Below are 70,241 nucleotides of genomic sequence, written 5' to 3'. Positions count from 1 at the left end.
TGGAGGGTCATCACCCAACCCACTACCATCTGCCCTCTCGCTGCCTCGTCCATCCCACGTGCAGATTCCACTCACCACTCCCACCCCCCCGCAGGCTCCATTCTCTTCACCTTTGACCTCTGCATCAGTGGAGCTACCATAATGTATTCCACCCTCTCCTGGCGGTTTTAGGCTTCTGTTATTAAAGAGAATTCAGTCTTGGCCGGCCACTCGGTGGTTAGAGCGTCAGCCCATGCACTGAAGGGTCGCAGGTTCGAGTCCTGGGCAAGAGCACGTATCTGGGTTGCAGGTTCAATCCTCGGCCCTGGTCTGGGTGCGTGGGGGAGGCAACCAATTCATGTGCTTCATCTCTCTCACATGGATTTCTCTCTACCTCCCTCCTCCTCCTCCTCCTCCCCCTCCTCCCCGTCCCTCCCTCCCTCCTCCCTTCCACTCTCTCTCTAAAATTCAATGGAAAAGATGCCGGGACCGGTTTGGCTCAGTGGTAGAGCGTCGGCCTGCGGACTGAAGGGTCCCGGGTTCGATTCCGGTCAAGGGCATGTACCGTGGTTGCGGGCACATCCCCAGTGGGGGGTGTGCAGGAGCAGCTGATCGATGATTCTCTCTCATCGATGTTTCTAACTCTCTATCCCTCTCTCCTCCTCTCTGTGAAAAATCAATAAAATTTATAAAATTCAATGGAAAAGATATCCTCAGGTGAGGATTAACAAAAAATAAAAATTAAATTAAAAAAATTCAGCCCACCGGCATGGCTCAGTGGTTGAGTGTCGACCTATGAACCAGGAGGTCAGGGTTTGATTGCTGATCAGGGCACATGTCCGGGTTGGGGGTTCGATCCCCAGTGTGGGGCGTGCAGGAGGCAGCTGATCCATGATTCTCTCTCATCATTGGTCTTTCTATCTCTCTCTCCCTCTCTTTTCCTCTCTGAAATCAATTATGTATATACTAGAGGGCCAGTGCACGGATTCGTGCACCAGTGTGGTGGGGTCCGTCAGCCCGATCCCTGCAGGCTAGGCGAGGGACCCCACCGGTGCATGACACCATGCACCAGGCCTCTAGTATGCATATGAGATCTTTGGTTAATCTCTTGCCACCTCCCCCCTCATCCCTTCCCTCTGAGATTCATCAGTCTGTTCCATGTTTCCATGCCTGTGCATTGAGCATCTGCCCCCTGGTGGCCAGTGCACATCATAGCTGCTGGTGAATGGTTGGAGGGTCTCTTAGGCTTTATGTATATATTATATTAGGGGCCCAATGTATGAAAATTCGTGCAAGAGTAGGCCTTCCTTCTCCTGGCTATTGGCACCCAAGATCCGGGCTGCTTTCCTCCTCCAGCCACCGGCAGGCACCGGGAACCTGGGCTGGCTTCCCTTGGGCCACCCTCAGGCACCCGGGACCCTGACTGGCTTCCCTCTGGCCCGGCATCATCAGGAAGGACGTCTGGAATGATGTCCAGTTAATTAGCATATTGCCCTTCTATTACATAGGATAGATAAGTCAGCAACGCCAAGCCTGCTGCAGACATCTCTTCACGTTTTTGCCAGTTTCCGTGGGTCCGATCGCCTCTAGTGGGGTCTCGTGGAGAAAGGGTAATGCATGTGGCGTTCAGCTGGGCAGCGCCACCTGTCCCTCCTGGGGGGAGGTGCCACTGTGCCTTCTCACCAGCAAAGCGCGACAGTTTCCCCACCATGTCACCAGTACTCGGCCACCCGGTGAGGCTTTGCCGCTTGCAGTCAAAATGCGTGCCCTTCCCGGAGCGAGGCTGCTGGCTGACAGGTGCTCCTGGCACGCCCGGTGCCTCTTGGGCTGCCCCTCCCTTGGCTTTTCTTGCTTATTTGCTCCTTGAAATGGATTTTATGATCAACTTGTCTAGCTCCGGGGAGAGACGAGGACGTTGTTCCGGGAATTGCATTCAATTTACAAACTGGGGAGAACTGACACCGTGTGACGTGGAACCCTCTTACCCACACGCCGATCTCCTTCCACTGGGCCGGGCTCAGGGGGTCTGTCAGGAATGCTTTACCGGCCTACTCGCTGATTTGGGGTATTTCTTGACAGGTTTTTGGCTATTTTATTGTGTCTTTATCAACAGAATGATGGAAATAGCGGTAAGATAAATACAGTTATCCACAAGGTTATATATATCTTTTTTCAGACTCCAGTGAAAAAATCAGTGTTTCCCCAGTTAGCAAAACATTGGCTTTAGGGGGATGAATCTCTCTCTCTCTCTCTCTCTCTCTCTCTCTCTCTCTCTCTCTCTCTCTCTCTCTCTCTCTCTCTTCCTCTCTCTCTCTCTCTCTCTCTCTCTCTCTCTCTCCCTCTCTCTCTCTCCCCCCCTCTCTCTCTCTCCTCTTTCATTCACCACGTCAAAGATATATCTTCATCTATTTCTATTTTCTTGAGTGCTTTTAACATGAATGAATGAATGGATGTTGGATTTTTTTCAAGTTCCCTTTCCCCACCTACTGAGATGCTCACATGACCTCCCTCGTTAACTTGGAAAACATGACTGATGATATTCACGGATTTCCCAGCAGAGAACCACCTTGCTTTTTTGTAAAACAAACGCCCTTGGCCGTGGCCTGCAGCTCTGCATGTGCCCGCAGTGGGTGCTGGGGTTTCTCCCGGAGTTTTGCATGGATGCCCGGGTTTCTCAGGGCAGTGTCTGTGCGGGCGGGGAGCGGTGTGAACCATGGAACAGACGGGTCCTCTCCTCCATGCCTGGGGCTCAGACAGGATGCGTTTGGGACCTTAAAGCATTTCTGCTACTTCCTCTGTGGACTTTGAGCCTTTGGACTTGTCTCTTGAGGTCAGCTTGAGAAGTAGTATTTGCCTTAAAAATTATTCATGTCGTCTATGTTTTCCAATTGATGTGCAGAGAGCTGTTCTGGCAATGCCCTTCATTTCCAACCTTCGGCGCGTGTGTTTTCTCCCTGCTTCTGCCTCGATGGGGTTAGTTCCTGGTTTTTGTTTTTGTTTTTGACCTTTTCTTTTTCAAAGAGAACTGGCTTTTGGTTGTTAGTCCTATTTTTTTAAATTTTATTTTATACCTCATGAAATACTGTTTTGTTTTTATTATTTTTTTTCCCCGTTTTTGTTTCTTAGTTGCCTTTTTATAGTTGTTTGAGTTGGTGTGTTTATTTTTCTTTTAAGCCACCTGAGTGCTATCAGTTTTTCTCTGCCAGTGAGTGTGCTGAGTTTTCCCTTTGGTTATTCCCAAGGAATTCTATACTGTCCCTTCATACTTCCCCTTTGATCCAGGAGCTGTTTATTGACATGTCTTTGAAAAATTTTTCCAGAGGTAAAGGTCTTTATAAATTTTTGTTATTAATTTCTACTTTTATTGCAAAACAGTCAGAATATCCTGTTTGTGTTGCTTTTGTTCTTTGGAATCTGTTGAGGTTTTCCTTGTGGCCTGTGACACAGCCGGTTCTTGTGAATGTGCCATGACAAGCAGGCACACTGTGCATGATTAGGGCTCAGAAATGGATCGGTTGATTCATACATACATGCATACATACATGCATGCATGCACACTCGTTTCCTGGGATTGTCATAATAAATGATCACAGCCAGGTGGCTGAAGACAACAGGAATGTTATTCTCGCTCAGGTCTGGAGGTCAGACGCCCGGATCAAGGTGTCGGCAGGCTGCCCTGCCCTCCAAGCCTCTTCCGGCTTCCGGGGGCCCCGAGTTCCGCCTCTGTCTTCACGTGGCCTTCCCTGTGTCTCTCTGCCTCTAAAGCTCTCTCCTTTAAAAAATGTTTTTTATTGATTTCAGAGAAGAAGGAGAGAGAGAGAGAGAGAGACACCAATGATAGAAGAGAATCATGGATCAGTTGTCTCCTGCATGCCCCCTACTGGGGATCAAGCCCACAACCGGCGTATGTGCCCCAGCAGGAACTGAACTGTGACCTCCCAGTTGCATAGGTGGATGCTCAGCCACGGAGCCACGTGGCCGGGCTGTGTGTCTTTCCTCCCATCACCGGCGGCTCCCACTTTGGAAGCTCAGTGCTCTCCCCTTAGAGCCGCCGCATCCATGCCAAGGTCTCCTTTCCCGCTGTCCCCGCGGAAGGTGAGCTCGGGGCTGGGCATGCGCCACTCCGGAGCCTGGCACTGGGCGCCCCGGGTGCTCCATGAACATGGCCCAGTGAGTTCGTGGTCAGGGCTCTGTAGGTGACTGTGGCGGCTGTAGAAGTCACCTCGGACTTAGTGCCATAAAGCGACACCGATTCAATCTCATGTTTCTGGGGGTCAGAAGTCCACTCTGGGTCTCGCTGGGCGAAAATCAGGGTGATGGTTGGCATTGGCCCTTGCTCCGTCTGCCAGGCTGGCAGAGTGGCATCGCCAAAGGTCTGTCTTCCTCTGCTCCTGCTGCCACCTCCTTAGACCCGGCCTCCTGCCTTCCTCTCCTAAGGCCCTGTGATGGCATTTCCCAGGATCACCTCCCTGGCTCAGGACCCGTCACCTAAGGCTGTGGTCAGCAAACTGCGGCTCTTTGGCCCCTTGAATGTGGCTCTTCCACAAAATACCACGGCCTGGGCGAGTCTATTTTGAAGAAGTGGAGTTAGAAGATGTTTAAGTTTAAAAAATGTGGCTCTCCAAAGAAATGTGAATCGTTGTCCTGTGGATATTTGGCTCTGGTGACAAATGAGTTTGCTGACCACTGGCCTAAGGTAACACTTATACAGGTCCAGGAATTTGGGTGCAAACAGCTTGGGGGGTCATTGCTCAGCCTTCCCAGAAGCCCCCGTCTTTTATCCCAATGCGTGTGCCCTCATCCTGCGTCCCAATGTTGCTTTGGAACAGATGATCCACTGCCCCCCTCTTTCTGGAACAAGGTCCTCCCCTGGGGGAGCTCTAAGGCCACATGCCCCGTTGGGGGGGCACCTGCCCTGGACCAGCGGCCCTGGGCTCCGTGTGCCTGTCTGCCTCTCCCGCCAGCACACGCTCTGGCTGGACCGTGCTTCCTGTCCTGCAAGTACAGGCCGGGTCCCCTGGGCAATAACAGCGATTGTTTAATTGCAATAGAATTAATTGTAAAGAAATGCTTCCGGCATGTTCCGCAGGGCTCTGCGGGGATGGAACCGTTGTGTCTGTCTTGCATTTGGTGGCCTGGCCATGGGGCTACAGCGCACTCGGCATGTGGCTAATGTGCCTGAGGACCTGAACGGTACATTTTGTTCATTCCAGTGAGTTTGTTTTTGTTCATCCTCTCCCCTCTCCCCCCAACCAGGACATTCCCCCGTTGTTTCTAGGGAGAGTGGGAGAGCGGGGAAGGCAGAAACATCGACCTACGTGGGCCTGGGAGGAGCCAGAATCGAACCCAGGACCCTTTGGTCCACAGGCCAAACCAACTAGGCTGTTCCTCACATCTTGTATGGCAGTGGTCAAGCTGGGTGGGTGGAGAGGCATTCATTCATTCACTCATTCATTCATTCATTCCGAGGATGTGCTCAGATGCGCAGGAGCTCAGAACATAGGAGATGAAAGAGGGTCCGCACCTGCAGGTTTGGGCAGACCCACCGTGGATAGAGAGTTCACCAGATACCCAGGCTGGAGATTGGAGGAGGTGGGGAAGGCACCTTGGGTGCAGATATATGTGGGCCCCAAAAACATCAGTAATCAAGGTACTATTTATAAAAATCAAATGTAGTGCAAAAATTCACAATGAGCAAAATGTCACATCTATCTAATAAAAGAGTAACGTGCTAATTGGCCATATCTTCATATGCCCACCAGCCAATCAGGCTACAGTTAGCCCTGGCCAGTGTGCTCAGTGGTGAGTATGCAAATTAACCCAACAAAGATGGCGGGCTAATTTGTATATGCAGGAACGACAGGTGCTGGGGCAGAACACTTGCCTCTGGGCAGCGTGGGAAGGCAGAAAGGCTGCTCTGGCCAGAGCAAAGGCGGTGCTGGCAGCCAGGGGAATGAAGGCCCATTCTTGCATGAATCTTCATTTGTTCATCGGGCCACTAGTCCAATACAATAAAAGTGTAATATGCGAAGTGTCTGACTGAGTGGTTGCTATGATGTGCACTGACCACCAGGGGGCAGATGCTCCAGTATGTTAGCCTGCTGCTGCGGTCCCGCTGATGGGAACTGGGCCAGAGGGCCAGACACGCCCTGGAGTCCTCCAGCAGTCCCTCTCTGGGCAGCCGGCCCCCATCTGCCCCTAATCAGCCCGATCGCCGGCCAGGCCAAAGGACCCCACCTGTGCATGAATCCATGCACCGGGCCTCTAGTTTTAAAATCAAACCAGGCTGTTGTGTCGGGCAAGGGAAACAGTCCTTTCCAACCAGCCCGTGGTTATGCCTGTGGGCCCCTGCAGAGAGGGCTTATGCGGCTGACAATGGTGTGCAAATGGGCTGGTGCACCTGGGCCTTTCTTACAGCTGTGCGTGAGTGTAGTCTTTTGTTGTTGTTAATCCTCACCAGAGGATATTTTTTCCCGTTGATTTTTATAGAGCGGGAGGGGGAAAGACAGAGAGAGAGAGAGAGAGACATCAATGTGAGACACACATTGATTGATTGCCTCCCGCATGCTCCCTGACCTTGGGGCTGGGCCTAGAACCTGCGACCCAGGTATGTGCCCTTGACTGAGAATCGAACCTGACACCTTCAGTCCGTGTGCCCATGTGGTAACCACTGAGCACACTGGCCAGGGCTGACTGTAGTCTGTATTAACTCTATCCACTCAGCTCAAACAAAATATGGGATGATGCTTTGGAAACCATGTTTAGGGGTTTTGACAATGTAATGTGTGTCCGCGCCTGTGACGACTTCCTTTCCACCTCGGTGCCCCAGCCACCGGGTCTCCACCCCAGAAATGATCCCCTGGGCAGTGTCCACACATCGATTACGAAGCAGCGTAGGGACCCGCAGGCAACAGCGTAGAAGGTGCAGGAACAGAACTCCCAGTGCATTATTCAATGGCACACTGTTGTTGTTTTTTAAATTAAATTTGTTGGGGTGACATTGGCCAACAGGGTGCACCCTTAAAAATGGCTGGGAAATGAAACATTTGGGCATCAAATGCCACTTTATCTGTAATTGCAGACCCGGCCTTCTTTCTCTCCACCTCTGCCTGCTGCTGTCCTGGCCTGGAACATTCGAGACCCCTGGGTGCGAGCAGCGCCTCCCGCCCAGTGCGGCAGCCGGATGGTCCTCAGACGTCGTCAAGTGTCCTGGCAGCAGACGCTCAAGAGGAAAAGGGTTCAAGGGAGAACACCAGGAACCTGAGGGACCAGAGGCCCGTGTGCGGGAAGGAACCAAGCAGGTGGGATGTAGTGTCTGAGGAACCATTTCATGCCGGACGGGAGCAGGGACCTTCCAGCCACAGGGCGGGCAGGACGAGAATGCAAATGGGAGAGAAGCTGAGCCCGGGCCTCTGGACGATGAAACATTAACCCGGTGCCCGGTTGACATCGGGTTTCCTCAAGGGTTTTCTGAGAGCAGCTCTCAGGCCTGCTCCTGTGGCTCCCCTGTGGGCTCCCCAAGCGTGGTCTCCTGCCTGGGAGGAGCCGGACAGCTCCCTGCCCCGCCCCCCGCCAGGAAGACCCCCCCTCAGTACCCGCCAAGGGAGAAAAGGGGCAGCACAGCAGGAAGCGGACCAGGTACAGGCCAGGGAGGCGGCTTTGGAGGCGAGCAGGAACAGAGCAGAATGACCCCCTCTGCAGAAGAGGTCAGATTGATCCCCCAAATCCCCATCTTGGGGGGTAACCTTAGTCAGCCATCACAGTGTCTGCCCTGCCCGGGGAGGAGCAAGAGGCACTGCACTATTTGGCAAGAGTTCAAGTGACAGCCCGGCTGGTGTGGCTCAGTGGCTGAGCATCCACCTAGGAACCAGGAGGTCAAGGTTCGATTCCTGGTCAAGGGCACATGCCCAGGTTGTGGGTTCCATCCCCAGTGTGGGGTGTGTAGGAGGCAGCTGGTCCATGATTCTCTCTCATCATCGATGTTTCTCTCCCTCTCTCCCTCCCCTTCCTCTCTGAAATCAATAAAAATAGATTAAAAAACACACAAAGAATTCAAGTGACAGAATTTGAAGATATTAAATCAGGGTGCAGAAGAGATTTTTATTCCGATGAAAATCTTTACTTCAAATAAAGTTCTCTCCAGAGAATTGCATCTGAACGGGAGTGGTGATCCGGCTTCTAAGTCCCGGGAATCAAGCGGAATGGGAAGGACTGACCGAGCCGGCCTCGGACTAAGCCAGCGGGAGGAGGCTGCATGAGGCAGAGGCAGCGGTTTTACCTGCTTCAGTGACAGCTCTGGTGCCAGGCAGATGGGTTAGGGCAGTGGTTGGCAAACTCCTTAGTCCACAGAGCCAACAAATATCAACAGGACAACAATTGACATTTCTTTTGAGAGCCAAATTTTTTAAACTTAAACTTCTTCTAACGCCACTTCTTCAAAATAGATTAGCCCAGGCCGTGGTATTTTGTGGAAGAGCCACACTGAAGGGGCCAAAGAGCGGCATGTGGCTTGCGAGCCGCAGTTTGCCGACCACAGGGTTGGGAGAAGTCATCAGAGACGACACCTGGCCCAACCCATTGCAGCTGCCAGGTTCCTGACATGAGTGATGGAGAGGGGGAAGGAGAGGAAGGAAAAGGTGGTGATGAAGAGGAAAGGTGGGAAGATGTTGATGAAGGAGATGAGGATGAAGGTGAAGATGAAGATGGTGTGAGGGGGATGAAGGAGAGGAAGATGAAGGAGAGGAAGATGAAGGAGAAGATGACTAATGGGACACTGATGGAGTCCAACCTTTTAAAAAATATTATTTTTATTTTTTTATTTTTAGAGGAAGAGACAGAGATAGAAACATCAATGATGACAGAGACTCATGGGTCAGCTGCCTCCTGCATGCCCCCTACTTGGGATGGAGCCCTCAACCTGGTCCAGTGCCCTGACTGGGAATCAAACCGTGACCTCCTGGTTCCTAAGTCGATGTTAAACCACTGAGCCACACCAGCTGGGCTGCTAAGGTGCTTTTGATAAAACAAGCAACAGTAGCTATTTCTTCTTACAAAAGCAATACATGTTAATTTACACATCAATCATAGAAAAACTAGAAAATGTAGCTAAGCTGAGAAGAACATGTGAAACATCCCTCAGCCCACTAAGCGGGGAGCTACCACACTGGATACTTCCGTGAATTCGATTCCCACACCATCCTTTGGAGTCTGCTCTTTTTCATTAAATAATTGCGAAGGTATTTCCGTGTCAAAAGTATCTACTACCATGTTAATTTTTATTTATTTTTATTTTAAAAAATATATTTTTATTGGTTTCAGAGAGGCAGGGAGAGGGAGAGAGAGAGACAGAAACATCAATGATGAGATAGAATCATTGATTGGCTGCCTCCTGCACGTCCCCTACTGGGGATCGAGCCGCAACCTAGGCCGGAATGGAACCCAGGACCCTTCAGTCCACAGGCTGATGCTCTATCCACTGAGCCAAACCAGCTAGTTTTTTTTTTTTTTAAATTCTTTATTGTTGAAAATATTACATATCCCCTCTCCCCTCCCCCCCATGGGCCCCCATCCAGCCTCCCCCCATCCCAAGCCCTCACCTCCGCATGTCTGGGTCCTGGGCTTATGCAGATGTGCACGCAGGGTCTGTGTCCTGCCATGTTAATTCTGCGTCTTCCACTGAGCAGAGGTCTCATCATTCCACCCCCTCTGTTTTTGGAGATTAACTTGCTTCCGGCGCTTGGAGATAATAAATAATAGCGCAGCGAACTCTCCAGGTGATCCCCCCCCCCCTCCCAGGTCGCATTCCTGGAGCAAATGACCCGCCAGCTGCGGCCGCAGTGGTGTTCAGCGGTGCACACAGGTGCACACACACCAGTGTGGCTCTTGGTGAAAATTGCTAAACAGCCCACCAGGAAGATTGTTCAATTTACATTCTCCTGGGAGGCATCTTTTTTCTTTTTTTTCTTTTTAAAATTAAAACCAACCTTTGCCGGAATGCCCAGCGCCCCCAAGAGGCGCCTGTTTGCGCGATGCCTTTCACACTTGAGCAATCACCTTGCAAACAGAAGGCGAAACCAACCTGCGGGCAAAACTGTCACCGGAGCAGGAGGGGCTTCTGCGCAGACGCTCCTGCCCAGCGGGACAGAGCCGGCCCCTCAGCCCGCAGGAGGGCATTTGACAGGGGCCCCGCGCCCCATCGGTTCTGGGGGCCCCGGTTGCAGGGCGTCCTGGCTGGGGACTCGGGGTTCTCTCTGGGCATGAGCGCACCGGTGTAGGCGAAGGCGATTGCCTGCCCTCCCGGGGCAAGAGGTGCCAGCGCCGGCTGGGCAGGGCTGAGCTGAGTGGCTGGGCCGAGCACGTGACGCCCAGGCTGCGGGGGCGGGGTGGCCGGGCCTGGGAGTGCGGGGCTGAAATTGACAGTCACCCTGGCGGGAGAGCCAGTCTCCCTCAGGCCCGGCCCCACAGGAGCAGGTTTCCGTGGCGTCTGAACTCCGATCTCAGGAACCGGAAGCCCCAGGTAAGCTGCCTGTCACCCACAGGAACAAGCACACGCCACTTCGCTGACTTGTCACGTCTGGTGCTGAAAGAAGCGGCAGTCAGGGAGGGCCTGTTAGCCTCACAGGGGGGCTGGTCCCGAGCAGCGATGTGGCCCCCCTGGCGGGGACAGTGGTCATGCGGGTGTGATCTAGATACAGGAAAGCTGCGGACTGAGGGCCAGCAGCCAGCCGGGCCTGCTGGTGAGACGGTCTGTTCCCCCCTCGGGGCGGGGGCCTGGAGTGAGAAGGTGATTCAGACTCCGGCGGAGCGCACCAGCCTGTGACACTGGCACACATGGCTCCCGCCTTGGTCCTGCCAGGCTCAGGCCGCTGATGCGGGTTGGCAAGGCACGTTGCTATGTTCGCTGCCTGAGTTTTCAAATCTCCCAAATGACCCCGGTGGAGCTGTCTGGGGCTTTCTAGGCAGGGCTGCTGTCAGTTGTGCACGGGATGTTGACATGGTGCATGCTCTCTGGGACAGTCAGATGACTCACTTCTGCTGAGTGTGAGAAAAGTGAGAAAACGTGAAATAATAGCTCCTGGGAATTAACTCCGCCCTGCCAGGCAGATCAGATTCCCGGCCAGAAGATTTCAGAAAACGGACATACATGTGTACAACCATGCGCACGCCACAGGGCCTGATTTGAACTAATCAGATGCTCAAGTGCGTGGTACCGCTATGCTGTCACTCCCTTTGTCTTTGGCAAACCAGGTTGACATTGGAAAGTCGCTGTTGAGAGTGACCGAAAGCATTATTCATCGGCGCGATTAGCATAACGTTCCCCAATGCACGTGCTTCACACGAATGGCTTTGCGATCATGTTTCACACATGGTTGGCAACATTGACCCTCCCTGCCAAGGGTGTCCATGCACTCGGCTCGGTTTGCAGACAAGCTGCTTACTGCCCGGTTGCGTTTGCTGAAGACTAAAACGCAATGGTTTCCCCTCGCTGCTGATCCCCTCCTGGCGGCTCTCCCGCAATCCTATTGGTGCGGGAGCCGGGATCCCGTGGCGCCCCTCGGTGCCCGCTCCCGGGGCTGGCGGGGAGCCCCTGGGCACTGGCTCCCTCCTCCCGGGCCGTCAGGGTCTCGCCCCGCCCCCCGCCAGCACCGCTCCAGGCGCCGGCCCGAGGGGGTCACGTGGGGCGCGGCCCCGCCTGGTGACGTCACCGCGCTCGGGCCGCTGGAAGAAAGGATGCTCGGGTGCGGGATGCTGTGCAGGTGGGTGGCCGGGCGGCGCGGGCGGCTCTGCAGGTAAGGGGCGCGTCCCCGGACCCGGCGGCCGGCAGCGCCCCAGAAAGCCGAAGCGGGGTCTCCGGCCGCAGCGCTTTTGCATGCACCCCGGCGCGAGGGGTGGGGGGGGGCGGGAGAGGGGCCGTTGCCCGTCACGCGTGACCTGGATCTTTGCATGCCCCCCCCCGAAAGTGGGTGGGGGCCGGCCGGGAAGACCTGGCCTCTGGCCCCGGCGGGAGGGGCGGGATGGATGCAGAATGGAGGGGGCGGGCCTGGCCCTGACAGCCCGCTGGCCGCAGCTGTCATTGTGCCGCGAATAATGGCCCATTTACCGCTTCTCCGAGCCCGATTTCTTTAAAGCTGCTTTGCTCAGAGGGAAGGGAAAGTCCTTCGTCAGCGATTTAAAGAGCTGGACGTGCAATCGAAAGCGTTTTGCATTGTTTTGCAAGGCGCCGGCATTTCGAGGGGATAGCTCATAAATGTATCCCCCCCCCCCCAGGTGTTGTGAGTAGATTTAAAAATAGCAGCATCCAATCAAACCACAATCCAATGCAATCCAATTATGCAATGCAGCCTGTAAGGGTAGCATGCGAGGATAAGAGAGAGGGGATCGGCTCCTTTAAGAACACATCTCTTAAGAACAAAACGGTCTTTGGGAGGGGGTGGGTGGAGAGGAGCACCCAAACCCAAGTGTTCCCAGCGTTCTTTGGGGTTCCCTGGCTGAGCAATTAGCTCGCAGAGAGGGGCCATGGTGACTCAGCGGCGGGTGGAAGGGGCAGGTGGCTGTTCTGGGGGGGCGGGGGTGGTTGTGTGGACTCTGAAGTGGGCGGACCCGGGTTCAGATTCCTTCCTCTGGTTCAAAGTCACCCCGAGGCCCGAGGCCCGAGGCCCGGCCAGGTGTGCGCGTCCTTAGGCGGAGCCGGGCCTGCTTCCCCGGAGGCCCAGCCCTCCCTCCGGGAGCTGGGACACACAGGGAGCAGGGGACCTGCCAGCAGCTACTGGCCCGCACAGCCATGCAGGGGAGCTGGGGATTGAGGCCCCCCCCCCCCCCCCCCCCCGCAGGGCACATGCCCGGTGCGCTGCTGGCTTCCCTGTTGCCACACTCCTCATGTGGCTCTGCGTGGCTTCATTCGTGTCCCGCCCTCACTCCTGCCCCGCCTGGCCCAGCCGGGCCCAGCCCAGGCAGAGCAGCGCTGAGGACAGAGGGGTGCGGCTGAGTTCTGGGTTCCACTTCTGGCTTTGGGGCTGTGTGACCTTGGACGTCACTTTGTGTCTTTGGTCTCATTTTTTTAAATTTTATTTATTTTTTTATTATTATTTTTTATTAAATTATTATTTTTGTACATATACCAATGCCCCCCTCCCATACATGCCCTCCCTCCCCAGAGTTTTGTGTCCATTGGTTGTACTTATATGCATGTATACAAGTCCTTCGGTTGATCTCTTATCTTCCCCTGATCTCCCCAACCTCTCCGCTGTAATTTGACAGTCTGCTTGTTGCTTTACTGTCTCTATATCTATCTTTTGGTTCTTTAGTTTATAATGTTCTTTATCATCCATAGATAAGTGAGGTCATGTGGTATCTCTCTTTCATTCACTGGCTTGTTTCACTCAGCATGATGTTCTCTAGTTCTATCCAGGTTGCTGCAAATGATGAGAATTCCTTCTTTTTTATGGCAGCATAGTATTCCATTGTGTAGATGTACCATAGTTTTTGGATCCAGTCATCTGCTGACGGGCACCTAGGCTGTTTCCAAATCCTGGCTATTGTAAATTGTGCTGCTATGAACATAGGGGTGCATATATCCTTTCTGATTGATGTTTCTAGCTTCTTGGGATATATTCCTAGGAGTGGGATTACTGGGTCAAATGGGAGTTCCATTTTTAGTTTTTTGAGGAAACTCCACACTGTTCTCCACAGTGGTTGCACCAGTCTGCATTCCCACCAGCAGTGCACGAGGGTTCCTTTTTTTCCGCAACCTCGCCAACACTTGTCGTTTGTTGATTTGTTGATGTTGGCCATTCTGACAGGTGTGAGATGGTACCGCATTGTTGTTTTGATTTGCATTTCTCAGATAATTAGTGACTTTGAGCATGTTTTAATGTGCCTCTTAGCCTTCCTTCTGTCTTCTTTTGAGAAGATTCTATTCAGATCCATTGCCCATTTTTTAATTGGGTCATTTATCTTCCTTTTATTAAGTTGTATAAGCTGTCTGTAGATGTTGGAGATTAAACATTTATCAGTGATAACATTTGCAAATATGTTCATCATCAAAATGTCCATACTTCCCAAAGCAATCTATAGGTTCAATGCACTCTCCCAATTAAAATACCAACGGCATATTTCACTGACCTAGAAAAAACTCTTCAAAAGTTCATTTGGAACAACAAAAGACCCCGAATAGCCACAGCAATCCTGAGAAAGAAGAGTAAAGTAGGAGGGATCTCAATACCAGATTCCAAGCTGTATTACAAAGCCACTGTTCTCAAAACAGCCTGGTACTGGCACAAGAACAGACATTTAGATCAATGGAATAGAATTGAGAACCCAGATATCAACCCAAATCACTATGCTCAGTTAATATAATATTTGACAAAGGAGGCACGAACATACAATGGAGTCAAGACAGTCTCTTCAATAAATGGTGTTAGGAAAATTGGACAGACACATGCAAAAGAATGAAACTGGATCACCAACTTACACCATACACAAAAATAAACTCAAAATGGATACAGGACTTAAACATAAGACGGGAAACCATAAAAATACTAGAGGCATCCACAGGCAGCAAAATCTCAGACATATGCCAAAAGAACTTCTTCACTGATACTGCCCCTAGGGCAATGGAAGCTAAAGAGAAAATAAACAAATGGGACTACATCAAAATAAAAAGCTTTTTTACAGCAAAGAAAACCATCAACAAAACAACAAGAAAGCCCTCTGTATGGGAGAACATATCAGTTTTTTTTTTTTTTTAAGAAAAGAAATTTTTATTGATTTTAGAGGAGAAAGGAGAGGGAGAGAGAGAAAAACATCCATGATGAGAGAGAATCGTGGATCGGCTTGTTCCTGCACACACACACACACACACACACACACACACCCCACTGGGGATGGTGCCCACAAACCGGGCCTGTGTCCTGACCGGGAATCGAACCCTGACCGCCTGGCTCCTTCCGGTTGGGCGAGCCTCAGTGTCTTTGTACTTGAAGTCACCCGGGAACTCAGACCAGCATTTCTCCAGCTCAGCGCTAGTGACACTTGGGGGGAGCATTCTGTCATGGTGGGGGTGCTGGCCTGCCACCACCATATGCCAGCAACAAACCTCCCCTTCTCGCCAAGTGTCCACACTGTGACAGCCGCAAAGTCACCAGACATGGTCCCCTGTGTGTGTATGTGTATGTGTGTATATGTGTGTGTATATGTGTGTGTGTGTGTGTGTGTGTGTGTGTATGTGTGTGTGTAGGGGGGTCCACTGCCTAGCTGAGAGCCACTGATGTCGGAGGTCCCTCCAGGTCCCTCTGTCTCCTGCGCTCTAGAATTCATCTTCCTGTGGGTTGTTTGATGCTGAGCCCCTGGTGGGAGATCGGACGCACTTCCATGTTGTTGTATGTGCTGGAAACACAATGGGAGGGCTCTTTTAGGAACAGCTGTCAAGCCCTGGCTGGTGTGGCTCAGTGGCTAGAGCGTCAGCCTGAGGACTGAAGGGTCCCAGGTTCCGTTCCGGTCCAAGGCACAATCCCTGACCCTGGTTGGGGAGCACGTGGAGAGACAAACAATCGATGTGTCTCGCTCTCATCAATGTTTCTCTCTCTCTGTCTCTCCCCCTCCTATCCACTCCGATGGAAAATGCCCTCCGGTGAGGATTAACAACGGCTAAGAAACAGCAGGGGGTCACGTGCTTTAGGCTTCAGTGCAGGACTTGTGTCTCCGGCCTGGGCTGCCCTCGGCCGGTGGCTTTGGCCACTGCCCTTCCCCGCGGAGGGGATGCCGCAGCCATACAAAGGGGCCACCTGCACTCGCTGGTCCTGCCCCTGGGCTTTCGGGGGTCAGATAGAGTGGGGGGCCTGCATGCTGGGAAGGTTCCAGACAGGACGAGGCCGTGGCAGGGGCACTGTGTGTGTGGACTCAGAGTAGCCGGACCGTTGTCCTGGTCTGTCCCGGACGGCAGTGTGTCCCTCTGCCGCTGCCTGGCCCCTGAGGCGCGAGGTGGCAGGGAGCCGGTGTTCCCTGCGGAAGAGCTGCTGTGCGGAGGCTGCTCCCAGGCGGCACCGGGGCCGTCCAGGCAGCTCCTCTGGATGCCACAGCCCAGAGGGGCCCTCACCCCCGTGTGCATCGGAAGCTGGCACCCCGGGGGCCATCGGACCCTGTCTCTGCTCCAGGCCACTCTGGGCAAGAGAACGAGAGGGACTTCTCCATCCGGTGAGACCTACGGGACTGGCCGGCTGCGGGGTCAGTTCTGCCGCGGACGCAGCTCTGGAGCCTGAACCTGGGTTTACTTCTCACGGTGCCGGCGGCGGCGGGAGCCAGGGCTGGGGTGCCGGCGAGGTGGGGTTCGGAGAGAGCCCTCTCCTGGCTGCAGAGGCGCCTTCTGTCCTCACGGCGGGAGGGAGCCAGCCAGGCCTCTGGCCTCTTCTTACAAGGGCGCTAGTCCATTCAGAGGATCCCCCTTCATGCCTGATCACCCCTCATGGCCTCCTAGCACCATCCTATTGGGTGAGGATTGCAATTGGGACAAGACACATCCAGTCCTTGACAATAACCACATATAACTTGTAGCTATTTTTAAAAAAAAGATATTTTATTGATTTTTTACAGAGAGGAAGAGAGAGGGATAGAGAGCTAGAAACATCGATGACAAAGAAATACCCATCAGCTGCCTCCTGCACACCCCCCACTGGGGATGTGCCCGCAACCAAGGTGAATGCCCTTGACTGGAATCGAACCTGGGACCTTTCAGTCCACAGGCCGACGATCCATCCACTGAGTCACACTGGTTAGGTGGTTAGGGCTAGCTTTTTTTTTTTTTTTTTTTTTTTTTTTTTTAAGTTTTATTGGTTTCTTAGAGAGAGAAGAGAGAGGGAGAGAAGATAGAAACATTGATGATAGAGAAACATAGACTGGCTGCCTCCTGCATGCCCCCTTAGTGGAGATGGAGCCTCCAACTCAGGCATGTGCCTGATTGGGAATCGAACCAGGGACCTCTGTGGTGCGTGGGACGATGCTCAATCCACTGAGCCACACCAGCTGGTCATGGCTTGTAGCTCTTGATTGGCTCCTGGCCTGAACAGGCATCTGCACTAGGCATTGTAATTGGTTGTTTCTGTAGCTGCTGATTGGCTGGCAGGAGGAAGCTGCTGGGCGCTTTATGAGACGTGGCGGGCACCCAGCTCAGCCTCCTGGGTCACAAACCGAGGCGCAGGGGCTTCAGGGCCGGTTGTCACCAGCCGGGGTTGCGCTCTGTGCACGCGGCTTGTGCGTGCAGACACATGCTGACATCGGTAGGACACAGTGTCCCGAGAGAACAAGTTACTCTTACACCTAAAAAACCATGTTGGGGATCTCATTCAGAATGGCTAAATAAAGAACACGAATTCTCATACCCATTTCTACACTCAATCTGTTGCAATATCCCATGTCATGTAGCATCTGGAAAATTCTGTACACTTACGAGAGAATCAGGATGGAAAAGGTAAATAATCTGAGATTGTTATAAAATACTGTGACAGCGTGGAACCCCCTAAAGTAGGGGTGTCGAACTCAATCAGAGAAGGGGCCAAAATCTAAAATCCAGCCTAAATCGCGGGCCGAATGGTTTACTGAACAGTCATAAACTGACAATGTCATAAACTGACAGCGGAGTGCAGTGATGACAGCGCGGTGCGGGCCACATTGCAAGGCCTGGCGGGCTGGATTTGGCCCGCGGGCCTTGTGTTTGACACATGTGCCCTAAAGAGTCTTGAGGACCCCCCAGGTGTCCCCGGATCACACTGAGAACCGCTGACTTTCCGAGGGCTCCAGGGAGCGGAGGAGAACGGGATGCGGCAAAGGTGCCCATCGGACACTTGTTGGGTCGTTCGGCGTTCCTCACCGGGCTCCTCTGGAGAATGTTCTGTGTGCTCGGGAATGTTCAGAAGAAAAAGCTTTTTAAAAAGATAGGTGCCCTAGCTCAGGGGTCTTCAAACTACGGCCCACGGGCCACATGCGGCCCGCAGAGGAGTCTGATCCGGCCCACCAGGTTTTTTGGGCAGTGAGCGCAGCCGAGGTGTTACAGTAGGAATTAGTAGTTCATATAGTCCAGCCCTCCAGCTCTCTGAGGGACCGTGATCTGGCCCCCACTTTAAAAAGTTTGAGGACCCCTGCTGGGTGTGGTTCAGTGGATAGAGCATCGGCCTGCGGACTGAAGGGTCCCAGGTTCGATTCTGGTCAAGGGCACATGCCTGGGCTGTGGGCTCGATCCCCAGTGTGGGGCGTGCAGAAGGCAGCCGATCAATGATTCTCTCATCATTGATGTTTCTCTCTCTCTCTGTCCCTCTCCTTTCCTCTCTGAAATCAATTATATATATAATAAAAGATAGAAAGGAAATATACACCCTTTGGACATGGGGGGGGGGTGATTAAGGTCTTGCGATGAGTAGCTATCCCACCAGAGCTCCAGGGCCCTTGTCTCCAGATGTTTCCATCAGCACGCTCACAGCGCGGCCCCTCCTGTGTCCCTTATTGAGCCCGTCCCCTGCGGAGGGACGTTGCGGAGGGACGTGCGGACCCCCGAAGCCTCTGTCATCAGCGCTGCTGGTACCGTCTGAGGAAAAGTGCAGAGAGGAGCGGATCCTCTGCCATCAAGTGCAGTCAGACCGTTTCTCGCACCTCTCTCCTCTCAAGCAGTTCTGTTCTCCCCCAAGCTGTGACCAAGTTGGTCACAGAAAATCTGTCTCGGTTGCAGAACCAAACTTCAGTTTCCCACCTGACAACTCTCCTGCTGAGGCCTCAGGAGGGCAAAGCGTCTCTCAGGCAGCAGACGAAGGAGAGACATTGCTGGCCAAGTGGACAATTAGCATGATTTTCAAACACAAAGAGGCCGCCCAGAGCGCTGGGGTTACTAAGGAGCAAGGGGCACAGGCAGCTGGAGGCGGGCATGCTGCTGGCCTGGGGCCGGCAGCACCCCGGAGGCCCCAGCACGTGAGCCAGCCGAGATGCTGCCTGCGGACCTGGGGGCACCGGGCACTGGGGCTCAGGGGCCTCCGTTAAGGCCAGTGGTTTCATACATGAGAGAAGACGTGTGTGTTTGTAGGTGAGACAGTCCGCTGGGCAGGCGCTGTCCATAAGAAAGGTGAATACGGAATCACTGGGGGTCTGGACTGGATTAATTCAATCCACATTATTTCTAAGGGGAAAAGTGATTGTGTGAACAAATTGCTTCTCGAACAGCCTTTGTGAACAAATTAAGTTGGAGAACTGAGGTTCCACTGTAAAAGCGTGGAGCTGACATGTCGGAAGCTAGCTTCAAAATCTAAGCAACCCTGCCCAGCCTCGGCGGCTCAGTGGCTGAGCATCAACCTAGGAACCAGGAGGTCACAGTTCAATTCCTAGTCAGGGCACACGCCGGAGTTGTGGGCTTGATCCCCAGTGTGGGGTGTGCAGGAGGCAGCCGATCCATGATTTTCTCTCATCATTGATGTTTCTCTCTCTCTCTCCCTCCCTCTCCCTTCCTCTCGGAAACCAATAAAAAATTAAAGCAATCCTTGCATTTTACACATGAGGAAGAGATGTCCAGGGAAGTCAGGGGACTTGCCCAAGGTCACGTGACTGGTAGTGACAGCTGGGGAGGCGCCCAGGTCTCTGGTCGCATCTACAGAGTCTTCTTTTCTCCCTCTAGGCTTAGACCAGGGACTGTGCATGGCCAGCCCGCCACTGCAAACACGGCACGGAACATGGGGCATAGTCGGCTCACTGAATGACAAGGGAAGTATCCCAAGAAAAGACATCAGTATCACGAGATCCACAAAGGCATTTCCGTGGGCGGGAGCTTCAGAGTCATTATTTATTCCCTCGAGTAGCAGGTATTAGTTGGGTCCCTGCTCTGTATTCAAGCCAGGCATCCTTAACGCTGACACTCTGGGCATTTGGACTGGAGACTCTATGGCAGGGATGTTCAGTAGTCAGCCCTGCTCACCCCCCCCCCCCCCGCCCCCATTGGGACAACAAACTCCAGACATTGCCCAATGTCCTCTGGTGGGCGAAATTGCCCCCGGATGAGACCTGCCACTCTAGCCCAGTGGTCGGCAAACTCATTAGTCACCAGAGCCAAATATCAACAGTACAACAATTGGAATTTCTTTTGAGAGCCAAATTTTTAAACTTAAACTTCTTCTAATGCCACTTCTTCAACATAGACTCGCCCAGGCCGTGGTATTTTGTGGAAGAGCCACACTCAAGGGGCCAAAGAGTCGCTTGTTGCTCGCGAGCCGCAGTTTGCCGACCACTGCTTTAGGCGATGGGATATTCCAGAGCCAGATGGACAAGGTTTACGCAGGAGGCCAGGATGGACAGTGATGGGTAGAGAATGCTAGTTAGACGGGGCGACCACGACGGAGCCAGGAAAAGGAGTGAGGGAGAGCTTCGAGGGCATCATGGGGGGCTGAGCCTGGCATTTCAGGAGTCGCAGGGAGGTCGGGGCCAGAGGAGAGGGCCTCGGAGAACCGTAAGTGGGAAAGCGCTCGCTCCACGGGCGGCGGGGCAGAGCACACGGGGCTTGGCAGGAAGGCCCCCGCCGGGTTATTCCGGGCACCTGGGCGGGCCTCGCCTGCCCCAGGTTGGTGCTGCCCATGTCATCGCCATGCTTCCCCATGGCCCTCCCGCCCTGTCAGGGCCGCGCGACCAGGAGCAGGATCACGGGCCAGCAGAGGAGGGCAGGCGCCCGCATGGGGTGCCGGAGGCCGCTGGCTGTCCTGTGGTGGGTGCCCGGCACATGCTGTCCCTGCGTGAGCTGGCCTGTGGCAGTGCCTGAGGCCAAGTCCCGGCCCTTCGCTCCTCTCCCTGTGCCTGCTGGGCACAGTCTGTCACCCTCTGCATCTAACAAATTGTTTACAAATATATTTTATTGCTTTCAGAGAGGAAGGGAGAGGGAGAGAAAGAAACATTTATGAGGAGAGAGAATCATGAACTGGCTGCCTCCTGCACGCCCCCCATTGGGGATTGAGACAGCAACCCAAGCGTGTGCCCTGACCGGGAATGGAACCGTGACCTCCTGGTTCATAGGCTGACGCTCAACTCCTGGGCCACACCTACCGGCCGGCAGGGCCACACCTGTTGAATTTCATTTTCCTGTGAGGGCGTGCCCCCCCCTCCCCCCCCCCAGCACAGCGGAGTGCTGTGGAAGGCCATGTCAGAGGGGGAGTCTGAGGAGGTCCCCGAGAGGGAGGGACATGGGGCAGCTGTCATGGGCTAAATTGTGCCCCTCAAAACCCTTGTGAAGGTGCCCAGCCCCTCAGAATGCGACCTCATTTGGAGACAGTGCTTTATAGAGGTCATCCAGTTCACATGAGGTCATTAGGGGACCCTCACCCAGCCTGACCAGTGTCCTTACAAGAAGAGGGATTTTGACCCGGCTGGTGTGGCTCAGTGGTTGAGCACTGACCTATGAACCAAGAGGTCAGGGTTCATTTCCCTCTCAGTTCACATGCCTGGGTTGTGGGCTCCATCCCCAGTAGGGGGAGTGCAGGAGGCAGCCGATCCATGATTCTCTCTCATCATTGATGCTTTTCTCTCTCTCTCTCTCTCTCTCTCTCTCTCTCTCTCTCTCTCTCTCTCTCCCTCTCTCTCCCTCTCTTTTCTTCTCTGAAATCAATAAATCACTTAACAAAAGTAAGAGGGGGTTTCTCCACAGGCACAGAGAGGACAGGGTGAAGGGGCACGAGGCAAAGAGGGCCGTCCAGCAGCCAGGGGGAGAGCACGGGGCAGATGGAAGCAGCCTGCTGTCACCATGGCGACCTCAGGCTTCTGGGCTCGGAACCTTGGGGCCATCTGTTGTCAGAGCCACAGCCTCTGTCTGTGTTGGCAGTGCCAGCTCCTCTCACAGTGTCCTGGGAAGCAGAGCCTTGCCCGGCCCGGAGGGCAGAGGTAACCCCGCCTGGCTAGGCTGTGGCAGGTTCGGGGAAGGGCGGCCCGTGGGCCCCTCTCGGGGAGCAGGGAGCCCGTGCCCCGTGGCCTGCTGGGCTGTCGGGGAAGAAGGACCTCGGGCCGGGCTCCCATTGGTGACACTCGGGCCTGTCGCCGGACCTTCCCCGCCCCAGTACTTAGCGTGGGCCTGAGGGAGTGGGGTCAGAGCCCTTACAGAGAACACACTAGCTGTGCCCAGCATGTGCCCTAATGGAGCTGTTATTATGATTATGATGATGATGATTTATTTTTTTAAATCCTCACCCAAGGATATTTTTCCATTGATTCTTAGGGAGAGTGGAGGAGAGAGGGAGAGACAGAGAGAAACATCGATGTGAGAGAAACACATCAACTGGTTGCCTCTTGCACAAGCCCCGACCAGGGGCCAGGCCGGGGAGGAGCCTGCAACCGAGGTTCATGCCCTTGACCAGAATCAAACCCGGGACGCTTCGGTCTGCAGGCCGATGCTCTGTCCACTGAGCCACACCTGCCAGGGCTATTGTTATCATCATCATCATCATCATCATCATCATCATCATCTTCATTTAGGGTCTTGCAGATGTCCCCTTCTCCCCGCCACCCAGGCTGTTATTGTGACAGGAGCCTCTGGGAAATTCTCCATCCTTGACCTTGGCTCGGGGTGCATGGCGACCTCCTGCCCCTGATGTGAGGACACCAAGTCCATTGTTTCATCCGAGGCCACGCGGAGTTGGCCTGAGTCCCTTTCCCGTCCGCAGGCTCTGTTCCAACATGGGCCAGGCAGCCGGAGGCCGGGGCGGGGAACAGGCCGGCAGGGAGGGTCCCGCCGGCTCCCAGCCCTGGGGCTCCCAGCCCCGCGGAAGGGAGGCAGCCCAGGTGGAGGGGTGGGAGGCGGCCAGGGAGGAAGCACCAGGAGCAGGAAGTGGCCTCCCGGCTCTGCTGGCACCAGGCAGATTTCAATCCTCACATGTCCTTCTGCACGTCCTGTGCCTCTGAGCTTGCCTCTTGTCGGGACTTGTGACTGCCCTCAGCGCTGTGGCCCTTGGCCCTCGCCCTGTAGCCACCAGGGGCCCCTCTCACTGGCAGCACCTCTGGCCAGTGTCCTCCGGGGACCCCGGCTGGGTCTGGGGAGGAGCTGGGCGGGGTGAAAGGGCGGGACCCCTCACACCCTGAAGGTGTCTGTGTTGACAAAGGCCAGACTCCCTGGTCCCAGGTGAAGGTGAAGTTGGTGAGGGCGCAGGCACGGTGGGCCCCTGTAGTCCCCTCCCACCCTGGCCCCCAGGCCTGGCCTGTGCCATCAATAGGAACTGTGGGAGCGATGGCGTATGGCTTCCGAGGCTGGGTCACAAGAGACCCTACTGCTCTCCCGGAAGCCAGCTGCCTCGTCCCCAGGTCACCGGGCAGTCTGCGGAGATGTGGGTGGAGCAGAACCGAGGCCTCCCGCCCAGAGCCAGCACGCCTGGCAGCCACCCGGGGAGGGGGGCAGGAGGCAGCTGGTTTCCGTCGAGCCTTCAGATGGCAGTAGCCAGGGCCCATGGTTTGACCATGACCTCCTGAGAGACCTCAAGCTGGGAAGACCAACCAAGTGCTTCCCAAGGCCTGACCCGCAGAAACTGCAAGGTTACCTATGTCCGGGCATAGCTTCTCGGTTCTGGTGCAACTTGTTACGCAGCTTTGGTAGCAGATACACTGGGAAGAGCCCGGGGGTTTTCTGGGCGGGGATGTCAGCTCCGTAGGCTGTGGCTGCCGTCCCCCTGCCCCTTCTGAAGCACCACCAATCTCTGACAGCCCCATGTTTGTTCGTGGCGTGTGTTTCCCGGCATGGGGAGGAGAGAGATTTAGGTACATTGTGTGTAAGGTTTAGGTACATCTATTGGAATTAGGGCATATTGACAATGCCTTTGAGTGCACTGATTTTTCAAAAAATATATTTTTATTGATTTCAAAGAGGAAGAGAAAGGGGAGAGAGAGAGAGACATAATGATGAGAGAGAATCATGGATTGGCTGCCTCCTACTGGGGATGGAGCCCACAACCGTGACCTCCTGATTCATAGGTTGACACTCAACTACTGAGCAACACTGGCCGGGCTGAGTGCATTGATTGTAAGTAAGTGCACAACTGCCTATGTCTCATCAAAATGTCTCTCCTACGTCCATCTTCATGGCCTGGAGCCTCCGGTACCAGTCCCCCAGTACCAGTGGAGTTTGGATGTCTGCCTGTCACTTCAAGCCCTGGCCTTTGCACGTGTGGGGGGCGGGGTGTTTTCTATGTGGGCGGCTCCCCTGCCCTCCTGCCCCCGTGGCCGCGCCCTGACCTGCAGCGCCTCGGGGAGCCACGTCCTCTGCCCACTGCACGCGGGCTGCCACCCGGTACCTGGGCTCCGTCAGGGCCCGGGCTGTGACCTGAGTGACTGCAGCGGGAGGTCCCGGCCATCACAGACAAAGGGACGGGCATTTCACAAGAGAGAGAATTGCGCGGGCACCTCTGGTGAATGGTTTCCTGTGCACACATGTCTTCCCTCTCTGTTCCGGGCCATCTTCCTGGGCGCTGGCCTCACAGCTCGCTCCTGGCGCGGCCTGGCGCGGCCTGCTGGTTCTGTGCCGGGGTTCGAGCTGCTCGCTGCCGGGGGGTAGCCTAGCAGGCTGACTGTGCGGGACAGGGTGCCTGTAGTAAGTGTTGTCACTCGGCTAAGCCAGGCTTATTTCACAGAAACTTCTAGAGAGAGTTTCCCGCCAGCTTCCCTCTCACATCCTCAGCGGGAGGCGAACACGGAGCCGGTGGCTGGGCCTTGGGCGCTTCCTCTCGCTCTTGCTCATTTGCTCAGTTCCCGGTCGCCACGGGTGCCATGTGAGGCGCGGTCATCCTCCACGGGTGCCGTCCTGGGGGCTCTGGCGTATTGAGCAGCGTCGCTGGCTCCCACCCACTAGATGCCATTGTGCGCCTGTCCTGTGACATTGGCGCTGTCCCTGGGGCAGGATGGCCTCGGGGGGGGGTAGGGGGACTGGGGTGTTTCTCTTTGGTTCCTGCCCCCCAGCTCCGGCTCCTGCTGGTGGCAGCCGGGTCACCGTCCTGGAGAGCCTTCCTCATTCTCTCTATGCTCATGGGTCCCACGGCACCCAGAGCAGGCAGTGCCCGGCAGGAGCTGCCGCGTGCTCACCTGTCAATGGGCTGGGGATGCCCCCGCACCTGCCCACCCCGTGCCCACTGTCAGCCTCAGGGTCACCTTCATGTCACCTTCCAGTTTGCCCGTTCCGGGCCACTCTGTGTGCTGCCACCAGCGCCTCTCTCTCTCTTTTTTAATTTATATTTTATTGATTTTTTTTACAGAGAGGAAGGGAGAGGGACAGAGAGTTAGAAACAGCGATCAGCTGCCTCCTGCATGCCCCCCACTGGGGATGTGCCCACAACCAAGGTACATGTCCTTGACCAGAATTGAACCTGGAACCCTTCAGTCCGCAGGCCGATGCTCTATCCACTGAGCAACACCAGTTAAGGCAGCCACCAGCGCCTCTTTTTACAGAATCCCACGCTGCTGGAAACAAACAGCATGCAACAGCGGCAGTGTGCCTCCAAACACACACACACGTTTAATACTTTTTATTGCGCTCTGAGAGGAAGGGAGAGGGGGAGAGAAACATCAATGATGAGAGAGAATCACTGATTGGCTGCCCCCTGCATGCCCCCTACTGGGGATTGGGACCGCAACCCAGGCATGTGCCCTGACCAGACTCAAACCCAGGACAATTCAGTCCTCAGGCCAATGCTCTAGCCACCGAGCCACACCAGCCAGGGCCATGGAGCAGTTCGGACAGTTCTCCCCATGTGAGCGGAGGCGTTCTCCGGCACAGCCGCCTCACCTGGAATGTGCGGGCATCAGGAGTGTGGGCAGCGTGTGCTCTGAAGAACAGGGCGATGCTGGCGCCAGCAGAGTGGATGCCCCGGGCAGGAGCCACACGTGAAAACTGGGCCCCTGCAGCTGCCTGCAGCTGCTTTTACTGACGGGCAGGCTGCTCTCTGAAGCGTCTTAAAATTGCAAAGCATCACAAACACGCCAAGAAGTGCGTCACACCTAAACGCGTGGCTTCGTGGATTGTAATGGGGACATCCGTGCTGCCACCCACACAGAAAGTCATGTGTGTGACCCCATGTAGATGGCACCACGCCCCCTGAGTTCTGATGCAGCTGCCTTGGCCAGCATGCTGTGTTGAAGGCTCACCCGTTGCCAGCACGTTTGGGGGAGGCCTGAGCCAGAGGGCGGGCAGGAGAGGAGAAGCCAACGATGGCGCCCAGCTTGTCCGCCTGCTCTGGGGAGGCTCCATGCTGGGCAGAGGGAGAAAGGAGCGCTCCTGTCTGTTTCTGGGCTCCAGGCTGCTCCAGGCGGCAGGGCTGCTTTCACTGCGCCATCTGGTGGCCAAGTGGTGCAACGACACCCCTCTGAGACCAAGGGCACCAAGTCAGCCCCTGAGCTCAGTGCCTTGTGTGAGCCTCGCAGGTGGCAAGGAAAGGGGCGCTGTACAGGCGGCTTGTGACTTGTGGGAGCTTCTGGCGAGTCTGGAAGGAATGCAGCTTTGGGGCTATGACTTTTAGCTGCCATCTAACCGAGGCCTGTGTCTGGGCTTGATGTTCCCTGGCCCTGTCCTCCCCTGCATTGGTGTGAGAGTGGACCATCCATCAGCTGCCTCCTGCACGCCCCCCACTCGGGATGGAGCCGGCACCTGGGCATGCGCCCTGACTGGGAATCGAGCCAGTGACCTCTCAGTGCATGAGCCACCCTGGCCAGGGCGGTTCTGACATTTCTTAATGATCAAAGACAACTGGAAGGGGAATGTCTTGTGACAAATGAAGATGCTATGACATTCAGATTCAGATTCAGATTCAAGCGCAAATGACACCCAGCCCCAGCCCCTGGTTTGTGTATTGTCTCTGGCTGCTTCTATGCGACAGAAGCTGCCTGCCCCACAAATCTTCCCACATGTGTTAGCCGGCCCTTCCACAGGCACAGAGGGCGGTTAGAGGAGCAGAGACGCTACAGCATCACGTAGAACAAAAAGCTGGGGAACACAACACCCCGTTTCTGTGAAGTTCAGAAGCAGGCGGACTGAGGCTGGGGTGTGAGGCTCAGCATCGGGGCTCCGTGGAGGGGTGGGGTGGGCCGGGAAGGGGCCAGGACGAGCCTGTGGGGGCTGGCCGCCTCCGGCCTTTGATCTGGGTGCTGGTTCTGTGGGCGCATTCCTCTGGCGAAAAAATGCTTGCAATGCTAACCACCAGGTAGTCCAGACCGTCCCCCAGACCCAGGCAGCCGCATAGGTCAGAACAGTTTCTGGAATGTAGCAGAAACAGGCACGTTAGATTTACGACTTCTGTTTACTAAAACTGTGCTTCTACAAAGAACAGGCCCGGCTGGGAGATTATAGATAACCCGGCCTGGGCCTGTGCTTGCGCCGGCCTAATCCCCACTTCCCCGTCTGCTTTCCTTCGGTCTGAGGGGGAGGGATGTCCGCGGGCAGGCCTGCCCGCCGCCTGGGCTGTGACGCCGATCCCCACTGCCTGCAGCTCGCTTTTTGTATGTATTTAGCGGTCTCTTGCCAATCACATGTTTCCGTTCCCACTTCTGAGGGTTAAAGGCAGTCCTGGTCACAGATATTAGGGTAGCTTTTGTAGAAAAAAAATATTTTTATTGCCGAAACCGGTTTGGCTCAGTGGATAGAGTGTCAGCCTGCGGACTGAAGGGTCCTGGGTTCAATTCCAGTCAAGGGCATGCAACTGGGTTGCAGGCACATCCCCGGTAGGGGGTGTGCAAGAGGCAGCTGATCGATGAGTCTCTCTCATCGATGTTTCTAACTCTCTATCCCTCTCCTTTCCTCTCTGCAAAAAATCAATAAAATATATTTAAAAAATATTATTATTGATTTCAGAGAGGAAGGGAGGCAGAGAAACATCAGTGAGGAGAAAGAATCATGGATCGGCTGCCTCCTGCATGCCCCCTACTGGGGATTGAGCCCACAACCCAGACATGTGCCCTGACCCGAAATCGAACCTCCTGGTTCATAGGTGGATGTTCAACCACTGAGCCACACCAGCCGGCCTAGGATAGCTTTTGAGGGTATGAGATTGCCACACGGGGTATCTGAAGTTTTCATCTCACCATCAGTGGACTATTTTTTATGATTTTTCTGCATTGCAGTGACTGGCATAAAGAGTTGGCAGGGTCCTGGCTGGTGTGCTCAGTGGATGGAGCTATGGCTTGTGGACTGAAGGGTCCCGGGTTCAATTCTGGTCAAGGGCACAGGCCCGGGTTGTGGGCTCCATCCCCAGTGGGGGGCATGCAGGAGGCAGCCAATCCACGATTCTCTCTCCTCATTGATGTTTCTATCTCTCTCTCCCTCTCCCTTCTTCTCTGAAATCAATGAAAATATTAAAAACAAAAAACAAACAAACAAACAAACAAAAAACCACCAGGCATTGCTTTCCCACAGTCTGAGGTCAAGGTGCCAGCTGGTCGGGTGGGGACTCGCTTCCCAGCCCCAGGCCTCGCTGTGCCCCGAGTGGCAGAAGGGACACGGGGCTCTCCCATAAGGACACGGAGCCCATCCATGGTGGGGCCGCATGCCCTCACCACCTCCCAGAGGCCCGCTTCCTAACTCCCTCACATGGGGGGGAGGGTTCAGCCTGTGAATTTTTTTTGGGGGGGGTGCACAGACATCAAGACCAGAGCTGGCTCGTGTGGCAGGAGGTCCTATCCGTCTCCTTGTCCACCCCCAGGGCAGCCCTGGTGCGGAGGGCAGTGCCCTCTGCACGTTACCGCCCTCCCACAGCTAGTTCAAGTGCCGCCAGCACTTCCGCTCTCCTGTCGCTGTGTATTGTGGATATCCAGGGTGACGGCCACACAGGCTGACTGCCCGAGTGACCCGCCTCAGCTCCCCGGGGAGCAATGAGTGGTTGGGTGACAGTGTTTAGCTTGTGAGTGGATCTCCTGGTTTCCAGACTGTGAGACAAACATGCATTTCTCAGAAGCCACCCAGTCCAAGGTATGTTTGTTACAGCAGTTGCTGCTGACTGAGACAGACTGTGTGTGCCTGCATACACACTGAGCGGCCAGATGATGATGAGCTCTGAATGCACAATCATCTGGCCACTCAGTGTACTTCTCTTGAGCACCTCATTGATTGGATATCAAAGATACTATAAATCATGCACCTGATCAGTGTTCCCCTTTGCACCGGCTGATAGAAAGCTCAGGGCAAGTAGGAGGTTGATCGCCAGCAAAAGTCTAGAATGCTTTTGGTACCCATTGGAGATACAGATACACGGAGGGGCCAGGTTGTTATGCGTCCAGAGATCACCATCCTCTGGCCCCTCAGTGTACACACATCACCGCAGCAGATGCTAATGCGAGTCTTCCTTCCACAAGGAAGTAGTGGGAGCGGGTGGTGCCAGGGTGTGCGGGCCGCCTGCCGGCGTGTCAACTGCGCTCTCTCTCCAGGTGTGAGTAGCATGGTCACGTGCAGGAGCGATGAGCGGCTCCGGCAACCTCATGGACTTTCTCGATGAGCCCTTCCCCGACGTGGGGACGTACGAGGACTTCCACACCATCGACTGGCTGAGGGAGAAGTCGCGGGACACCGACAGGCACAGGAAGGTAGGTGGCGTCCTGACAGACATGTGGGAGGGGGTTCCTCCGGCTCATGCCCACGTGTTCCGGGTGGGCAGGGCGCTAAGGAAGGGAAGGCTGTGGGAGGGGTAGAGCTGTGGATAGGTCATAGAATACCAGGTGCTCTCCCGGCCCATGTGGCTCAGTGGTTGAGCATCAACCTATGAACCAGGAGGTCATGGTTTGATTCCTGGTCAGGGCACATGGCCTGGCTGCAAGTTTGATCCCCAGTGTGGGACGTGCTTCTCTCTCATCGCTGATGTTTCTCTCTCCCTCTCCTTTCCTCTCTGAAATCAATAAAATACACTGAGTGGCCGTAACCAGTTTGGCTCAGTGGATAGAGCATCAGCCTGCCGACTGAAAGGTCCCAGGTTCGATTCCAGTAAAGGGCATGTACTTTGGTTGTGGGCACATCCCCAGTGGGGGGGGGTGCAGGAGGCAACTGATCGATATTTCTCTCTCATCGATGTTTCTGACTATCTCTCTCCTTTCTTCTCTGTAAGAAATCAATAAAATATATTAAAAAATAATAAATAAAATACACTGAGTGGCCAGATTATGATCTCTGAACGCATAATAATCTGACCCCTCAGTGTATATCCTCCTATATAATAAAAGGCTAATATGCAAATTGTCCCCTCAACCAGGAGTTCAACCAGCAGGCAGGCCGGCCAACTGCCCATGTCCCCCCCCCCCCCCCCCCCGGCCATGCTGGCCGGACCCCATCCATGCAGGAATTCATGCACAGGGCCTCTAATATTATTACACGCACACTCACACGCACTGAGTGGTCAGGTTATTATGTGTTCAGAGATCACCATCATCTGGCCATTCAGTGTACATTAAGAGAAATGTCAGGTGCTTTGGGCGGGGGGGGGGAGGGCAGGCGGCCTGGCTCTGTAGAGGGAGGAGGCAGGAGGCGCCAGGAGCCAGGCAGGCCATTCGGTGGGGACTGCGGGGGGGGGGGGGGGGGGAGAGCAGTGCCAGACACTTAGAAGCAGCGGGGAGAAGTGAAGGGGGGGAACCAGCCAAGGGGGACCCAGTGAGAGGAGGGCTTGGTGGTGAGGACGGGCCAAGCCAGGTCTCTCCGCCAAGGCGGACCTACTGTGTGCGGCCTGCCTTCAGTCCCAGGGACAGTGCTTCAGAGCAGGGTGAAGCGTGGCAGCCAGAGCGCCACCTCCTGGTCTGCAATGGCGTCGACTCCACGTCTCCCTTCAGAATGGCTTGCAGATCATCAGGGTTCAAATGGCACCTGTGAGTTTGTTTAATCAAGTGGATCAAAAAAATTATTTTATTGACTTCAGAGAGGAAGGGAATGGGAGAGAGAAAGAGAGAGAGAGAGAGAGAGAGAGAGAGAGAGAGAGAGAGAGAGAGAGAGAGAGAGAGATATCAATGATGAGAGAGAATCATGGATCAGCTGCCCCGGCATGCCCCCACTGGGGATTGAACCCGCCACCTGGGCATGTGCTCTGATCAGGAATCCAAACGTGACCTCCTGGTTCTTAGGTTGATGCTCAACCCCTGAGCCAGGCCGGCCAGGCTAAATGAAGTGGATTTAAAAATATATATATTTTATTGATTTTTTACAGACAGGAAGGGATAGGGATAGAGAGCTAGAAACATTGATGAGAAACACCGATCAGCTGCCTCCTGCACACCCCCCACTGGGGATGTGCCCGCCACCAAGGTACATGCCCTTGACCAGAATCAAACCTGGGACCCTTCAGTCCGCAGGCCGACGCTCTATCCACTGAGCCACACCGGTGAGGGCTGAAGCGGAGTTTTGGAGCGGAAAGGCCACTCCGTGGTGTGGCAGGTGGCCGGAGGAGTGCTGTGTATGTGTGTGTGTGTGTGTGTGAAACCAGCTGAGTAGTTACTCGGTTTCTGAGGGAGGTTGCGGGGAGGACACGGGACCGGAGTGTGTGCCCATGAACCGCCGTGTCTCGTCCCCAGATAACCAGCAGGAGCAAGGAGTCCGTGTGGGAGTTCATCAAGGGCCTGCTGGACGCCTGGTCAGGATGGGTGGTCATGCTGCTCATCGGGCTGCTGGCGGGTACGTGCACGCTCCCGGGCGGGGCGGCCGGGCCCAGGGTGGCTGCTGGGGTGGCATTCTAAAACTGGGGTGTTTCTCTTGTGCCCTATGGGAGGGGTCCATGCTGGGACCATCTTAGAGTGAGGCCAGGCCCGAGGGCGGGGCTCCGGGGGCGTTGCAGAGCTGTGACTGGGGCGCAGGCGTGTGGCCACAGGCTCGTATGGAAACACACTACATTCTGTGCCGCGTGCTTATGAAGAAGGCAAAGCAGTACGGAGAGGTTTTGGTCTCTAATAATTAAACACCACGTGAAGCTGGCCTTTGCTAGCCCCGGGAGGCCCTGGAGTGAATTGCAAACACCCCAATGCGCGCCACGTGTCCAGCTGGTGTGGCCCAGTGGTTGAGCGTCGAACCAGGAACCAAGAGATCATGGTTCGATTCTCAGTCAGGGCCTGTGCCTGGGCTGTGGGCTCCATCCCCAGGAGGCAGCCGATCTGATGATGTTCTCTCTCATCAATCTTTCTTTCTCTCTCTCCCTCACCCTTCCTCTCTCTCTCAAGTAAGCAAATATATATTAAACTGACCTCTAACAAAAGGCTCCATTTTCTTAAAAAAAAAAAAGGGGGGGGGACACCCCAGGAGCTAGCTGGAGGACCCCCCCCCCCTGCCCACACACTGCTCAGACCCTCAGGGCCTCTGCGTCCATCATTGGGTAACCCCAGCACCAGGTTCCCGGAGCGAGCAGGGCGCTCTGCGGAGGAGAAACCCACTCTCAACATCCGGGGCGCAGCTCTCTAGGGCTCTGCTGCCTGCAGCTCCCCCGCTTTCAGGAGGCTGTGCAGGGTCAGTCTGGGATAAAGAGCCCGGCGTGCTGAAGAGACCCCCTTAGAAACCCCCAGCCCATCATCACATAGAGCTGTGGTTAGAGCACTGGCCAGACAAGGACTGTGATACAGCGGGACACGGCGGATGCTGTGAGAGAGACGGAGCACAAGGGGCGCAGATGTATGTAGAGGTGTCCCTCTCTTTCCCCAGTCCAGCACGGAAAAGGAACGGGTCCGGGTCCTGAGTGGAGGAGCTGGGGATTAAGAAATAAAAGAAAGGAACAAGACACAGAGATAGAAGGAAAAAGCTGGGAGCCGGGTGGAACCGCTGCCAGCTCTGATGGAGAGGCAGGGACCCCGTATACATCCCCAAATACCAGGAAGTATCACCAGAACCTAGGGTCAAAGGAGCTTATTTGCATTCTTGAGTCGGCCGAGCGTTCCTGGTGCTTGGCTGGATTTACATCGCTAAGTCACACACCTGGGCTGATGTGAAGGCCAAGCTGATAACATGGCCAGCCTTTTGGGGAAGCATGTTCCCAGGCCGTGGCTCTCCCATCGCCCTGAGCTCAGCTGACGATAATTAAAGAAATGCCCATGTGCCTTCCCAGGCGCTGTCTACGGATGTAGGTTTGGGATTCCTGAAGATTCCAGGGGCCGGGTGCCTCTGCATTTGCTCCGTACACGGCTGAGGGAGGGGCTTTCCGGTTTGGCACATCACAGAGAGCCAAGCGGAGTGCTCAGGGCACAACAGCTGTCCACCCATTTCCCCAGGCGGTCCCTGTCCCACTGGCATTCCCGGTGAGCTTGGGCTTATGGATAGGTGGTGTGTGATCGCCTCTGCGAAGGCCTTTGGAAGCGGGCGGGTGGGAGCCGGCTGTGAATGTTGATGTCTCTGTTTAGAATCGAGTTTGAAAGTCATTCACTGTCATTACCCTTGGCTCCTGGGAAGGAGAAATGGATAGAGAAGAGAAATGCAGAATAGATGTTCTGGCATCTTGGAGTACACAGGCAGTTTAGATGTATTGATTAATCTGAGAGCCTGGTCAGAACCTGATATTGACCAGTTGGCTTCACTATCAATACGAGTTCTGCCAGTTCTTTTAAAAAAATATATATTTTATTGATTTTTTACGGAGAGGAAGGGAGAGAGATAGAGGGCTAGAAACGTCGATGAGAGAGAAACATCGACCAGCCACCTCTTGCACACCCCCTACCAGGGATGTGCCCGCAACCAATGTACATGCCCTTGACAGGAATCGAACCTGGGACCTTTCAGTCCGCAGGTCGACGCTCTACCACTGAACCAAACCGGTTTCGGCCTGCCAGTTCTTTTAAAGAAAATCATTTGGGGAATTTTAAAAAAACCTGCTGCTTAGGCTTCAATCAAATAGTGTATTTGGAGATGATGCCCTAGCGCCGACCCCCTCCACTTCCTCCTGCCCCTCCTGTGACGCTAACGTGCAGCCAGGTGAGAGCCACAGGAGAAGGGCGAGCCCCTGGACACATCAGCGAGTGAATGTAGGAGGAAGGTAAGAGAGAGATGCTGCTGCCAGTGCCGAGGTGCTTTTGATCTGGATGTACCTTGGAAGGAAAGCCAGCAAACTGTGCCCATTCACTTCCTGTTGTCCAGCTGGCGGGCCAGTCATCTCCTAAGTGGCATCCTGGACATTACATTCTGACTCCTGAGATGGAGAGATCCAGGGTCTCCTCTGCAGTGCAGTTATAAGGATTCATCACTAGATGTCGCTGTTGAATAACAAATAGAAATATTAAGAAAACATCAACGCTGCATTTACTATGAATCACCACCGGGTGTCACTGTTGCTCCACGGAACGAAATATGCACAAAACATTTACTATGTGAATCACCACCAGGTGTCACTGTTGCTCCACGGAAGAAAACATTAACAAGCCCTTTATGGGGAATCAATTACTATGAATCACCACCGGGTGTCACAGATACTCCGTTCACGTAAGAAAGCTGAACCTGCCAGCACTGCCAGAAGCAGCCAGCCGGGGAGACTGGGTGTGGGATATTGTGATTATGGCCCAGTGAATGCGGGTGGGTTTGGGGTGGGATATTGTGATTATGGCCCAGTGAATGGGGGTGGGTTTGGGGTGATCATTGGGTCTCCCACCTGGCTATCTGCAGGGGTCCCCCCAACCTTCCTTTTTTTAAAAAAAAAAAAAATACACTCACCTTCTTTAGGTCTTTGTTTGAACATCTTTCGCTTGAGGTGTTCTCTGACCACCTTTCTAAAAGTCCACTTCTCCCTCCCTGAGCTGTGTCACCCCCACCCGCTATACATATGTGGCAGCCTCATTGTGTAATTTACATAGTACCATACAATCTACCCAGTGAAAGCATGTCATTCGGTGGTTTTCAGTGTCCTCACGGAGGTGGGCAGCCATCGCCACAGTCAGTTTTAGAACCTTTTCATTGGCACCCGGAGACCCGCCAGTTCCTTTAGCTGCCAAGCTCCAGGGCCCGCAGCCTCCTCCTGTCCCCTGGCCCTCTCTGCCCGCTCTGGACGTTACATGGAAATGGCATCACACAACATGTAGAGTGATCATCTCCTTTTACTCAGCACGAGGTGTTCGGGGTTTGGAGTTGCTTGCAAGGATGGTAACTGTTTAACCTGGTGAGCAGCTTCAGACTATTTTCCAAAGCCTTTCCACCGCTGTGACGTGCTCCACAGGTGCACTCGGGATAACGTATGTGTTATATAGATGCCATGCCAGCAGATCATGGTATCAGGATGTGACAGGTATGCTGATGGGTACATGCCTGGAAAGCATGCTGAGCCCAAATTTAGGAAATCAGGGAAGGCTTCCTGCAGGAGGTGATGGAAGTGCCGGGATCTGGAAGAGAAAGAGGAGATGGCCCGGTGGGGAGGGCAGTGCTTCCTGAGAGGGTGCAGAGAGCAGAGCCTGGAGGGGCCACGAGGAGGGAGTGGGCAGGGGTGGGGCTAGAGGTGGGAAGCGATGAGGCTGGAGTGGGTGAGGGGCAGCTGCTGGGGTGTGCCGCCTGTTGGGGGTTCAGGCGTCCTCTCAAACAATGGGGCTTCCGTGTAACGGGAAGGCAGGGAGGGGTGAGCCCTCGCAGGCGTGTGGGTGCCCCGGTGTTGGTATGGCTGGGGCAGGATAATAAGGATCCGGTGAAAGTTGGGAGAATGTGGTAGCCTGATGTCCCTGCCTGCAGAGAAGACTGGCCTGGCTCCTTCTAGAAAGGCCCTCTGTGGTCCAGCGCACACTCATTACCCCCTTCTGCCGGCCTCTGAAGCAGTCACTTACTTACATAGATCCACAACAATTTAAATTATTAATTGAATCCCTTCCACAATAGTTTAAAAATCCAGCAAGTTCTAGGAAGTGAGATTGTCCAAGTCGGGTTCCCATGTGTGGCCAGACCTTAAACAGCCAGGCAGTTGTCATCCTGCCCGGTTGGCACTGGCACGCTCCCCTGGGAAACAGGACTGTGTGACCCAGCGCTCCCCCCCCCCCCCCCAGGCCGCTGTGGGAGAGCCCTGTGAAGGGGGCGCACCCGTTTCTGGAACCCGGGAGGGATGGGCTCAGGCTGGAGGAAGACGGGCCTCTGTCCGCGTGAGGACATGAACCCGCCCGGGGTCTCCTAGGGCCTGGCTGGCTGCCTCCCCCCCCCCCCCGAGTGCTCAGGGCTCCCTGTGTGTGTGGGCGGGGCAGGGGGGGTGCTCCTGTCCTTCCTCCAAGAGCCCCGCTGTCCCTGCAGGCACCTTGGCCGGCGTCATCGACCTGGCCGTGGACTGGATGACCGACCTGAAGGAGGGCATCTGCCTGTCCGCCTTCTGGTACAGCCACGAGCAGTGCTGCTGGACGTCCTCCGAGACCACGTTTGAGGACCGGGACAAGTGCCCGCTGTGGCAGAAGTGGTCGGAGCTGCTGGTGAACCGCTCCGAGGTGGGTTCGGGCCGGGCCTGGCCGGGGGGACTGCCTGTGGTTGCAGCGTGCGTGTCTGATCACCATCCGGGCCCCGTATGGTGTGACCTGGTAGTTCTGGCTCCTGTGCAAATGGCCGTTGGAAACTCTCCCCCCTGCTTCATGTGCACAAGACATGTATGTTTTATAATGGCTTCCAAAGATGTTTTTAGGGAAAGGGGAGGGAGAGAGAGAGATTGATGTATGAGAGAGACATCCATCAGCTGCCTCTTGCACGCCCCACTGGGGATGGAGCCCCCAACTGGGCATGTGTCCTGATGGGGAATCAAACCGGTGACCTTTCGGTGCCTGGGGCGACGCTAACCACTGAGCAGGCCAGTCGGGCTGCAAGTCTGTGGAAATGGCTTGTAGAGAAGCCTGGCAGTGTCTGTGAGTTCCAGTAGCTGTAGCAGCCTCCCGTCCAAGCAGCTGCCTTTTCGCTGACACAGGCCCCGCTGCTGCCGGCCCAGCGGAGGGGGGGCGTCGGGTCTGGGGGCTCAGCGGTCCTTCCTGTGTGGTGTCTTGTTCAGGGTGCCAGCGCCTACATCCTCAACTACCTGCTCTACGTGCTGTGGGCCCTGCTCTTCGCCTTCCTGGCCGTCTCCCTGGTGCGTGTGTTCGCACCCTACGCCTGCGGCTCGGGGATCCCCGAGGTGAGTGGGGCGGGCTTTCCTCTGTGCCCAGCGGGGAGCAGCAGACACGTCCAGCCCTGAGGGCCGAGCGCGGGGCCAAGCATGGGACATGGATTCGCTGCTTCAGTCCCACAGCCACCCTGTGAGGTGGGCACCACTACTCTCCACTTCCCGGGCGAGGAGCTGAGGCACAGAGAGGGGCAATCACTGGGCCGGGGTCGCCCAGCTGCCAAGCTGGGAGCTGAACTCAGGATCAATGCTCTGTGTTCAGGATTCATGCTCCATTGCTCTCAGGTGCTGACGTCTTGTGTTTGCAAAGCATGCCTAAGCCCCAGAGCCCACGGAAGCAGGCTGTGTGCCCCACACATGTGCGTGAAGCCCTTTAGCTCGATGCAGTGTGGAAGTGGATGGCAGTGGGGTTTGTCGCTTAGGAGGTTTGCTGCCTAGTGAACTCCCTGGCCGCCATTTGCTCTGTGGGGACAGGGTCATTGCAATGTTCACAAACCCCAATTCTACACAGGGCATGCGCTGTGAGCGCGCCCTGGCCGCAGAGGGACGCTGAGCCTACCCTTCCCAGCAGGCCGCTCTACTGGGTGGAGCAGCAGCGATCAGCTCATTCCCCAGAAGCCAGAGAGGGGACACGTCACCAGGAGGGACTCTGCGAGTTCTCATATGACCATCCAAGCAAGCAGTGCAGTTCTCTTTTGGGTCGGGGCTTCAGGCGTGCCCACAGGCAGTGGAGATGGCGAGTTTCAGGCTGTGAGCGATTATGGTGACAGACAGGCGACGACGCATGCTGGTCCCTGCCAGGAACGGCAGAAGGAAAAGCCTGACTATGTCATATTGACTTTTAAATATATATTTTTAATATATTTTTATTGATTTCAGAGAGGAAGGGAGAGGGAGAGAGAGGTAGAAACATCAATGATAGAGAGAATCATGGATCGGCTGCCTCCTGCACGCCCCACACTGGGGATCAAGCCCACAACCCAGACATGTGTCCTTGACCAGAATCAAACCTGGGACCCTTCAGTCCGCAGGCCGACGCTCTATCCACTGAGCCACACCAGCTAGGACGATGCTAACTTTTAAATCAAATATATTTTTATTGATTTCGAAGAGGAAGGGAGAGGGACAGAGAGGTAGAAACATCATGATGAGAGAGAATCATGGATTGGCTGCCTCCTGCACACCCCACACTGGGGATGGAGCCCGCAACCCGGGCCTGTGCCCTGACCAGGAATCAAACCAGTGACCTCAACCCCTGAGCCATGTTGGCCCGACTGGAAACCCTTTTAAATGCCCATGTAGAGAACACTTCTCTGGGTGAGACTGCTCTTGTCTAAGCTCTCCAGAGCACATTTCCATGTGAACACTTGCTCTTGGACTTGGGGTTTAGAGCAGCGAACAAGGGGCCTTTCTATTCCGTTTGTTCCATTATCAGAACCGCCAGTGACTGTGAGACAGCGTGTCTTCTCAGAGCTCACCCTGAGCTGATGCTTCATTATAGAATCTGAAAGGTTTAAAGTTAGCCCCACTGAGTCACAAACGCGCTCCAGCTCATCTCGTGAAAGTCCTGCTCGGCTCGGTCCCCGTTCATTCAGAGGAAAGCAGTGATCGGATCGTAGCGTGTCCTGGGAACGGGCTCGCTTTCTGTGGTCCCTAATTTGATCACGGCAATTTTAGAAAATCATTTTAGAGAATTACAAAATACCCATTACATTGTTCAACTCACCACGTGGCTGGCAGAGGCTCCGGTAATTGAGATGTTTGTAATTTTCTAAATGGCATGATGCTCTTAAACTCTACCCTCGGGCCCAAGTCCACATTATGCAACTGACAGAGAATTAGAGGTAATTTTATTCAAGGCAACACAAAAGTGCAGGATTGTGGCAGGCATACGAAAACATCCTTCAAATAAGCGGGTCTGAGATGCCCAGGCAGGCTCAAGTAGGCCAAGCACTACCAGGTAAAGGCCACATTAACCACCACCAGTTTTGGCGTTAGTTAGAGGGCAGTGCAAAATACTGCCTGTTTGTGTAGCTAGACCTTCCTCACGTTCTCTGGGAAGGGTGCCTGAGTTCCTCACGCACATGCGTGCCTGCTCTCGATCTTCCTCCTGGAATTAAGAAACAGATCTCCATCAGTAATTCTGGGATGGAAATGGTCCATTCACACCCCTTTAAAATTCCAAGGTTGGTTCACTGCATGACCCTCCCCACATGGGAAAAGGTGACATGATGCCAAAGAGGTTTCCAGAAGATCCCTTAACTACTGGGAATCAGGAATTCCCATCCTGCTCTTGCTAGGAATGGAGCAGTGGCTGGTTCTCTACTGGGGCTGCATTTATTATTATTATTATTATTATTATTATTATTATTATAATTATTATTACTAGAGGCCCGATGCACAAAAATTCATGTAAGAACAGGCCTTCCTTCCCCTGGCTGCCAGCTCTGCCTTCACTCTGGCCAGAGCCACCTTTCTGCTTGGGCCCGGAGCCGCCTTTCTGCCTTCCCATGCTGCCCAGAGGCCCAGCGTGGCTGGAACAGTGTGGAATGTCTGCATCTGTGTATGCAAATTAACCCACCATCTTTGTTGGGTTGATTTGCATACTCACTCCTGATTGGCTGGTGGGTGTTGCAAAGGTATGGTCAATTAGCATGTTATTCTTTTATTAGGTAGATTATTATTTGTAAATCCTCACCCAAGGATATTTTTCCATTGATTTGTAGGGAGAGTGGAAGAGATAGGGAGAGACAGAGAGAGGCATTGGTGTGAGAGAAACACATCCATTGGTTGCCTCCTGCTCGAGCCCTGACCAGGGCCTGGGCCCGGGAGGAGCCTGCAATGAAGGTATGTGGTTTTGACCAGAATGGAACCTGGGACTCTTTGGTCCATAGGCTGATGCTCTATCCACTGAGCCACACTGGCCAGGGCAAGGTCTTGCAATTGTGCAAAATTAACAGCTAAAATCAATAGCTATATGTCTCTTTTCAACACAACAGAGGGTAATGTGAACAGGATAAAGTGCCACAAATAAAATAGAACCTGATAATTACTTATTCAGCCCTCATTATAACCTTACTACTCTAAGAAGAATTAAAATTTACTATGAATCGCACTGCTTCACATTTCCATGAATATAATATAAAGTTATGTCTTTTTATTTTTTCAACATTTTAATAAAATAATGTATTTCTTATTGTTGATAGTATTACAGATATCTCCCATTCCCCCTTGCCCCTCCTCCGGATCTTCACTACCCTATTGTCTGTGTCTATAAGTACATAAGCTCTTAGGCTTCTCTCTTCTGGTGAAATTACTTGTTAACGTAAATGCTGTTCATGTGAACTTGGAGGGACTCGGACCCGGAAGCAGCCTCCCGCAGGCGAAGCAGGGAGCAGGCGTGAACGGCACCTCAGCCGCCCCGCTCTCTGTCCTGTGTTCCAGATCAAGACCATTCTGAGCGGCTTCATCATCAGGGGCTACTTGGGCAAGTGGACGCTGCTGATCAAGACCGTCACGCTGGTGCTGGTGGTGTCCTCGGGCTTGAGCCTCGGGAAGGAGGGGCCACTGGTGCACGTGGCTTGTTGCTGTGGTAACTTCTTCAGCAGCCTCTTCTCCAAGTACAGCAAGAACGAGGGCAAGAGGCGCGAGGTGAGCGGGCTCAGCTGCCATCTCCTGGACGGGCCCCTCCTGTCTCCTCTGCGTGTGCTTGTTGTTCCTGTTGTTGTTCTTCTTCTCCTCCTCCTCCTTCTCCTTCTTCTTTTCCTCCTCCTCTTCTTCTTCTCCTCTTCTTCTTTTAAATATTTTTATTGGTTTCAGAGAGGAAGGGAGAGGGAAAGAGAGAGAAACATCAATTATAAGAGAGAATAATGGATCAGCTGCCTCCTGCACGTCCCACACTGGGGATTGAACCTGCAACCCAGGCATGTGCCCTGACCGGGAATCGGTTCACAGGCTGACATGTAACCATTGAGCCATGCTGGCACCGCCTGCACAGGCTTGTTTTCATGAAAGGCCTTGGGCTTTGCCTTGCAGGTACTTTCAGCGGCAGCTGCTGCTGGAGTCTCTGTTGCGTTCGGCGCTCCGATTGGCGGCGTGCTTTTCAGCCTGGAGGAGGTGAGCTGGGCACGGGGGATGTGCGGCTGCGGCTGCGGGCTGCGGGCTGCGGGCTGCGGGCTGCGGCTGCGGGCGGCGGGCTGCGGGCTGCGGCAGTGGGGAGCTCAGCAGCAGGCCCCTGCCTGAGCCTTCTGAGGAGCGTGGGCAGAATTCTTGCAGCTCATCCAGGAGCCGCGGTTGGTCTACGCGGAAAATACCGGTATAAATGTTCTGGAAGATTTGCAGTGTCCTCCCTTCCTCATGACCAAATGAATGAAGCGTCTTTGGTTTTGGCAACGTGGGTAGATCTATTCCAGGAGTCGGCAAACGTTGTCTCTAAAGGGCCAGAAAGTCACTATTTAATGCTTGGTGGGACTCCCGGCCTGGGTCCCAGCCGCTCAGCCCTGCATGATGTAGGAAAGCCACAGTCACCCGCCCATGGTTGTGCATGGCTGCACCCTGACACCACTCGCCTTAGGAGCTCAAGCTGGAGTTTTATATAATTTTCTCGTGTCACCGAAGCAGGGTTCTTTTGAATATTTCACATGTCACAAAATAGTCCTTCCTAACCATTTATTTATTAAAATTTTTTTTTTTTTTTTTTGATTTCAGAGAGGAAGGGAGAGGGAGATAGAAACATCCATGATGGGAGAGAATCTTTTGTCAGCTGCCTCCTGCACACTCCCTACTAGGGATCAATTCCACAACCTGGACATGTGCCCTTGACCGGAATCACACCCAGGACCCTACCGTCTGTAGGCCGACGCCCTATCCACTTAGCCAAACCAGCTAGACGAGTGGTCGACAAACTCATTAGTCAACACAGCCAAATAGCAACAGCACAACGATTGACATTTCTTTGGAGAGCAACATTTTTTAAACTTAAACTTCTTCTAACGCCACTTCTTCAGAATAGACCCGCCCAGGCCGGGGTATTTTGTGGAAGAGCTACCCTCAAGGGGCCAAAGAGCCTTGTGGCTCGCAAGCCAGTTTTCCAACCACGACTAGGGCATTCTTAATCATTTAAAAATAAACAATTCATTCTTAACTCCTGTGCCATTCAGATACATTGGCTGGGCCAGGGATTTCCAACCCTTGATCTATCTGTTGTCTGTAGAAGCAAATTCAGAGGTTTCTTTGCCTTTTTTGGGGGGCGGGGGGGCTGTATGTCTCCATGCCATAAACAGAATTATGATTAAATGCTTTCATTCCTCTCAAAAAAATAGCTCAAAAGCACCTCGACTAGTCTCCATTCTGCTGTCAGATGCAGGGAGAGTCTATGTGTCCTTGTGGGCGCCTTAGGGTCATAAGGTCACCCAGGTGCGGGGTGAGTGCCGCCGTCCTGGGCCCGTGGCTCACGCTCTCCTGTCGGTCCAGGTCAGCTACTACTTCCCCCTGAAGACCCTGTGGCGGTCCTTCTTTGCGGCGCTGGTGGCGGCCTTCACGCTGCGCTCCATCAACCCCTTTGGGAACAGCCGCCTCGTCCTCTTCTACGTGGAGTACCACACGCCCTGGTACATGGCCGAGCTCTTCCCCTTCATCCTGCTGGGCGTCTTCGGGGGCCTGTGGGGGACCCTCTTCATCCGCTGCAACATCGCCTGGTGCAGGAGGCGCAAGACCACCAGGCTGGGCAAGTACCCGGTGCTGGAGGTCATCGCCGTGACGGCCATCACCGCCATCGTCGCCTACCCCAACCCCTACACGCGCCAGAGCACGAGCGAGCTCATCTCCGAGCTGTTCAATGACTGCGGGGCCCTCGAGTCCTCCCAGCTCTGCGACTACATCAACGACCCCAACATGACCCGGCCCGTGGATGACATTCCCGACCGGCCGGCCGGCCGCGGGGTGTACACGGCCATGTGGCAGCTGGCCCTGGCTCTGGTCTTCAAAATCGTCATCACTATATTCACCTTCGGCATGAAGGTGAGTGAAAGGGAAGGAGAATGTGGCCACCCGTGGCCTTCTGGGTGACGCCTGCTGGCCACCGTGGAATCGTGCTGGGAAGAAGGGGTGGACCGTATTGAATGTTGTCTTGTGCTGGGCCCTTGACATTCCTTTAACCACCAAGAAGCTATGCATGGGTAACAGCAAGCCTCTGCCATAGCTTTAACCCCATTTTAGAGGTGAAGAAGCCATGGCTCAGAGTATGTCATTCATACAGAGACATACAAAGCTTGGCGAACTTTCATGAAACACACACACTTGTGTAACCAGCAAGCAGAATGTTGAGAGTCCGCCAGAACACCCGTTGCTCTCAATTACAATTACTTCCATGTGCGATTTTTTAAAAATATATTTTTATTGATTTCAGAGAGGAAGGGAGAGGGAGAAAGCGATAGGAACGTCAATGATGAGAGAGAATCATGGATCAGCTGCCTCCTGCACACCCCACACTGGGGATCGAGCCCATAACCTGAGCATGTTCCCTGACTAGGAATCAAACCATGATCTCCTGGTTCATAAGTCAAAGCTCAACCACTGAGCCATGCCTACTCGATCTGTGTGTGATCTTTACGATTTATGTTTTTTTTAAGTCGAAGAAACCATGTAGAGAGTTTACACTTGGGTGTGTGATGGTCAAGCACAAGCCTGAATTTTTGTCCTGAGAACAGGATGGGGGACTGGATTAAACATGACTGTCTGTCTGCTCCATCCGCGCCAGTGAAGGGCCTGAGCTTCGTGTCTGAGGAAGGCCTGGCGCCTCTGGTGCTGCTGGGAGAGGGGACTTGGCCGTTCCAGGGGGTCAGGTGGCCGTTCCAGGGGGTCAGGTGGCCGTTCCAGGGGGTCAGGTGGCAGTGGGATGGGGCAGCTCAGAAAGGAGCAGTGTCCTCGGGAATGTCCCAGACTCCCGCCGTCACACTCAAGGATCTGACCTTCACCTGGAGCCTGCTTCAGGAGCCCCTCCGTCCTTCCGTCCTGAGGTCGGTAACAGGCCGGGCCGGGCCTACATGCTCCCGCTCAGGATGGCAGCCCCATGCAGGCCCGCCCCCCCCGCCCCCCCGGAGAGCCAGGCGGCTCAGCGGCAGCCTGGCCACGAGCCGGATCTAACATCTTTTCACACCAAGCAGAAGGCACGCTGGTGCCCAGACCTCCCCGTCCACAGGGTCTGCTTCTGGGCCGCTCTCCCGGGATGAGACCGTTCTGATCGCTTTTCATGAAAGGGACACGAGGGTGGAGGGCACTGTGGGCCTTGAGGGCGATGGCTGCGGAAGCCTCTGGAAGATGCAGATGGCTGGCCGCTGCCCTGGCTTCCTCCTCCTCCCCCCATCGCAGGCCCTTCTTTTCCAGTTTCCTGCTGCGGCCTGACATTTACTTTTATTTTATTTTACTTTATTATTATTTTTAAAAAATATATATTTTATTGATATTTTACAGAGAGGAAGGGAGAAAGTAGAGAGTTAGAAATTCCTTTTAAAAATCATTTATTTCTTTATTTCTGTTACTTCTCACCTGATGGTATTTCCCCATTGATTCTCAGGGAGGGTGGAAGAGAGAGGGAAAGACAGAGAGAAACATCGATGTGAGAGAAACACATTGATTGGTTGCCTCCTGCACGAACCCTAGTCAGGGCCCGGGCTGGGGAGGAGCCTGCAAAGTACTACATGCCCTTGACCGGAATCAAACGCAGGACCCTTCAGTCCACAGGCTGACACTATCCACTGAGCCACACCGGCTAGGGCAAGGTTGCAGCTCCTTTGAAGACTGAAGCGAAATGCAAGCTTGTGGAGGGGTCAGCGTGTGCTGGGGCGGGAGGCGGGATTCGAGGACTCGGACTCCTCCCCTCACGCCTCTTCCCCATGTGTGCTCCCTGCAGATCCCATCGGGCCTCTTCATCCCCAGCATGGCTGTGGGGGCCATGGCGGGCAGGATGGTGGGCATCGGCGTGGAGCAGCTGGCATACCATCACCACGACTGGATCATCTTCAGGAACTGGTGCAGGCCCGGAGCCGACTGTGTCACCCCGGGACTCTACGCAATGGTGGGAGCAGCAGCCTGCCTAGGTACAGCCAGAGGCGGGGGAGAGGGGGGAGGCGGGGGAGGTGAGGCGGGAGGTGCAAGGAAAGTAAGACAGACGAAGCACAAGGGCCAACTGGGCTAGAGGGCTGGCCAGAGGAAGCCAGGAGACTTGCATGCTCAGCATAGGAGAGGTGAGCTGCTGTGATGAGTATAGGAGAGGGTGAGCTGCTGTGATGAGTATAGGAGAGGGTGAGCTGCTGTGATGAGTATAGGAGAGGGTGAGCTGCTGTGATGAGTATAGGAGAGGGTGAGCTGCTGTGATGAGTATAGGAGAGGTGAGCTGCTGTGATGAGTATAGGAGAGGGTGAGCTGCTGTGATGAGTATAGGAGAGGGTGAGCTGCTGTGATGAGTATAGGAGAGGGTGAGCTGCTGTGATGAGTATAGGAGAGGTGAGCTGCTGTGGTAAGTATAGGAGAGGGTGTGCTGCTGTGATAAGTAATCCCCTAAACCTCACTGCCTTACCATACCAAGACTGATGTCTGGTTCATGATGGTGGTCCATTCTCATAATTCGTGGGTTCCATAATTGGGCATTTGGCTGCTTGCTAAAGTGTGTTTGTAACCTCAAAATACTTGTAGGCCTTTGCGGTCCCTCTCGGACACTCAGAGGTGGAGCACTGGAGTGATCTGACACATGTGTGTCTTCCCAGCTGAACTGCCCGAGGTGAAGGTCTGTCTTCTTGTTTCGGCTCTCACATAGGACACAGATGTCCTTCTCGCGGTCTACCTGGTGCCATGTGATTTGCATTTTTGCGAATGATTTTGCAGGTTAAAATGGCCCTCAGGTGTAGCGCTGAGGTGCTGTCTGAAGTTCCTCAGGCGAGGAGCCTGGGATGTGCCTCAGGGAGAAAATCCACCTTCAGAAGCTCCCGTTGGGCTGAGTTCCACGTGACTGTCAGCTACATCTGTTAAATAAGGTGTCTCTGACAGAAGCACACAAAATGGATTTTGATAAAAATGTTGTGACCATAGGCTCACAGAGACCTAATCTAGGTCTCCCCGAGGGCGGTGGTTACGAATTTGTTAATTCGCCGTTTGTGGTGATTTTGTAGATTATAGCTACTGTGCATAATGAGAATTGGCTTGTGCGTGTGTGTGTGTGTGTGTGTGTGTATGTGCGTATGTATGTGTGTGTATGCATGTGTGTGTATGTGTGTATGTGTATGTATATGTGTGTGTATGTGTGTGTATGTGTGTATGTGTGTGTGAGTGTGTGTGTGTGTGTGTGTGTGTGTGTGTGTGTGTGGAGTTAGCGGAAGGTTCTCTCCACTTGGTCATTCAGGGACCCAGGCTGATGGAGTCTCTACCATCTCGCAGCTGAGCCAGCTAGGACAGCGGTTTTGACCTGGGGGCGGTTGTGCCTCTCAGGGCCAGTGGACAAGAGGGGAGACATGTTTGGCTGCCACCCCTGGGGGTGACAGTGCTAGCAGCACCTCCTGGGTGGCGGCCGTGGATGCTGCCGAACATCCCGCAGTGCACAGGTCACATGCCTCTAGTGCTGAGGTCACGGAACCCCGCTCAAGTTCACTGGGCGATTAGGAGTTGGTCTGCTTTCTCCGGTTGAATGCCAAGGGACACAGCGGGGTCCTCTCCTATCTCTAGCCCCCAAGGGTCTCTCCAGTTTCCAGCTTATGGGGTTCTGGAAGGGAGCCCCGCTTTCTGAGTGAGAAACCGTAGCCCGCATAGGATCCACTCACCAGGAAGCAAGGCGTGTGGGCCTAGCCCAGTGGTCGGCAAACTCCAGTCAACAGAGCCAGATATCAACAGTACAACGACTGAAACTTCTTTGGAGAGCCACATTTTTTAAACTTAAACTTCTCCTAATGCCACTTCTTCAACATAGACTCGCCCAGGCCGTGGTATTTTGTGAAAGAGCCACACTCAGGGGGCCAAAGAGCCGCATGTGGCTCGCGAGCCGCGGTTTGCCAACCACGGTCTTAGGTGAATAGATATCCGAGGTGTCCCTCCGTGCAGAAGAGCCCCCAGGCAGGTGTGGCTCCTGGCTCCCTGACGCAGGTGACAGAGCATGGCCTCAGCCCCGGAGGTCTGAGCAGGGCGGCGTGTAGGCCTGGCTCCTTAGCTACTCTCCTGTCAAGAGGTGTTCCAGCCGCTTGTCAGTTTCCATGACCCACGCCCTCCAGGGGGTCAGGGTTGAGTTGGGAATTCCCCTCCTCTCTCGACTCGCAGGTGGAGTGACCCGGATGACGGTGTCCTTGGTGGTCATCATGTTTGAGTTGACGGGAGGTCTGGAGTACATTGTCCCCCTGATGGCGGCAGCTGTGACCAGCAAGTGGGTGGCCGACGCCTTTGGGAAGGAAGGCATCTACGAGGCCCACATCCACCTCAATGGGTACCCGTTCCTGGACGTGAAGGATGAGTTCACGCACCGCACGCTGGCCACCGACGTGATGCGGCCGCGGCGGGGGGAGCCGCCGCTGGCCGTGCTCACACAGGACAGCATGACGGTGGAGGACGTGGAGACGCTCATCAAGGAGACCGACTACAACGGCTTCCCCGTGGTGGTGTCCCGGGACTCCGAGCGCCTCATCGGGTTCGCCCAGAGGAGGGAGCTGATTCTTGCCATAAGTGAGTAGACGGGGAGCTCCTGGGCTACTGAGGTGAATGGCAGCCTTCGCACCCCCACATTCTCCCAGGGGTAGCACGAGCCCACACAGTCAGAAGACTTTAAGCCAGGGGATCGCAAGGTCCTTTAAAAAAATATTTTTATTGATGTCAGAGAGGAAGGGAGAGGGAGAGAGAGAAACAGCAATGATCAGAGAGAACCATGGATCGGCTGCCTCCTGCACACCCCACACTGGGGATCGAGCCTGCAACCCAGGTATATGCCCTGACTGGGAATTAAACCTTGACCTCTTGGTTCATAGGTCAACTGAGCCACACCAGTCGGGTCATGTGATCGGTTCTTGATTGAGGTGTGTGGCTTGATCCATTCCCAATGTTCAAATTGGTTATTAAAAGAGATGGGATTCCTGCCGCGCGGGACTTCTAGAAAATCACATGGTACATGAATGTGAACAAATAAGTCTGTGTTGGCTGTGCCTCCACCTCAGAGCTGCGGGACAGAACCGCCTTGGCCTAGGGGACAATTGTGCAGTGCGCGGTGCACAGCATCTCCATTTGAAAACCTGTGCCTCAGTGTCACCCTGCATCTGTGGTTGCAGCATGTCCCATTTGATGCAACTAGATTTAACCTGACCCAAATAACGAACAGGCATCTGCCCGGCAGGCCCTGTGTTCCTTTCACACAGACACCCTTTCAGAATAGCCTGATGCCGCCAGCTCCATCAGAGCGCGCTGCTGCAGGAGACCGCTCTGAGCAGGCGGTGCGAGCTTTCTCTCCGAGAACAGTATCGGTGAATTGTACTCTTTGAGGAAGGAGGACTGTATTACAGAGACTGGGAGTGCATTTCCCCTAACCCTTTCCCATGAACCAAGAGGAAGATGAAAATTCCGACAGAAGGAACACGGCCTTGGAGAAATATGTTGAGATCGATGGGTTTGATTCACGTGCGACTTAAAATAGCCCGGGCTTCTCGGGCGGCACGAAGCTGTACTCTAATGAGTTCCTGTCCCCTGCTCCAGCCCTGCCGCACGGCCTGGCCTAGAGATAGAAATAGGCTAATGGTTACCATGCCGGTTTTGCTATCTTCCTTTGCGATACCTTCAGAATGGCCCATTTCTAAGAGGAGATGCAGGGGTGGGCGATGCGGCCTTTCCACGGGGATTTCCTTGGTCCCGAGGGTCGCATTTGGGATTGAGCTAGATTTCTGGGCCGTGAGCCTGGGATGGTCCTATTAAATTCCCGTTCCTTTCAGGACTCACAATGCCGTTTGGGCCAACTGTATGTTTGTAAAATACCAATGTATAAAGGTCAAGGGCAGCTAAGCGTGGTTCCTTTTTCCTTTTCAAAAATATACTTGTATTGATTTCAGAGATGAAAGGGGAAGAAGAGAGAGAGGGGAACATCAGTGAGGAGAGAGAATCATGGATCGGCTGCCTCCTGCACGCCCCCCACTGGGGATGGAGCCTGCAACCCGGGCATGTGCCCTGACCAGGAATCGAACCCTTGACCTCCTGGTTCATAGGTTGATGCTCAACCACTGAGCCACACCAGCCGGACAAGTGTGGTTTTTTGTTATGTCAAACTTCCCCTATGATGAGGTGAAGAAGTGTTAGGAAGGTGAGGGTGGAGGGCGGAGGGCGGAGGGCGGAGGGTACGGCGCTGGGCCTTCTGGGTGCCCGTCTTCCAAGACCTTGGCAGTGACCAGGCGGTCACAGCAGGAGCCGGTTTCACAGATGCTTGGCCGGAGCCGCTCATTAAGAATGTGGAGTGGGCCCTCTGAGCCCTTTTCTGGGGATCCTGGGGTGTGGGTGGAGGGAGGATGTGTGCCTGCAGGTCTGCGGTGGGGGCAGCTGCTAAGCGAGGGGTCTGGGTGTGAGTTCTGCTCCCGCCGGTCCATTGCAGAGAATGCCAGGCAGAGGCAGGAGGGCATCGTGAGCAACTCCATCATGTACTTCACGGAGGACCCCCCCGAGCTGCCGGCCAACAGCCCGCAGCCCCTGAAGCTGCGCCGCGTCCTGAACCTCAGCCCGTTCACGGTCACGGACCACACGCCCATGGAGACGGTGGTGGACATCTTCCGGAAGCTGGGGCTGCGCCAGTGCCTGGTGACGCGCAGCGGGTGAGTGGCCGGGCTGTGCCGGACCGGGGAGAGCAAGGGGAAGGGGACGCGCCCTCAGTCCTCAGGGCACTCAGGGAGCAGCAGAGGGGATGGCGGAGGTCCTGGTGAGAATGCCGAGCAGCCCAATGTGGGAAACGCTTCAGGTGGGGCTGCTGTCTGGCCGAGGCTGCAGGCTGAGCCACAAAGGGGAGGAGCCTAAGAAGGGGGCGTGGCACTACTTAAAAAATATTTTATTGATTTTTCACAGAGAGGAAGGGAGAGAGATAGAGAGCCAGAAACGTCGATGCGAGAGAAACATCGACCAGCTGCCCCATGCACACCCCCCACCGGGGATGTGCCTGCAACCAAGGTCCATGCCCTTGACCGGAACTGAACCTGGGACCCCTCAGTCCACAGACCGACTCTCCACCGCTGAGCCAAACCGGTTTCGGCTCTTTTTATTTTTTTTTAAATATATTTTTGTTGATTTCAGAGAGGAAGGGAGGGAGAGAGAGAGATAGAAACATCAATGGTGAGAGAGAATCATGGATCGGCTGCCTCCTGCACGCCCCCCACCGGGTATGGAGCCTGTCAACCCAGGCACATGCCCTGACCGGGAATTGAGCTGTGACGTCCTGGTACATGGGTCAATGCCCACACTGGCTGGTGGGATTGCAACCAAGGGTCATGCCCTTGACTGGAATCGAACCTGGGACCCTTGAGTTTGCAGGCCGACGGTCTATCCATTGAGCCAAGCCAGCTAGGGCTCAGCTGTGACTTTGTGAGGAACTCGGTGGTCTCCAAATCTGACTGTGCACTCGAATCCCCGAGGATTGAGCCTCCAGCTGAAGCCCAGGCCCCGCAGGCCTCGGGGGGAGGCGGCGAGAACCTCTAGTTCTAACGAACCCCGAAGGGCTGCCGCTGGTTGCGGGACGCACTTTGCAAGACACTGCAGCCCATTGATACACTTGAGCTTCCAGCGCTCTGTGTAAATACTACTGTGAGCTCTTGTGTTGGCTCAAGTGGATAGCAGTTTCCCTTTCCCTGTAAAACAATAAGCCAGCGCAGTCATCCTCGGAATCTCTGCGCCCTGGGAATCCTGCCCCGTGTGCCCCTCGCACCTCGCGAGCCCCCGAGGTCCCTGTGAAGATCTGGGCGCTGAAATTGGCTCTGAATGTTGTGCAGGAAGACAAGATCGCACCCCCCACCGCCCGCCCCTACATATTTTAAACAAACACAGATGCTCATATGTTCGTGCTGGCAAGGGGGCTGGTGTGCAGGGCTTTCATGTGCGGCTCGGGCCAGGGCAGGCCGGCTCCAGCCAGCTAGAGCTTGTGATTATTCTGCCCCATGTGCCTCCCGCTGGGACTCAGAGCCCAGCTCACCCCCTGAGCAGCCACAGCCGCGGGATCGCCCAGGCCCAGCTCCCAGGCCTTCGGGAAAGCAGCCGGGGACCAGGGAGGTCTGTGTGCCCTGAGCCGGCGTCCAGGCAGCCTCAGGGGCAGTGACCAGGTGGCATCTTCTGCTCACGGGACCCAGGAGGGACACGCCAGCCCGGGGATGGTGTCAGCTGCCCCAAGTCCGCTGGGTGGCCTCCCGGGACTCGGACTCAGCTGGGCAGAGTCAGTATAACAGCATCTCGTGTTCTGGGGCACCGTCCGTTGGACTGCATTTTGATAAATTTCAGAAATGCATTTAAAGTACCATATGGACATGCTGAAAGGCAAGTAGCTCTAAACAGCTAGAATGAAAAACAACATCGCCCGGCTGGCGTGGCTTAGTGGTTGAGTGTTGACCTATGAACCAGGAGGTCAAGGTTCAATTCCTGGTTGGAGCATATGCCTGCATTACAGGTTCAATCCCCAGTATGGGGCGTGCAGGAAACAGCCAATCCATGATTTTCTCTCATCATTGATGTTTCTCTCTCTCTCTCTCTCTCTTTCTCTCTCTCTCTCTCTCTCTCTCTCTCTCTCTTTCTCTCTCTCTCTTCATCTTTCTTCCTCTCTGAAATCCTTAAAGATATATTTCAAAAAACAACAACAAGAAACCCCACTACAATTCCTGACTTTATCCTTCTTCACTAACCCCTCCTCTCAGGCAACCCCGCCCTCTCCAAGGGTTTTGTTTCTTTAATTAATAGGCTTTATTTTTTAGATAGATTTAGGTTTTAGGTTTACAGGAACGTTGAACAGGAAGTATAGAGTTCCCATATTGCCTCTCTCGTTCCTCCAGTTCCCTTCTTGTTAACATCTTCATGGGTGGGTTCTCTTTGCTGCCATTGATATATGGATCCCGTATTATTATTATTATTTTTTAAAATATATTTTATTGCTTTTTTACAGAGAGGAAGGGAGAGAGATAGAGAGCTAGAAACGTCAATGAGAGAGAAACATCGACCAGCTGCCTCTTGCACACCCCCTACTGGGGATGTGCCTGCAACCAACGTACATGCCCTTGACCGGAATCGAACCTGGGACCGTTCAGTCTGCAGACCGATGCTCTACCACTGAGCCAAACCGGTTTCGGCTGGATCCCGTATTATTAACTAAGGTTCCTAGTCTGCAGTAGGCTTCACTCCTGGTGTTGTACATTGTGGGGTGACAAATGAGAATGACATGTACATGCCATCATGGTATCACACAGCGTGGCTTACTGCCCTACACACTCCCGCCTCCCCACTTCCCCTGGCAGCCGCTATCTCTTACTGTCTCCCTGGTTTTTTCTTTTCCTGTGTCTTTTTTTCTTTACTGATGAAGGCATTACATATGTGTCCTTCAGGCTCCCTGGTTTTGTCTTCTCCAGAACATCACGACATTGGAACCACACAGCCTCTCGGGTCGGCTTCTTTCTCTTAGGAGGCCTGGAAGGTTCCTCCATGTCTTTACCCGGCTCAATAGCTCAGTCTTCTTAGCCCGAACGATGTTCTATTGGGGATGTTTGTTTACAGTACTTCCTGCCTCTTTTTTGTTTGTTGTTTGTGACACGTATTTTTTTTAAGAGTCCAGACCAGTAGTCTCACATTTTGAATCTGTGTGACTGCTTCCTCATGGTTGGGTTTGGGTTAAGTGGTTTTTGGCAACATTTCAAAGTAGATGATGTCATGATGTCAGCCTTTCTGACTTGATTGGTGATAAGCTCCCTCACTCGGATGAGGCGCTGATAGCCGGCACCCCGCGTGGAAAGGGACATTTTTCTCTTTGTGCGTCATCGGTGGCTGGGTCCTTGGAGACCATGTGAATTTTCTGGTTTCCGGCAACCACTTACCCAGCGGGTTTGGAATTCATTGATAATTATTGGCTAAACTCATTATTATTACATTGGGGATGCAAAATACTGGTTTTCTAATCTATTCTGCTTTCTACATTGCTCTGCATTTTTGGTGATCAGGATAATTGTGATGCTGTCTTTCAGTGTTTTGTCATCCATGCACTCATTATTATTTTTGCTTAGCATGCTTGCAAAGGCCCTTTTTGCTGTTTTCCTCTCTCCTGAAGATGCTCCTCTGAGGGGGAGGGACAGAGTCAGTATCTGCTGTCTCCCCCAGTGTGATGGAAGGAAAACTGACATAATAAATCCGTCACTTTTGTAAGGTCCATTGTGATAGGGCCAAAGAGTCAGGATTCTGGTTTGCCAGTTTCACCAACCAGTGTGCCTCTCACCAGCTGTCATTGACGTGGACACTGCTCGGAATACCGAATTCCCTTCGAATATTAACTTTCTATTAGTAGCAGATGAGTTTGACTAATTTGGCTTTACTTAGATAAATGACAGCTTATTACAATTGTGCTTTCTGATATTTTTTGTGTGTATTCATCTTTTACACAGATGCAGAGAAGCCTGTCATTTTAATAGCTAGCCAGTGTCCCGGGGTCCTGCCACAGTTCACTTCTCCATCCCCCTTCCTGGGTGTGATGGAGAGACAGGGAGCAGCATTTGGCAAACAAATTAGGCAATGGGACTTCTTTTCTCCAAAGAAGTTGTGTGCATCCCCTTCTTTCAAGCTGTCCGCTGTACCGAGAGGGCGTGCCTTGCTCCAGCAGGTGGCCACGCAAATATTTAATAAAATGAAGAGTGAGGCAGGGACTGTTGTGAATGGTTGTCCAAGTGTGTACTGCATAGTCTAGGGCCGTGATGGGCAAACTCATCAGTCAACAGAGCCAAATATCAACGGTACAACGATTAAAATTTCTTTTGAGAGCCGAAAACTGGCTTCTGCACATGGGCCACGAAGTTTTAATCTCACTGTATGTGTGCACCCGCATGTGGTATTTTGTGGAAGAGCCACACTCAAGGGGCCAAAGAGTCGCATGTGGCTCGCGAGCCACAGTTTGCCGACCCCTGGCCTAGGTAATAAAGGCACTGATGTTCAGGGCAAGGCATGAGTCAGTATTGCAAGGTTGACCTCTTTTCTCTATTTTGTTTCTTTTCCAGGAGACTTCTTGGCATCATCACAAAGAAGGATGTTCTGAGACATATGGCCCAGATGGCGAACCAGGACCCTGAATCCATCATGTTTAATTAGAAACAAGATGGCAGTTATTTTGAGCAAAACACAACTGTGTCGTTTTAAAAGAAGTAAACAAGTGATATGTTATTATCCCAATGAATGATCCAGACGCATTGTTTGAAAGGAAGGGAAGGAGGAGGAAACCTTTGTTAAAAAAATGCATCCATGAGTAGGCATTTTATAGCTTTGACTCCTTATGAGTTTCAAATCGTGTTTGTTAATGAATTTACTAACTGCTCCGGGGGCATGTGGGTGGGTGGGGATGATGGGACACAAACGCCGAATCAAGACGTTTGCCCTTCTGTTCAAGGCTGGTGTTTCCGAAGCTCTGAGTCCAAAGGCAGAAGGACATTGGGTGCCAGTGTCCTCATTCATTGGTTCCCGAAGTATTGCTGCTATGTCACTGAATTGGACGAAATCTATTTGCACTTACTTTGTTGGCAAAGGAAAAGTGTTTCAATTTGAACATAGTGAAAGCTGCGAGCATGGGGTCACGCACGAATACCCCATTTCTTGCGCCTGTTCTCCGTCTGGCTCGCTTAGCCATCCGTCTCTGGACCCACATCAGGACCGCCTGTGAGGATGAGTGTGAAGAAATCGTTTCTCTATGCAAGACCAGCACCCTGGGCCAGCCCGATGGACCATGGGAACATTCAGTGCTGCACTGTACTCCCTTCCAGGCAAAGGGCTTCGTCCTGATTGTGAGAATGTACTCACCCGGTCACTGATTGGCATCCCCATTGCATCTGCTTCATTTATTTATTGCTGCTGCCTGCGCATTCTTAAGTATTGATCAGTCCGGCAGTCTCTAGGGGACACATCCTCTATGCTGCCAGCGTGGCTATGTGTGCTTTAATTTCCAAACAGCCTAGACAAGAGTCAGAGCGGGCTACCCCGTGTGACTGTTTTTCTTCTCCGATCTTATTAAATACGGCTGCAGAGAGGGTGAGGCATATGACTTCTCAGCGGGAGCTCCTCCAAATGGATTGCAAGAGAAATGCTAAATTGATTCTAAATGTGTTCCATTCTCTTCTCTGTAGGATGCAAACCGCCCGGCTTTAATGTCTAAGCATGCTCTCTCATACCAGCAATCAGGGCGCAGAAGGACAGAGTTAGAGCCCAGACAGCCAATTTGAGCGCTGGGCATCTCTGTAATGAGGCAATGATTCCCTCAGGCAGGACTCTGGCCCCGCCGGGAGCGGGAAGGGAGCTGTGTGCTTTAGGTCCTCTGTGATCAGTGTGAGTACGAGCGACCCTGCTTGCTCTTACTCTTTAACTTCCTTCTTCCCTCTCACTGAGTCACCCTCATCCTTCTCAGTCTCATCATTGGCTATTGGTGCACCAGGTGTGCATTTGGCTGCAAATCATAGGAAACCCAACGAACAGCGACGAGCGGACTAGGAAACCTGGGATTGGACGCTCAGGACTCTCGTCATATTATCCAGGGTCTACACGCTTTGGTGTGCTTTCTAACATCCTTTGTCCTTTGGTTTATTGCCTCCTAGTCACAAGATGGTGACTGTACTGCCAGGTACCACGCCTGCTTCCTAAGCAGGAAGAGGCCGGTACCAGGTGCAATGTTAATATCAAAAAAGCAAAGCCCTCCCAGAGATGCCCAGCTTTCATCCATTGGCTAGGATTCTGTCACGTGGCCCCGCCCCTGCACGGGAGTCTGGGAAGGACAGTGTTTAGCAAGGCGTGAATAATATTTACATTCTCTAAATGAGGAAGGAGGGTTGGTTCTTGGGAGAGAAGTGTTTGCTGTGTTGGATGCCATCATGTGTCCCTGTCATTGTCGTCCTCGCCCTCTACCCTTGCTTGCTGAGCCTTTTTGAAGACGCTCTTCTAAGCTTAGAGTTCCCATTCGTCTCTCAGATGTGTCAGAGTACTCCCGATCAGAACCCATCATTTCTTAGCCCTAATAAAAACGTTCATCTCGCATAAAGACCTAGTTAAAAGTGGGTTTCCATGAAAACTTCTAGTTGATGTGTTTAAAAAAGTTTGTCAGATCATGCTGCCAAACTATGGAAAATGTGTTTCTGTAATGGCCCTCCAAAATAATATCAGATAGCCACTTCAGTGTGGAAATACACCATCTGTAGTAGAGAATTCAGCGTTCCTTCTCATAATAGAATGACATTTATTGTCTCATCCACCGCACGTAAGTATTGAGCAACAGAGCCAAATATTAGTGTTATTATTGGGTTTCCATGGAACAAATGCAAGTGAAGCTGAATTTTCCTGGACTGTAAATTCTAGGATTGCTTCACATGATTCCCCTTTTATTCCCACGGGGCCTGCACACAGAGCATTAGTCATTGCTGGGATGTAGATAATCCAGGATGCCCTTTGGCTGAAATAAGGAGCTTCAAAAGGGACAACAAAACAGTGGGAGACAGCCAAAGGCCACTGACACCGAAGAATTTCCTCTTCTTCCATCCGAAGCCATGGGATGAGGGGCTAGCGGACTCTGGGCCAAGGACACCAAGGGGAGTGGTGCCTCCCCAATGCTTAGCGTAGGGATGTGTGACTTGTTCTTGACCTAAATGGCCTAACCTTGTTTCCTTTCGTAAGTTGAACCTCCAATGAGTTGTGGAGTGCAGGCTGTCCTCAACTACAGGCCAGGGGCAGACAGGCAGGTGCAGGTCAAGTTTGGGGGAGTTTGTCATGGGGACCCCCAAAGCCAGTTGCCTTCCTCTCCCAGAGCCTGAACTCCGCCCACCAGCCAACCTCCATGGGGAGCAAGCTGCTGAGCAAGCGCCAGTCACTCCCGGTTAACAAAGCACGCGTGTGGGGATTGGGAAGGCGTTTACTGTAACCAAATGCAGAACCTTGTCACTTGCCCAGGTGATCTGATGAGCAAGGGGCGCAGACTGGGCTGCGGAGATGAATCAGCACATCAGAGGAATGCTTTTGTTTCTTTTTTCCAGAACCAAAGGCTTTAAACATTTATACAACTTACTGGATTCTTTCAGAACCAGGTTTTTATGTGAATAAACCTAAACACCAATGGAAAAGGTGTTCTCTAACCAGGCACATCGGCCTCTCTGTTGCTCTCCCTCTGTTACTAAGGACCTGTGCCGTAGAAGTCAGACACCAAATAAAGTGTCCCCAAAGTGACATGCGGAGTCCTTGTTTATTCAGCGCGCCCCCTGGGAATGCAGGTGTGTGCTTGGCCCGTAGAGAAAGGGGGCGTACCTGAAGCAGAGCAGTGTTTGGTGTTTGCTGTTACTTAGAAGGAGGGAGCCCTAGCCGGTTTAGCTCAGTGGATAGAGCGTCGACCTGTGCATTGAAGGGTCCTGGGTTCGATTCTGGTTGAGGGCACATGCCCGCGTTGCAGGCTTGATTCCTAGTAGGGGGCATGCAGGAGGCAGCTAATCAACAATTCTCATCATTGATGTTTCTCTCTCCCTCTCCCTTCCTCTCTGAAATCAGTGAAGATATATTAAAAAATATAGAAGCAGGCAATCTCACTCAACACAAACTGATGAACAAAAACGGATCCAGAGACAGAGAAATATTGATCATACCATCAAACCTCAGAGGGAAAGTAGGGGAGGGGAAGGTTAGGGGGAGAGATCAACCAAAGAACTTGTATGCATGCATATAAGCCTAACCAATGGACACAGACACCAGGGGGATGAGGGCATGAGTGGGGGGGATGGGAGATAATGGGGGAATAAGAACACGTATGTAACACCTTAATCAACAAATACATTTAAAAAAAAAGCAGGACTATCTCAAATTTCTCCATCTGGTCCTTCCTAAAGACCTTATGGAGAAGACAGGTCACTGGCCACATGTTTGGAGTCACAGAGACGGAAAAGCTCTGAGCAGTTTCGTCCACTCAGGTGAGCTGGTTATTGCAATGATCAGCATGTGCAAATGCTGCTCCACGTTCATTAGCAGGTGCTGAGCTGGGAGAGGGGAACTGAGATGCAGAGCTTAATTGCTCATTGTCACAAGACACGCCTTCCCTTCCTTTGAGTCCTGCTGGCAATGCTTTATGGGCCTCACTTCCGGCCGGTGTGGTGATGTGCAGGAGAGGGAGCCTGCTCACCTCCCTCGGGGAGCATGAGTTGGCTCTACTTCACCGGTGTGGTCCTGGCGATGTTTGCGCTGCCCTGGGTGTGCTGGGAATGAGCCTACGTGCGACTTTTATGAGGTCTGTTCGCATTTGGTGTTGGAACAACCACAAAGCAATTGTTTTTATTGTAACACTCTGTGTAAACGTTGACACCTTATTAACAACTAGAGGCCTGGTGCATGAAATTTGTGCACGGGGTGTGTATGTCCCTCAGCCCAGCCTGCACCCTCTCCAATCTGGGACCCCTCGAGGGATATCTGACAGCCCATTTGGGCCTGATCCAAGTAGGATTGGGGCCTGATCCAAGTAGGATTGGGCCTAAACAGATAGTCGGACATCTCTCTCACAATCCAGGACTGCTGGCTCCCAACTGCTCACCTGCCTGCCTTCCTGATTGCCCCTAACTGCTTCTGCCTGCCAGCCTGATCACCCCTTAACCACTCCCCTGCCAGCCTGATTGATGCCTAACTGCTCCCCTGCCAGCCTGTTTGCCCCTAACTCCCCTCCCCTGCAGGCCTGGTCACCCCTAACTGTCCTCCCCTGCAGGCCTGGGTTACCCCCAACTGCCCTTATCTACAGGCCCTGTCACCCCCAACTTCCCTCCTCTGCTGGCCTGGTCACACCTAAGTGCCCTCCTTTACAGACCTAGTCCCTCCCAACTGTTCTCCCCTGCTGGCCATCTTGTGGTGGCCATCTTGTGTCCACATGGGGCAGCCATCTTGTGTGTTGGAGTGATGGTCAATTTGCATATTATTCTTTTATTAGATAGGAGGATTAGATATGATAGACGCCTGGTACATGGGTGGGGGCTGGCTGGTTTGCCCTCAATAGTATCCAGGATCAGGGTGGGGGTTTCCTTGGGGTGTGGGATGGCCTGGGCAAGGTGCTTGTGGTGGTTTACAGGCCGGCAACATCCCTTGGTGACCCAAGCAGAGGCTCTGGTATCTGGGGTTTATTTATCTTCTATAATTGAAACTTTGTAGCCTTGAGCAGAGCCAAGCCTCCTGCTAGCTCCGTGGCCACAGCCATTTTTGTTGGGATTTATTTATCTTCTATAATTGAAACTTTTTAGCCTTAAGTGGAGGCTTTGGCAGGTGGAAAGCTTGGCTTCCTCCATTGCCAGGACAACCCAAGGTTCCTGCTTTCTCTGTGGCCACAGCCATCTTGGTTGGGTTAATTTGCATGCTCGCTCCTGATTTGCTGGTGGGCATAGTGGAGGTCAATTTGCATGAAAATGAAGGAGATACTGATGTCACAGCATTGCTGCCCAAGGGAACATCTGGTGACCCAGAAAGCCGATCCTGGTGACTGCTGAAGTATCTGGCCAAGTTAAAGACCTGGTATTCACATTGTCATATAAGATTGTGACACTAGCTTGGTCAACTTTAAAATCCTGTGTTCTTAGCCCATGGGTGATGGCCAAGTACAAATTCAGACTGGGGCTATACATTTTCAAGGATGGGGTGGGACCACTGTCCCAGGCCACCTGTGTCTGCCCTGTGCACGGAGCCTGGGGAGCACAGCTTGGATGGTCTAACATTCATTCTTTCAACAGAAAAACAATTATTTCTTACTTCAGGAACCATAGGTTTTGAATTATGTCCTTTCCCACCAGTTTTATTTTTTAATTTAAAATTTTTGACTCCACAGAAAATTTGAAAAAAGTAAAAATGCCCACATACATTTAACCTAGAGGAGACAGAGAGAAGACTTCCCTCCAATAATGGGAGAGAGCAGCCCTAGGTACAGCTTGGGGAGATCATCCTCAGCAGAGGGACAGCAAGTGCAAAGGTCCCGAGGTGGGAACAGGCCCTGCCTGTTGGGGGGTGGCCAAGGGGGAGTGGCTGTAGATGTGTGGTCCTTGGGAAGGAGGGGGTTGGGGAAGAAACTGGCTTTGTTTTTCCTCACAGGGAAGGGTAGACACAAGTAGATGCTTCCCGGTCCTGTAGGGGAGGTAAGGACTCAGAGAAGTGACTGATTTGATTTGCCTTGTACATGGACCATCTGGCTGTCATATGACAAGACTAGAAGCTAGGAGGCTATTGCCAATAGGTGAGTTGTGATGGAGGCTTGTCCCAGAGTTCCTGAATTTCAGATATATTTCCAAGATGGAGCCAACAGATTTGTTGGTGGAGTGGATATAAAATGGTCCAACTAAGTTGCCATTTCCTGGGATGGGCTAGACTAGCTGAGCAGCTGCATTTTGGAAGAGCTACATTGGAGAGATCCATTGGACACTCAAGTCCATACCTAGGGGAATCATTGGGGTTGGAGACATAAATCAAGCCATTGCATATCAGTGGAATGAGAGCCATGCCTGGAGACTTCTGTGATATACAAGCGCAAGCAGAACCAACACTCTTCACAGAATCTCAGTAATGTGTTTTCAGGGAGTTACACTGACCGAGACGACTGCACCTGAATCCCAGCTCCTCTGCCTCTTGGATGTGTCGGTCAAAGGGATTGAAGCTCCTCGAGTCTGCGTTTCCCCATCTCTGTATGAGCTACTGCTCTCCACCAGCCGCACGGCTGCGAGGCTGCAGTGACGTAATCATTGTAAAGCACTTGGCTCGGAATAGACCACGCACACGATAGATCTCATCTTCTCATGTTATGAAGCCCTCCCAGTAGCTTTCATCAGAAATTAATGAATTTTATGTTCTATTTAAAATATTTTTATTGATTTCAGAGAGGAAGAGAGAAGGAGAGAGAGAGAGAGAGAAACATCAATGATGAGAGAGAATCATTGATCGGCTGCCTCCTGCATGCCCCCCATTGAGGATGAAGCCCAAAACTCAGGCATGTGCCTTTGACTGGAATTGAACGGTTCCATGCCTGGATTATGGGCTCGATCCCCAGTAAAGGCATGCAGGAGGCAGCTGATTAATGATTCTCATCATTGATGTTTCTCTCTCCCCTTCTCCCTTCCTCTCTGAAATCAATACAAATATATTTTAAAAAAACTAGAAGGGGAGAAGAAACGAACAGGATTTGTCCGAAAGGTGACAACTCGCCAGGAGTACTTGTGGGAGCTTAACTAGAGCGAACCGGAATGGCCTTGTAAAGAAACAGCTGGGTCGGGCAGCTCTCTCCTGGGCCTTTGTGAGCTGAGATGGGACCAGATGACACAGCGGCCAAGTCCAGGGGCTGGGCTGGCCTGCTGTCCCAGCACTCCCAGCACACTGCTCATTAGCTGGCCCGAATGAAGCAACCAGCTGGGAAGGCAGGTAGGGAGCACAAGTTTTTGGCAGTTTCTTAACAAATTGCACTTCAACAAAGAAACAGGGTTTTTCTTCCCGAATGAGCAATAGCACCGAGCACCTTGCGGGGATTTCCAAAGCCCAAACGTGGGGCTTTGCTCCCGGGATGAAGGAAGCAATTTCTCTGTGATTCCGGCGTTGGCTGCGGAACACATATGTCAGATTCAACAGCCGCCCAAGATCCAAACAGATTGGGCCAGAGACTGGGATGCCTGACGGTTGGTCCAGGGGGTGCTGCGGGTGGGAGGGCGCCCCTGCCTTCTGCGGGCTCCGGGTGAGTTTCACACACTCACACCCCCACTCCAGCTCCCACCTGTTCCCGCGCCCTAACAAGCGGAAATGGGCCAGCTTCCCTCCCACCAGCAGGGTTTCTCCAACTTCCGCCCAGCCCAGAAAGGGTAGCCTTCCAGGCATGGCTGTGGGCAGTTCCCATGATCACCAGGAGCTTTCTTAGTGCGCTGCCCAGCGCCCAGCCGCCCATGGGCAGGAGTCTCGCTGTTAGTAAAGGGCAGGAGGGCCAGCAGGTCTGCACGTGATGGGGGTGCATCCCCAGACAGCTTCCAGGAGGCAGTGTTTTTGGCAGAAGAGAGAAGATTGTGCAGCCGCCTGGCCTGGTAAGTTCCATTGCATCGCATCGCCCCCGGCCAGGAGGGTGAGGGGCTGGAGCTTTGGTGAGTTTTCGGAAAGCTGCTGAACATCTGTGGTGTTGGCGAAAGACGGAGGGAGGGCCAGGCCAAGACAGGGCAGGGTTCCGTGTGTCTGGGTGGCTGGGGAAGTGTCCCCCTGTAAGCAGAGGCAACAAGAGGGGCCGTTGGCTGCGGCACGCGCTTCACACCAACTGGGAGCGGGGAGGGAATGCCCTCGGTTCAGCTGCGGCCTGCCCGCCCCCTTCCTCCGTGATCCTGGCTTGTTCCAGCCCAGGGGAAAGATGCCCGGGTGCTTCTGGAGTCACCTTGGAGGTTTTTCATGTCTTGATTGCAAGTTTGAAGCCGTGGTTGGCAAAGTCGAGCCCAAGGGCCAAACCCATCCTGCCACCTGTCTCTATAAATAGTTTTGTTGGCACGTGGCCACGCCCATTTGTTCCCGAATGGTCTTCGGCTGCTTCTGAGCTGCATTGCACGGCACACGTCGGGAGTTGCAGCAGAGGCTGCAGAGGCTGGGATGTTGACTGTCTGGCGTTTTACAGAGCAAGTTTGCCACTGCTGGCGTGGAAGGGTCAGAAACACCGGGCCACTGGCTGCCACCGGGGGTCATTCTACTCCTTTCGAAGACTGGAGGGGAAGTCGGGGAGCTTCTCAAACAGAGGCAGGGAAGGTGTGTGTGCTGCTGGCATAGCACGAACACGTTCACTGCCTTTCCATCCCAAGGTTCTCCAACAGCGGAACGCGGGCCACACGCCTCTGTCCTGCCTCCGCTATCACAGGCATCAGCGACCTATAGCATTTCAGTAAGTTTTCTGCAGGGAAAGGAACACCCGCCTTTGCCCGGCGCTTTGTCTTCTATGAGGGGTCTTCGTGTTTGTGTTGGTTCCTCTCAGTGGCTGCGGAGCAAACACAATCCTGCTGCTTAGGAGAAGCGGAGGCGCGGGCAGGGGAAAGCAAGGCAGACTCACCTGCGTGGGGTCTGGCCTCACCTTCAGAAGGCCTGCCAGGTGCTTCTGACGTGTGCTCGGCCTTGCCCGGGCCGTGCTGCTCAGTGGTTGGGCGCCAACCAGAAACCGGGGGTCCACGGTTTGATTCCCTGTCAGGGCACATGCTGGGGTTGCAGGTTGAATCCCCAGTAGGGGGCGTGCAGGAGGCAGCCGGTCAATGATTCCTCTCATCATGGATGTTTCTATCTCTCCCTCCCTCTCCCTTGCTTGCTCTTTAAAATCAATGTAAAAGACATTAAGTAAAGAAAGTGTGCTCGGCTTTGAGAAGCCTTGGCTCCGGGGCTCACGCCGGGTGGTGCAGCAGGTGGAGCCTGCCTGGAGCTCCAGCTGGCCTCTTGGTGCCTTTGTGTCCAGGGCTTTTCCCTACCACATGGCAGCTCACCGAGCTCAGACTGACTGAGTCCCCTGGTTGGCCTAACCCCGTGGTTCTCCAAGTGCGGCCCTGGACCATTGGGCCGCAGGCAGTGGGTTAGAAACGCACATTTCCTGCCGCACCCTGGACCTGGAAGCCAGACAGTCTGGGGCCAGGCCCGGGCTCCTGAGTGCTCACAGCTGAGTGGGTGCAGCTCAAGTTCGAGAATGCACCCCTGGAGAGGCCTGGGCCTGAGGGAGGAGCCCCAGGCGGAGAGGGGCAGAGGGAGGGCAGGAAGGGCTGGGAACGGGGCAGGGAAGGTCCGTGGCCGGCTGGCCAGGTGTGAAGACACCAGAGCAGCCACAAGAAGAGATCTCCCAGCGCCGAGCCTCTGCGGACCTGCTTGTGTCACCGGCACCCACGTGGCAGCAAGGATCCGGGCGTCCCTTTCTGGGCTGGCACGTGGGCGGGCTCCCTGGTTGCATTTCACTTTGTTTTATTTATTTATTTATTTATTTATTTATTTATTTATTTATTTATTTATTTATTGGTGTTTGTTTTTTAAAGCTTCGGTCTTTTCTGAATGAAGCACTTTGTAGAGATGAACATTCTTGCATGATTAAACGAGCCCTCTTCTGCTTGGAGCCAAAGCCGGATTTTTTGCTTTGCTGTCAGCCCAGGTGCTCCTTTTAATTGCATTTCGTAGTCCACTGCGCAGCCCCCCTCCCCTTTGCAATCCCGCCCCCCCAGGCTGCCTGGGCCCTAATCACCACAGTCCCTGCAGCTGGGACTTCAAAGGCCCCAGAAGGCGGACTGTGATGTGAGGCCGTGCTGGAACCCAGGGAGGCATCATCAGTCAGGGCTCGTCCAGGGGAGGGACAGGGCGTGGCACGGGGCCTGGTCCCTCTCCGAGCCCCCCCTCCGAAGCGCTGCCATTGCCAGTGTGAAAACCGCACCAAGACGTGCCTAATTCAAGGTCGCCCAGAGCGAGGACAGCCATGCATGCTCCGGGAACGAATGTTTGTTTCAAGCAAACATACACAGCGCCAGCTGCCACGGGGAGAGGGACAGCCGAGGGGCCTCCCTCCCGCAGACGCACATGGGAAAGGGTAAACAGTGACTGCAGACTCCAGGACGGGCTGCTGGGGGGATGTAAATGCCATCTGAACTGGGCCTGATTGTGCAATTACTGGGCCTTGAGACGCTCATGGCCAAGCACACGCTGTGTCCAGGATGGGTGGGACCACGTGAGCTCAGGATGGGTTCAAGGTCTGCCCGTGGACATTCAGGCGTGGCCCTCAGAGTTCCCAAGAGCAGGCCTTGCTATACATGGGGGCTCCATCCTAAGTCCCAAAGCCCAGTCCTGGAGGCAGAAGTGATGAGTTGGGTTCTAGTTTCCATCTTCAGACCAGAGCTAACAGGGAGTGTTGGTTCCTAAAGTGGGAATTGCAAAGGGGGAAACTGGGATTGGCGGTCAAATCTATGAGCTTCTCAAGGTCAAGGGGCTATGTCTCATGGTCTTCCTTCAGAGTCAGTTCTAGTATTTTGCATACTGATGGTCAACATTATGCATTTTTGCAGAATGGATAAGAGCCGAAAACCTGCCCTATGGTTGTGATTTTTAGAGTAAGTCAAGAAAATAATCCTGGCAGAGTTCTGGAGACAGAGTATTTCCTCACAAGAGACAGATCTGCCATTGTGTAAATGTCACCGAAAACAGTCCAGGCCAAAAGAAAATGGTAAAGGGCTTGGTGTCCCATGGCCTGAGGAGGGCCACTCAGCTGAGAGATCGGAATGTCTCCGAGCCGGCGTGTGGCTTTGATCAGACCGAACTTGCCGAGAAGTGTGACAGGTCTTCGTGCTGAGAGCCTGGTGGCTCAAGAGGCGCATGCCCATGACTTTGCTAAACATGTCGCATCACCAGGGGAAGTGCCCCACTGACTGGCAAATGCTTTGGGTGGTGAGTGTTGAGAGAGCATGGAAACCAGATTAAATTTCGGCATTTCTGGATTTGGTGAATAGATTTCCTCTTTTAAATTTAAGAAGGCGACCCTGTGTGCGCTTCTCCCGGAAACATGCCTGGGGGAGAGGCTCCCCGGGTGTGGGATGGGTGCTGAGCCCCAGGATGCTGGCCTAGACCTCACCTTTCCTCTCTGAAATCAATAAAAATATATTTTTTAAAAAGTACAAATGATTCTTTCCAATGAACAGAGGCCACTCGTGCCCAGTAGGTGGCATTCAAATACCCAATATAACCGAGTCTGCCGTGTAAATGACGCAGAAGGTGGGGAATGAATGCAGCTTTCAGAAGTGTGTGTATTCTGCTGTACACAGCATGGATAGCTGTGTCTCTTTTCTCAATGCTTAAGAGCTCCTAGTTTTCCAACGTAGGCTCTCGAGGTTCCCCCCTTCTTCAGCCCCCTCCTCGCCTTTATGATTAATCCCTTGGAGAAAATATTTGGAAAAGTGTATACCAAGAGTCTCACGCCTTTGCCATAAAGGGCTAGGTAGAAAACACTTCTGACTTTGAAAACTAAGAGGCAAAATGGAGTCATGGCGGTTAGGTTCTGATGTTACAAGGAAGAGGTGCCCCGACCTGCCCCATTTGCCTGGGCGGCTGGTCTTGAGTGGTGGGCAACTTTGGGCCCAGTGCCATCTGCTGGAGATCTCAGAGGAAGAGTGACCAGCCCAAGGGTTGATGCCTGGTGTGGAGTAGAGCAGGGGTGCAGGGGTGGGTTGAAGGGGGCATGCTGCCTTGATCACTTTCACTCTCTGCCTCAGGGACCCAGGTCCCAGCACGCTCCTCCCTCCTCCAGAGGAACCAAACCATCTCATCATGGGAAGCTGGCTGGAGGGTCCCAGCTGCTCACTGCTCAGCAGCAGCCAACAGCAGAGGCCCCGAGGTGTAGTTGGCAACCAGTATGGACCGCAAGCAGCAGCCATTTCTGGGTGCAGAGGAGGAAGAAAGGGTGGAGGGTGATGCCCTGGCTGGTCTCCTGGATCCAGTGTCAGCTTCTCTGTGGGCACATAAGCAGGTGGTGGGTTGCATTCGGCCCATGGGCCATAGTTTGCCATTCTCTGGCTTGGCATTGTGGCAGATACTCAATTAGTCCTTTTCAGCTTGACAAGCTGTATGCCTCATTTGCAAAATTATGATGTTAAACATAGTAAGAACCATCTGACACTTCATGCTAAGCTAGCTCATGGATTTTTTGTTGTTAATCCTCACCAGAGGGTATTTTTCCCATTGATTCTCATTGATTTTTAGAAAAAGTAGAAGGGAGGGAGGGAGGGAGGAAGAGAGGGGGAGAGAAAGAAAGGGAGAGGGAGAGGGAGGGAGGAGAGAAAGAGAAAAAAGAAAAAGCAAAGGAGAAAAAAGAGAAACACATCGATTGTTTGCCTCCCACATGCATCCTGACTGAGCCCAGGGACAAACCTACAACCCAGGTATGTGCCCTTGACCAGGAATCCAACCTGAGACTCTCCAGTGCTTAGGCCGATACTCTAACCACTGAGAAACACCAGCCAGGGCTCATGGACTTTATAGATAGTACATCAAAGCTGAGAAAAATGAGTGCTGTAAAGCTTCTCTTTGCAAGTGTGTGGGCCGAGGAGCTACCCAGAATCAGGGAGGTGAATGGAATGCTTTCCCCTTTGGCAGTGTGAAGTTTAGCTCTCCCCTCCTTCTGCATCCCCAACCATCTTTTCTTTTTTAAAAATATACTTTTAATTGATTTCATAGAGGAAGAGAGAGGGAGAGAGAGAGAGAAACATCCATGATGAGAGAGAATCATGGATCGTCTGCCTCCTGCATGCCTCGCACTGGAGATGGATCCCACAACCCAGGCATGTGTCCTTGACCGGGAATTGAACCGTGACCTTCTGGTTCATAGCTCCATGGTCAACCACTGAGCCACGCCAGCCAGGCCCAACCATCTTATTGGAGTACATATCCTGTAAACATGCAAGCATTAGGGCTGAGATGCACCATATTCTTGTGATATGTAGTTCAGTTTGGGCACACTAATGTTTTAGGAATGGCGAGCAATGATTTTATCTTGTCTTTAAGATATAATCCTCTAAGACAAATATTAGGAGCAGTAGGTTTGGAAAGAAAAGAGCAGAAAGGCCACCATCGGAAGTTTCAAATGTCACGAACCATGTGCCGCACGTGCTGACTGTCTGGCATTTGCAATGCGGACGCGCTGGTTAAGACAAAACGCCTTCCTGGTCAAAGCCCTGGAAAATTGTTTTCTATCACAGCAGCGACCGCTGTCAGCAGCTATTCTTTCCTCCCTCAGAAACGTCATTAAAATGCCTTCTCAGAAATCAGCTGTCACCTCCCATTTTACTCAGCTGACCTTACACTGTATCCTGCTTCCGACGCGCTTCCCACTTTCTGAGCCCAGTTCCATCAGATTTGTGGGGTGGTAGCTCTTTCCCGTCCCCTTTCACATCCCTCCAGGTGAAGTTCAAACATGATTGCAAAGCCTGGGCACCTTTCCTGAGTCTTTCCCTGTGCACACATTCAGAACGAAGTAAATCGCAGGCCCGCTGCTCTGCCAGGGAAGAGATCAACAACCAGCAGAAAGTAGGAAGGTTTTTAATGGAAAAATGGGAAATGGAAGCTCGCCAATGAGAGATTTTAGCCTAGGAAAGAGGGCAGGAATTTGGGCTCAGACCTCCCAAAGCATGCTCCTGCCTCAGTCAACAGTCTTGTTTGTTTTGCTAACCCTCACCCAAGGATATTTTTCCATTGATTTTTAGAGAGTAGAGGGAGAGGAAGAGACAGAAAGAAACATTGATGTGAGAGAGACACATGGATTAGTTGCCTCCTACACGTGCCCTAATCAGGAGTGGGGATTGAGCCTTTGATGAAAATCAAACCCAAGACCCTTCAGTCTGTGAGCCGATGCTCTATCCATTGAGCCAAACTGGCCAGGGCAGTAGTCTTTAGTCATCTGATTGGCTCTGACAGGAGAAACATCCCAGCAGGAGACTTGATGCTCAGAGACATGGCTACAGATGCTAAAGGGGCTTACTGCCCCCGACATTCAGACCTTTGCTGATGCCTGGACAGATGGAGCCCCAACACGAGGAAAAGGGCACTCAGCGAGGGTTCTGTGACCTCCTGAATTCTTCACCTTCTGAAGCATCTGAAAATTTGCTGCTGCTATTTCTTCCAGGCCTGTTTGACATGCAAAAATGAACAATGTCCCCCTCCAACCCATAAATATGGGGCTCGCAGGGCTCCAGCCTTGGCCTTCTTGTCTGTGTAAGCTCGTCCAGGCTCTCAGTTTTGACTATCTCTTCCCCCTCCTGGCCTTGACCTATCTCTGGAAATCCAGATGGGCTATTCTAACTTCCTGTTCAGATACAACTGGAGGTGCCCGAGGCATCTCAAATTCAATGCGCTGTCTGAAGGAGACACTTTAGACCAGGGGTCCTCAAACTTTTTAAAGTGGGGGCCAGATCACAGTCCCTCAGAGAGCTGGAGGGCCGGACTATATGAACTACTAATTCCTACTGTAACACCTCGGCTGCGCTCACTGCCCAAAAAACCTGGCGGGCTGGATCAGACTCCTCTGAGGGCCGCATGTGGCCCGCAGGCCGTAGTTTGAAGACCCCTGCTTAGACCCACAACTCTGATAGGTTGCAACGTTCACAACTCTGATAGGTTGTAAGATTTGGTAACTGGTTGTGTGTGGGAGGAAATGGATGGGGAGGAACCATCCATGATGCATCACCTTACTGGAGCTGACTGAGAGGGTAAAGAGGGTTGGGAAGGTGTAAGTGGTGGTGATGTGATGGGGTTGCTTGCAAGTCATAAAGACTCAAACTAGTTTAAACACACACACACACACACACACCCCAAAGAAAAAGAGTCATAACTTTATTGGCTCAAGAAACTAGAGAGTCCAAGGGAGTAGCTTCAGGAACAGGTGGTTCCAGGTGTTCAAATAGTGTTATCTGTCTTAGACTGGGTAAAAGAACTGGAGACAAAGGCTTGTGTGCTGGCAGTTGAGTTGCTGCGGCGTTAAAAAGGGAACGTGGGAGAACTAATGGCTGGGATAGCTAAGTGAAAGCTGCACGCACGAGCTGCCTGCACCATGGCAAACTGGAGCTCGGTGCTACGGGCTCTTCAGGGGAGCATCTCAGGACTGTCCTTCCTGAGACAAAAAGGGGAGCATTAACTCATCGGCTCTGTCCCCCATTCATCAACTATGCCCCCAGGGGTGTAAATTCTTCCCACACTTCTGAGTTGCACACGTGAGTGCTGGAAGGTTCCATGGCTGTCCCACAAGAGAGAAGCCTCAGGGTAGAAAGTGAACTCATTGCAGACTCAGAGAATTTCCTGGGTGGCAAGCACTGTCAGGTTGTCTTTGTGTGACACTGGTCAAAGCCTGTGTGAAGCTGATCTCAGTTGCAGTGGATGGAGTGAGAACAGAGGCCAAGAGAATTCCAATTGGCTGATAAAGGTGTCTTACTCACTATTAGCATGTCTTTTTCTCTCTCACTCTTGCTCCATCTCTTTTAAAAAAATATATATTTTATTGATTTTTTACAGAGAGGAAGGGAGAGGGATAGAGAGTTAGAA

The 70,241-nt window shown here is 53.3% G+C and overlaps 1 protein-coding gene across 3 annotated transcripts; it reads left to right on the top strand.

Moving 5' to 3' along the window:
- The first annotated feature begins 10,350 nt into the window (after positions 1-10,350).
- CLCN4 (chloride voltage-gated channel 4) lies at positions 10,351-57,415 on the top strand. 3 transcript variants are annotated; one of them, XM_084870015.1, is made up of 12 exons: positions 10,351-10,495; positions 29,371-29,526; positions 31,492-31,591; positions 36,146-36,333; positions 36,882-37,004; positions 40,437-40,643; positions 41,028-41,108; positions 42,465-43,010; positions 44,902-45,088; positions 47,292-47,690; positions 49,591-49,807; positions 54,218-57,415. In XM_084870015.1, the coding sequence occupies exons 2-12, from the start codon at positions 29,401-29,403 to the stop codon at positions 54,306-54,308; spliced, it is 2,265 nt and encodes a 754-aa protein (XP_084726141.1). In that variant the 5' UTR covers positions 10,351-10,495; positions 29,371-29,400; the 3' UTR covers positions 54,309-57,415. The 3 variants fall into 3 exon arrangements, with proteins under 3 accessions (XP_084726141.1, XP_084726140.1, XP_084726142.1); XM_084870014.1 differs by lacking the exon at positions 10,351-10,495 and adding an exon at positions 11,664-11,735; XM_084870016.1 differs by lacking the exon at positions 10,351-10,495 and adding an exon at positions 11,693-11,768.
- The last annotated feature ends 12,826 nt before the right edge of the window (positions 57,416-70,241 follow it).

Source organism: Pipistrellus hanaki, assembly GCF_964339955.1.
Source record: "Pipistrellus hanaki genome assembly, chromosome: X".
NCBI lineage: Eukaryota > Metazoa > Chordata > Mammalia > Chiroptera > Vespertilionidae > Pipistrellus > Pipistrellus hanaki.
This window is presented reverse-complemented; position numbering and strand designations above follow the sequence as displayed.

Bases quoted from the DNA above. Each gene is read 5' to 3' on its own strand.
- CLCN4 (XM_084870015.1), top strand. From the start codon at position 29,401: ATGAGCGGCTCCGGCAACCTCATGGACTTTCTCGATGAGCCCTTCCCC. The intron at 43,011-44,901 runs GTGAGTGAAAGG...TGCTCCCTGCAG, and splicing joins TATTCACCTTCGGCATGAAG to ATCCCATCGGGCCTCTTCAT. The intron at 49,808-54,217 runs GTGAGTGGCCGG...TTTCTTTTCCAG, and splicing joins TGCCTGGTGACGCGCAGCGG to GAGACTTCTTGGCATCATCA.